This window comes from Gadus morhua, chromosome 16 (genome assembly GCF_902167405.1).
Source record: "Gadus morhua chromosome 16, gadMor3.0, whole genome shotgun sequence".
NCBI classification, from domain to species: domain Eukaryota; kingdom Metazoa; phylum Chordata; class Actinopteri; order Gadiformes; family Gadidae; genus Gadus; species Gadus morhua.
The window spans coordinates 34,592,584-34,655,096 of record NC_044063.1 but is presented as its reverse complement, the minus strand read 5'-3'; the positions used below and the strand labels follow the sequence as shown (position 1 = coordinate 34,655,096).

At 44.0% G+C, this 62,513-nt stretch overlaps 2 protein-coding genes, 2 long non-coding RNA genes and 4 other non-coding genes across 8 annotated transcripts; 3 read left to right on the top strand and 5 right to left on the bottom strand.

Moving 5' to 3' along the window:
* The first annotated feature begins 2,397 nt into the window (after positions 1–2,397).
* Positions 2,398–4,844, top strand: LOC115561554 (uncharacterized). Its single transcript, XR_003979940.1, has 4 exons — positions 2,398–3,615; positions 3,749–3,820; positions 3,957–4,533; positions 4,635–4,844. It is a non-coding gene; the product is annotated as an uncharacterized LOC115561554 (long non-coding RNA).
* A 2,350-nt stretch (positions 4,845–7,194) lies between these two features.
* Positions 7,195–7,268, bottom strand: trnat-ugu (transfer RNA threonine (anticodon UGU)). The gene has a single exon. It is a non-coding gene; the product is annotated as a tRNA-Thr (tRNA).
* A 598-nt stretch (positions 7,269–7,866) lies between these two features.
* Positions 7,867–7,938, bottom strand: trnaa-cgc (transfer RNA alanine (anticodon CGC)). The gene has a single exon. It is a non-coding gene; the product is annotated as a tRNA-Ala (tRNA).
* Positions 7,939–16,590: 8,652 nt separating this feature from the next.
* Positions 16,591–16,709, top strand: LOC115529013 (5S ribosomal RNA). The gene has a single exon (XR_003973440.1). It is a non-coding gene; the product is annotated as a 5S ribosomal RNA (ribosomal RNA).
* A 421-nt stretch (positions 16,710–17,130) lies between these two features.
* LOC115528982 (5S ribosomal RNA) lies at positions 17,131–17,249 on the top strand. Its single transcript, XR_003973414.1, has one exon. It is a non-coding gene; the product is annotated as a 5S ribosomal RNA (ribosomal RNA).
* Positions 17,250–25,703: 8,454 nt separating this feature from the next.
* On the bottom strand, positions 25,704–27,489 carry LOC115561553 (stonustoxin subunit beta-like; the record flags this gene model as incomplete). The annotated part of the gene is made up of 1 exon (XM_030381690.1): positions 25,704–27,489. A coding segment is annotated over one exon (744 nt), but the record flags the coding sequence as incomplete, so codon positions are not given.
* A 6,057-nt stretch (positions 27,490–33,546) lies between these two features.
* On the bottom strand, positions 33,547–49,408 carry LOC115561552 (protein NLRC3-like). The gene is made up of 4 exons (XM_030381689.1): positions 49,307–49,408; positions 46,606–48,388; positions 46,001–46,174; positions 33,547–33,817 (listed from the first exon to the last, which is right to left on the bottom strand). The coding sequence occupies exons 1-4, from the start codon at positions 49,347–49,349 to the stop codon at positions 33,607–33,609; spliced, it is 2,211 nt and encodes a 736-aa protein (XP_030237549.1). The 5' UTR covers positions 49,350–49,408; the 3' UTR covers positions 33,547–33,606.
* A 300-nt stretch (positions 49,409–49,708) lies between these two features.
* Positions 49,709–56,598, bottom strand: LOC115561555 (uncharacterized). The gene is made up of 3 exons (XR_003979941.1): positions 56,486–56,598; positions 50,928–51,041; positions 49,709–49,772 (listed from the first exon to the last, which is right to left on the bottom strand). It is a non-coding gene; the product is annotated as an uncharacterized LOC115561555 (long non-coding RNA).
* Positions 56,599–62,513: the final 5,915 nt, after the last annotated feature.

Sequence of the window (62,513 nt, the reverse complement as noted above, 5' to 3'; positions counted from 1 at the left end):
CAGACAGAGAGAACCTCTTCTTACCTCTTAGCTTTGCTCCGGCGGCCATGTTCCCCAGACAGAGTGGTCTTAGAGGTAGGACCCTCCTCCTCCTCTCTCTCCTCATCCATAGTAGACTGGAGACCTGGACACAAACACAACTCCATAATGTTTCTGTGGATTGTGTTTGAGTACCAGATGGGAAATTCTTGTGTAAAAGACTGTATATCCTCCTCCTCTCTAATAAACACACACACACACACACACACACACACACACACACACACACACACACACACACACACACACACACACACACACACACACACACACACACACTCTATCACTATCTATCTCTAAGTGACATAGATACACACTTTATCATTATCTATGTCTAGATCTACACACTCGATCCCTATAAATGTCTAGATTTCATAAACACTCTATCACTATCTATCTCGATCTCATACACACAATCACTTTCTATGTCTAGATCTACACACTCTATCTCTATGTCTAGATCATTGGTTCTCAAAGTGCAGAAACAGAAACATTCCGCAGAAACATTCCTGGCGGCCCGCAATGACATACAGATGTAAGTAAAAAAAATAAAAGCACTGGGATGCTGACGGCGTTTCCCGCCTGATGTTTTTTCCTTTGGCGGCCCTCAGTCAAATTTTGGGTACCTAAATTGGCCCTCAGCTGTCAAAACTTTGAGAACCCCTGGTCTGGATCTACAGACTCTATCACCATCTATGTTTAGATCTACACACTCTACCACTATCTATGTCTAGATCTACACACTCTACCACTATCTACCACGAACTGATTGTCTGCCCAGCCCAAGAGACAATCACCCATTGTTAACTCTCCGTGGGGAGATTAAGTAAGAGCTGGAACATACTGAATACGAAGTGGGGATTCATATTAAGGTATGAATACCCACATCATCTATAATTGCTATCAAATAAAAATGAACCATTCACAAAGTAAAAATATTAATAATTCATATTTCCATTTTTGAAGTAAATGCAACATTGAAAAAGTCTCCCGTTCCCCCCTTTTATCTGCCGAAGGGTACAGTATGACCATGACAGACTGCTCACCTGCGAGCAGTTGATAACGCGGTGTCCTTTCAGAGATGGCCGACTGTGATTAGTGTGGGAGGAAATGTTGCCCCCTCACAACGGGAACCACTGAAACGTCTCTTCCACAGAGTGGAGTCACTGGCATCAAGAGTGCAAAGATCAGGGTAATGAAACGTTATCGACGCTCATTAAACCAACAATAAGTCACTTATGTTACCAATAAACCTCCACAACACACTACACGCACACAGTCCAAGAGATTGTCACAACTCGTCCTTTCTGCACAAAACAGGGAATGTTTGAGTCCAAACCGTTTTCTGTTCCCTTTCTAGACCAGAGGTTCCTTATGAAAACACCCCCTACACATTGAAACTAGTTATTGATGTTACGACCAAAATTCCTTTATTCAGACAGATTGTCTCTCTTAGATCAATATCTCTTTTACAGCAGAAACTTCGGAACACTTAACTTGGACTGGAAACTGATTCATTTAGAATATATTAATACAGTGAGAAGATATGACCAACAATCATAAGAAAACATGAAATTAAGCAAACTGTACCTTAGCCTCACTTTGATGAAAGTGTGTGCTGCCCCGTGTCATATGGAAACATAAAAGCACAAAAGGATGGAAAGTAAGATCCGTTGAATGAAGAGATTCAGGTATTCGCCAAAACACAAAGGAAGTATACTGAACCGAGACAGAAACTGAACACGGTTGTAAAGGTTCTGACCGATCGAATGAGGAAGGAGGCTTTAAACAATATCCAACTACACCTAAAACATTTATGATGGTCAGGGCTGGGCTTCACCAGAACACACACCCATAACTGTATCAAATGATAAGATAAGACGGAGCAACGGTTTGAGGACGCCACTATAAAGCCATAAATCCAACATGTCTCAGTAATGATGTTCGAGGTTAAAACAGCGGAACTAAAGTTACGTCAAGGGTATTAAGAGTAGTTGATATCATATGCTGTTTGGGCCCATTCCGATCTGAACACACTTCCGGTTGGGGAGGGTGGGGGTGGAGGGGGGTATCCCTATTCACAAGAGCCCCTTCCTGTTTATGATTTATGACGGGTCATAAAATCCATTGTGTAGGGATGACAGGTGTAATGCCAGTGGTGAACCTGCAGGGGTCGCTGGGGTGCGGGATCTGTATAGACAGAGGTGTGATTAGTGTATGTGTGTGTGTGTGGGCGTGTATGTATATATATGTGTGTGTGTGTGTGTGTGTGTGTGTGTGTGTGTGTGTGTGTGTGTGTGTGTGTGTGTGTGTGTGTGTGTGTGTGTGTGTGTGTGTGTGTGTGGGTGTGTATGTATATGTGTGTGTGTGTGTGTGTGTGTGTGTGTGTGTGTGTGTGTGTGTGTGTGTGTGTGTGTGTGGGGGGTGTGCTAGGGATATGCGTAGTCGAATCGGCTGAACTGTAGGGGTGTTAACAGGAAGATCACCGTGTTGTATGCAGGACAGTCGGTCGTCAAAGTGGCCAGGATGTTAGCAGAATGATCACTGTGTTGTTGGAAGGATAGCCATGTGTGTGTGTGTGTGTGTGTGAGAGAGTGTGTCAACAGATGTTTCATGGGCTATGATTCTATTAACAATATGTGGACAGCAGTAGCATTATATGATACAATTCTTATAACAGATGTGTTTGTAAGTAGTGTAGGATAAAAGTGTAATTCAATGCCTTTGAACAATGAGGGGTTGTATAATTCGGTGCCTTAATGTCTGTGGAGAAGCAACGCCTCTATTGTTACACATATGTCTGACGACCATGGCACCCCCCGGCTCCATGTTGATTATGGGGGAGCTGTCTATGGAAGACACAGGCTGTTTGATGGCTCCCTGGTACTATACAGAGTGATTTGATGTGTGTGTGTGTGTGTGTGTGTGTGTGTGTGTGTGTGTGTGTGTGTGTGTGTGTGTGTGTGTGTGTGTGTGTGTGTGTGTGTGTGTGTGTGTGTGTGTGTGAGAGACGTAATAATGTGCTTTTTATATTCTATCCCACTATATTACGAAAACCGACTTTGGTTCACATTGACAATATATTAGGTGATATCATGATACTATTAAGATAGTTTAGTAATTTTTCATCCGTATTTGGATCAACTTTATTTATCAGTATAAGGTCTGGCGAGTGGGCGTAGGCCTGTGGTACCTACGTGTGCGTGGGTCCAGTACCTATTGGACAGGCGTCTATGACGTCGGGGCCTTAGGTGCGAATGATGCAGATAGGGCGTCTATTAGGCATAAATATGCGGGGTCCCTTGATACGGGAGCGTACGACCTCCGACCCAGACGTTAGCCACACTATTCTAAGTTAGTAAACGCGTCGTAGCAGCTGGAAGAAAAAAAAAACATCGATCCGTCCTGCACAACTATGCCGACTGACTGTAAGTATTCATATGTGTGTATCATGATTATATTATGACTATGTCTATGTGAATCAGCTGTTTATATCTGACCGAAGCAGCGATTACTTCACAGCGAATTGTGGTGCCGGAGGCGAGAGCGTGAAACAGCAGCAGGGTCCACGTGGAAGTATGTTTGTTTTGTTTTTTATAGCAGCGTGTAATATATAGTTCCATAACACTCTCTCTATCATTATTATTATTAGCTATGGTATATTCATGTAGAACAAAGATTAAATTTGTGTTTTCCCAATGTGTAACAGATTTGCAGGATATTCGGCTCAACAGACCGATTCTAGCAGACCAGACTAATGTGCTGACAAGCGGTAGTTTTGGTAAGTTGTTAATACGTCCGCCATTAATATATCTATAGGTGTATTACCAAAATAAATTATATATTAATTTAACATCTAAAACAACCAAACCTATCCCCTGAATACTCTTGTATTTTGTTTTTTGATCCACGTTTAGTACCTATCGAGGCCAATGTCATTCAGCGCCCCTCCGGACGGCTCAACAGACCGATTCTAGCAGACCAGACTAATGTGCTGACAAGCGGTAGTTTTGGTAAGTTGTTAATACGTCCGCCATTAATATATCTATAGGTGTATTACCAAAATAAATTATATATTAATTTAACATCTAAAACAACCAAACCTATCCCCTGAATACTCTTGTATTTTGTTTTTTGATCCACGTTTAGTACCTATCGAGGCCAATGTCATTCAGCGCCCCTCCGGAGCAAATCGACTGTCCAAGAAGAATTTGAAAAGATCGGCGGGAATAGGCGGGGCTATACCCTGCTCACCGCAGGCCATAGAACAGCTACAAATTCCTTATAAAAAGGCCCGCAAGGACGCCACCCACGGTGGTCTAGCTCCGGAGAATTTTACCCATGTTATTCAGGCCGTTATAAACCCGCAAATCGCGCCACATGGAGCGGCATGGACTGATTCCAACCACCAAGTGATTGGGGACGTGGAGGTGCATGTGTCGGCGGCGCCTACAGAGACAGTCGCCGTGCAACCGGATGGGACTATACAACACGGTAGGAAATTAAATGAAAAAAAAGCATGTGTATATTCTATAGAGTGTAATGATCATGACGGGATTGATACTGATTTCTTTTCTTTTTTCTATTACAAATAGTCTATGGAGATCCCCAGTGTGCGCCACCAGCAGGGCTGACCGTCAATGATTGGCCTGGTCTTGACGACATCCTGGACGCGTCCTGGAATTCATCGCTGCTGGAACATAGCGACTTCACTCCAGCTCTGTGGGTCGACTCTCCAGCTACATCCGTAGAGGCTACCACCAGTGCAGAGCCTGTACAACACCACCAGCCTGCAGGTCCTGTATCTGGATCCCTACACGCCATTCAAGCCCCTATCTGCGACTCTCCGTGTATCGTGAGTCCCATCGCTCATGAGGTAGCGGTGCTGCGGCTACCAGCCGGTCCCGCAATTGCTGATGGTGAATACCGGGCTGTGCCGCAAGATGCTAAATGGCGTAAAGAATTTGCTGATAAATTAGCCGTGTTAACTGCAACGGTGGCTGTAAACTCCTCAGCCATTGATCGTCAGAGTAAACGTGGTGACAGTAGATATCAGGCTCTCGAAGAGCAGACGAAGCAGTCCTTCATCACTATCAGGCTCGAAAATGCGCGTGATCGTATGACTGCTGAATCCCCAAACACTGAAACCAGTAATGGACGTGCAATTGTGGTCCTTCAACGTAAGCATTTGGCGGCCGCGGCAGCTGTGCGAGGCAACACGCAGGGCATAGCGAGAATTAGCTCAGAAGAGGCGTTAAGAGCTTCTAAAACCGCTCGAAAATTATGGTTAATGGAATCTACTTGCAAAGCTAACCTGGATGCCTATGGGGCATTGTGTACCGAGATGTCTGTGATGAGTGACACACTAGCAAAGCTCACGGTGAATGCTATTATTAGGGGTCCAAGCCAACAGGTTGGATCCCTATTGTTTTTGTAAGGATTTTTCTTATTATACTTCCTACCAAGAAAGTGGTACTACAGCCCAAACCGTAAATGGTGCACACACACCAATTACATGACTAGATCCAGGTACGTGAAGACTATGCAGACGACAAAATCCAGACCTGCCGGCCACTAGGTGGCGCTATACCAAGGAATACGCGTTTGGGGCTATAACTCCCACACCGAACCTCCCACATTCAAAAACATGTACCCACATATTCACTGGAGTCTGCTGCATCTTTTGGCCTAGGCCACGCCCATTTGCGTCTAGAATTTTTTTTCGCAAAATCGCGAAAACCGCAAAACTGTTTTTTCGCTACTCCTCCCACATTTCTTGACCAATCGACACCAAACTTTGCACACGGCATCTTCAGACGCACACGCATAGAAATGATAGACACTTTTTTGATCGGACCTTCGACGACGAAACGGTAGCGTTTTGAATATTGGTTTATGAGCTAAATTAGACGTGGAAAATCAAAAATCCAAAGAAATCCAAAATTAGACATCGGATCGAGTCCAAACTTTACACACATGTTGGTGCTAACCTTATCGGCGTTCGATAAAAAAATCGGAAAGTTACGCCCTCAGGGGGCGCAATAAACGAGGAAATTGTATATCTTCTAATTGGCCAAAGAAATGTTCTTCAAACTCAAGGGAAACCGTCAAGGGGCAAACCCGAGTCTAGATAGAAAATATGGCCAAGAATTATTAATGTGGGCGGGAGTTATTTGGCAAAGGAAAATTGTCTTTGGAAAATTTCGCCACAGGGCGGCGCCAAAAAACGACGACATTGTCTATCTCCTATTTGGCCATGGAATGTTCTGAAAACGCGTTTTAGGCTATAACTCCCACACCGAAGCTCCCACAGTCAAAACCTTTATATCCACATGTTGTTCACGGTAGCGTTTTGAATACTTGCTCCGCGTTGTGCCGGCGAAATGCACATTTCTTGTCGCGTTTTGCCGGCGAAACGCACACTTCTTGGACCCCTGCATAACTGCTTGCAGTTCTAGTTTGATTTGTGTTTTTGTTTTTTTCTTTTATCTCGTGGAGAGGGTATTTTTTTTGTTTTAAACTGCATGTAATAAAACTTTTTTTTCATTTAATATCTGACTAATTAACGTTTTTTTTTTTAAATATAATTTTTATATATATATATATATATATTTTATTTTATTTTCTATCTATCGGCATTAAAAAAAAAAAAAAACTATAGCCGTACACTATGCATAACGCCATTAACCCTGTGGCTGCTATTACGTCTGAAGGCGCAGAATGGAACACTTAGGGTAGGTTAAGCCTTGCTTGATCTAATTTTGAAAAAGTCTTCAAATTGACTGAAGCTAGCTTTGATCACATCTTGGAGACGGCAGGCATTGAACCTCAGGCCTTCTACATGAGAAGCATACGCTTTGCCGTTGAGAGAAGTCCCCTGTGTAACTTCAATTGTACATCTGTAAAACCGATTCCTGAAGCTTTGCTTAACGATAGAAGGGACAAATAGGTCATCAGTTGGCATTAGGGTATCATACATTTTATAGAGAATTTTGCTTGCCTGCCGCCGTTGTCATTGATGGAAAGTCTATTGCATTTATGGATTGCAAGTTTACAACCACAAGGAAGATTGCCAGTTAGGACAATTCCGTTTTTTTTAACTGCAAGAAACACTTTTATCACATCTACACCAGATGATGCTGTTGCAAAAAGTGTAGGTACTGCTGGGAGTTGAACCCAGGGTCTCCTGTTTACAAGACAGGCTCTTTCACCAGCTAAGCCACAGTACCCCTATTGTATTGTTTACTTGAGACACCAATGAAAAAGGTCTCATGTAGCCTGACCCGATCATGTGTTAAGCTATCAGAACTGGCGGCTATAGGAATTCCAATTGAGTAGGTTACTTACATTATACAACTTACTGATGTGATTAGAACACTGCCTCTTCTGTGAACTAGACAGTCACTATGACAGTCCCACCCACAGCACCCCTCTCAGTTCAGGAGAAATGCTTCAGCAAATGATTAGGAAGACAACGAAAGAGGTCTGCAGTACCATAACATATTTCTGTTGATCCTTTAAACAGTCCCTTACACATACACTGATTAACCTGTACAGTTGACGGCAGGATTCGAACCTGCGCGGGGAGACCCCAAAGGATTTCTAGTCCATCACCTTAACCACACAGTTTCGACATTTCAATTCTCTATCATGTTCAAACATTAGCATTCTGCAACATTTTTGGTAGGCAAAGCATTGCGTGACCTCATTTTGTTTAAAGATTCATTACACACTAACATTCAGCAATGTTTCGTGATCGGATCATTTTTTACTTCTACCTTATATAAGGGATTCATTCATAATCATCGCGTCACCTTCACTACAATTTGGAGATACCGGGGATTGAACCCGGGACCTCATACATGCGAAGCATGCGCCCTACCACTGAGCTACAACCCCTTTTTGTATTAATCAGTACATCTCTACTACCAATACTTGATGCTTTGCTTAATGATACAGCCAATCAATAGGTTGACTTGCACTAGGCCATCCTAAGAGATGAAGATATTTGGCCTGCCTGCTAAAAGCAGAGGTGGTAAACTGGTGTGGCAGATTTCAATCATGGAGCGGGGGATCCAATGGATTTCTAGTGCATCAGCTTAACCGCTTGGCCAGGACAATGGTGCTTATCGACCTCAAGTCTATCAGTTGTTCGAACAGTAACAGACTGCAACGCTTGAGGCTGTGTGATCAAATTGTGAAATAGTCCTACACCCTTGACCACAGCTTGCTTTGATCACATCTTAGTGATCGGACCTCAGCACTCCTACATGAGAAACTTTACAGATGAGCCGAAAACAGATTACTTCAATTGTACATGTGGCAACCGATACATGAAAGTTTGCTTAACGATACAAGAGGGGAAATCGGTTATCGACTGGCAGTACGGTATCATACATTTCTTAGAGAAGTAGTCTGCGTACAGATAGCAGAACTGGCCAACGCTTGTCGGCAGGCCTGAATCTTCGTCGTGACGCAACAATGTTTTTCTCTTCTGTGGCTGTCAACACTTAGTGCATAAACGTACAGTACTCATATCAATGTGTTGACCGGCACTAGCTATTGAGCGCACACTAGCTTTTGAGCGCACAAAAGCGTGCGCTTTTGAAATCGCACGCACTGATTAACCTGTATCGTTGACGACAACACAGTTTCAATTCTCTCACTTGTTTCGAACATTAGCATTCGGCAACATCTTTGGTAGGTTAAGCAATGCGTGACCTCATTTGATTAAAATAGAACTCACATGACTTTTGTAGGCCAATCAAATGGCGATGCCGGGGTTTGTACCCGGGGCCTCATACATGCAAAACATGCGCTCTACCATGGAGCTACATCAACGTACTGCTCAAGAATTTACATTTTAAACATGCTTCGGAACACACCAAGGGTTTTCTCGTCCATGGCAATCAGCACCTGGACCTGACAACACTAGTCTTCGGATCTATCAGACCTTTAAATATTAACATTTTATGTTTTGAGAACATGTTGTCAGAAAATATCGATTGCTAAGTGCCTTTCCAGATAATGCCAGATTTTAAATATGGCGCCTTCTACATGCTTAGATTAACATATTTGCACTGATTTCATGCAGTTTCACCGTAATATGTGTAGGCTGAACAAGGGAATGATAACCACACAGTTTCGACATTTCATTTCTCTATCATGTTCAAACATTAGCATTCTGCAACATTTTTGGTAGGTAAAGCATTGCGTGCCCTCATTTTGTTTAAAGATTCCTTACACAGTAACATTCAGCAATGTTTCTTGATCGGATCATTTTTGACTTCTACCTTATATAAGGGATTCATTCATTATCATCACGTCACCTTCACTACAATTTGGAGATGCTGGGGATTGAACCCGTGACCTCATACATGCGAAGCATGCACTCTACCAGTGAGCTACATCCCCTTTTTGTATTAATCAGTACATCTCTACTATCAATACCTGAAGCTTTGCTTAATGATACAGCCAATCAATAGGTTGACTTGCACTAGGCCATCCTAAGAGATGAAGATATTTGGCCTGCCTGCTAAAAGCAGAGGTGGTAAACTGGTGTGGCAGATTTCAATCATGGAGCGGGGGATCCAATGGATTTCTAGTGCATCAGCTTAACCGCTTGGCCAGGACAATGGTGCTTATCGACCTCAAGTCTATCAGTTGTTTGAACAGTAACAGACTGCAACGCTTGAGGCTGTGTGATCAAATTGTGAAATAGTCCTACACCCTTGACCACAGCTTGCTTTGATCACATCTTAGTGATCGGACATCAGCACTCCTACATGAGAAGCTTTACAGATGAGCCGAAAACAGATTACTTCAATTGTACATGTGGCAACCGATACATGAAAGTTTGCTTAACGACACAAGAGGGGAAATCGGTTATCGACTGGCAGTACGGTATCATCCATTTCTTAGAGAAGTTGTCTGCGTACAGATAGCAGAACTGGCCAACGCTTGTCGGCAGGCCTGAATCTTCGTCGTGACGCAACAATGTTTTTCTCTTCTGTGGCTGTCAACACTTAGTGCATAAACGTACCGGACTCATATCAATGTGTTGACCGGCACTAGCTTTTGAGCGCACACTAACTTTTGGGCGCACAAGCGCTATAATTCTCCCATTGGTTTGGGGAAGGAATATCATGCGGACGGACATAATGGAAACGGAAAATGGAAACGGAAAAGGCTTGGATGAGTAGACTATGGAAAGAAAGACCAGAGGGGAGAAGAGGCTGGAGAGAAAGAGAATAAATATGATAAAGAACTGACCGTGAGTGTTGAACTGATCGGGGAAGATCCAATAACGGTGATGGAGTTCATGAGAGTGAAGAAAGAGGTGTGTGGGGAGTTGATGGCGTGCCGTAAAACAGGATTGAAAAAGTATAAATTGACAATGGGACATCTCAGCGGGAAAAGGAAACTTATGGACGGGTTCAAAATAAGAGGGGTTAGTATAATTGCAAAAGAGCTTACCAGTGACGAAACGGTGGTGTCGTTCTTGGAGCTTCCGGTGTACACCACGGACAATGACGTTATTCTGAAGCTACAGGGGTGGGGGGTCTCAGCTGCCTCACTGATCAAAAGAAGAATGTGGCCTGGCACTAACATTGCAGACGGGACCAGGTTTCTGAAAGTGAAGTTTAATGACTTGGTCAGGTCGTTGCCGTATTCTACGAAGTTCAGCACAGCTACGGGTCCCCAGTACTTCCGGGTGATCCACGACAGACAGGAGAAGGTATGTAGGATCCAACCGGGGCACATTCTGAGGGACTGTCCGGAGTTCAGTGGCCACAGGTGCCATGGACAGGGGCACTACGCAAGAGAGTGTGGCACAGACGAGGAACAGAGGCGACAAGGAGGAGAAGGAGGGAGCCGGGAGACGGACGTCGGCGAGGAGGAGGAGCGACCGAGAGGAGAGGGAGGAGAAGGCGGTAGCAGAGCTGAGGCGACTGAAGCGGAAGGAAGTGGCGTGGGAGTCGGCGGGGAAGGAGAGCAGGAGGACGAGGAGCAGGAAGGAATGGTAGAGGACGTGAGCGCAGCGGAAGAGACAACGGAGACGGGAGGAGATGGAAAGGGAGGAGAACGGCTGCAGCGCGGACAGTGCGGTGAGGGGGACGGACGAGCGAGAGGAGCGGAGCAGCGCGGGTGACGGAGCGAAAGGAGGGGAGAAGATCGGGGTAAAGAGTGGAATGACTGTGGTGGGACAGGGAGAGGGAAGGTCGGTGGCAAGGGGGATTAAGTGGGAAAAAAAGTGCAAATTAATAACATAACGTGTGGAATCTCTTCTCATTTATACTTTTAATGATCAGGATAACTTCTTTTAACGCTAATGGGCTAAGGGACAGGAACAGGAGGCAGCAAACCTTGATGGTGTGTGAGGCAGAAATAATATGTTTACAAGAGACATATTGGGATGAGGAGGTTATGAGGGTGGTTGAGAGAGAATGGATGGGGGACATGTATGTGAATAATGGTGGTGTTAAATCAAGAGGGGTAGCAATTTTAGTGAAAAGGGGAGTGGTTGAGAATGTGACGAAGTGTGTGGATGATGGTGATGGGAGGGTGATAGGAATTACTTTTGAGCACTTGGGTAAAATATGTCGATTGTTGAATGTGTATGCGCCGAATGAGGTGAAGGAGAGGAGGGTTTTTTTTGAGGGATTGGGGGGAATGTGTGTGGAAAACTGTTTGGTGGAGGGTGACTTTAACGTGTGGTGTGGGAGGTTGGATGCTTCTACGAGTGTGTTCTTCAGGGATGACTCGTCAAGAGGTTTGTTGAAAGAGGTTATGAGTGTGAATGGTTTAATAGATGTGTGGAGGGAAAGGAATCCAGAGGGGAGGGTTTTTTGAAGGAGGCAAGTGGTGAGAGGAGTGTTAAAACAGAGTTGGTTAGATTTAGTCTTGAGTACAAATGGCATTGCAGGTAGGATAGGGAGAATTGATTATAAGGTTACTGCGCTTAGTGATCACATGGTGTTGGGGTTTAATTTAGGTCAGGGGTTTGAGAGGAGAGGGGGAGGCGTGTGGTGTATGAATGGTGAGTTGCTGAGAGAAGAAAAGTACAAAAGGAAAGTGAGAGAATGTATATTGAGGAGGAAGAATGAGAGAATGTATGAGGAGGACATTGGGAGGTGGTGGGAGACTTTGAAAGGAGAGATAAAGGAATTGAGTATGGGTTATAGTAGAGGCAGGAATATGATACAGAGAGAGAGAGAGAGAGGAGGTTAAAGGGAGAGTTAGCTAGAGAGGCAAAGAGAGCGGATGAGGTGGTAGGCTATGATTTGGGGAAGTATATTAGAATTAAAGATGAACTGAAGGAGATAGAACTGAGGAGGTGTATGGGTGCAATAGTCAGAAGTTGGGCCAGATATGTGATTGAGGGAGAGAAATGTACAGGATTCTTTTTAGGATTAGAAAAGACGAGGCAGAAGAAGAATTATTTAGAAAAGGTGGAAGGAAAGGGAGGGGAGATGATTACTGATTTTGTAGGGATAGCTGAAAGAGTAGGAGATTTTTATAGGGATTTATTTAGGAAAGAAGAAGTGGATGAGGAGAGTATGAGGCAGGTGTTGGATAGTGTGAAAGCCAGGCTGAGCGATGATGATAGGGAGATGTGTGAGACAGGAATAGGGACGGGTGAAATAAATGAAGCGATAGGAGGGTTAGGGAGAAATAAGAGTCCAGGGATAGATGGGTTAATTGGTGAATTTTATGTTGAGTTTAGGGAGGAGTTAGTGCCAGTGCTGGAGAGGTTATTTAGATGGATAGAGGAGAAGGGCGAGATGCCGCTGAGCATGTCGACAGGGTTAGTAATGGTGATACACAAGAAAGGGAGTAGGGTTAAGAGGTGATGGAAAATGAGTATGAGGATGGTGGGTTAAAATTGATTAATTTAGAAAGGAGAAAGAAAGCACTTAGGGTGAAAATGGTGGTGAGATATCTAAAGGACAAGAGGGATCATATATGGAAGGTGTTTTTAAGGGAAGCAATTAATAAATGCGGTGGGTGTGGAGAGAGTGGAGTGTATATGGAACTAAAGAAAGGTATGTTGAGTGGAGTGTCTGAGTTTTATAAGGAGGTGTTGGGAGCGTGGGGAGAGTTTGTGAAATGTGTGAAGTATGAGTGTAAGGATGTTAAGCAGGTATGGGAGCAACCAGTGTTTTTAAATCCAAAAATAACATTTGAAGGGAACACAATTTATAACAGGGTGATTTGGAGAGCAGGGGTTAGGAAGGTGAAGGATTTAGTTTATGAGTATGTACCTGGGTTCATGAGGGCACAGGTAATGGTCGACGAGGTGAGGGAAAGAGGGGATGAAATATGGTTGGGTACGGCACAGGGAGTGTTGGAAAGGATCAAGGAGGGTATGCCGAGAGAATGGGTTGGGATGATTGAGAGAGAGGCTGTGGTGAATGGAGAAGGAGAGATAGAAATGTATGTGGGGGAAGGAGAAAGGAGGGTGAGTCTGAAGAGTTTGAAAACGAGAGTCATGTATAGATGTTTAAGAGGGAAAGAAGTGAGGAGACCGGCTGCAGAGAAAGTATGGGTTAGAGTGTTGATTGATATGGATGTAGGAGGATATGGAGGAATTTAAGAGTGAAATGGAACTGTATTGAATGTGAAGATTTTGATTTCCTTTTGCGGCACAACAGGGTGTTTAACAATTTAATAATCAGTAGGTTTGATGTGAATGTGAGGAAGGAGTGTGATGTGTGCGGAGTGGGGGTGGAAACGTGTATGCATGAGTTTGTTGAATGTTGTGAGTTGGAGGGATACTTTGTGAAAATTAAAGGATTGATAAACAGATGTTGGGGAGGAGGGTTTGTGGAGAGAATGGAATGGAGAGAGTTGTGGCTGTTTGGGGTGATAAGTAAGGTGGAGGGTTGTAATGTTAATCTGTTAAATTATGTTTTATGCCACGCAAGGTATGCTGTCAAGCTCAGGAGGAATTTGGCCCATTATGAGGAGAAGAGAGTTGAGGTATGGAGTGTTTTTAAGAGTATAATGAGAAGAGATGTGAATATGGTTTATAGATATGTTGGGGAAGAGGACTTCCTTGGAGGGTTTGTGGAGGGGAGTACTTTTGTTGTGCTTGGAGACGATGGGGGAATGGAGTTGGATTTCGGATGAGTCGAAGGGGGCGCCTACGGGCTGGAGGTGCGGCTAAGAGGTCAGCAGGATGAGTGATTATTTTTATTTCTTGGTAATTAGTGTTTTGAGTCCATGACTTTTTTGATTTGGAGAGGGGCCAGTGTATTGAAGGTTTTTACAAAAGCATCCTGGCTAACCCAGTATTGTTTGTAGTTATTTTGGTTTGATAGAAAAGAAGGAGGAGAAGAGGAGAAAGAATAAAGAAAGAAAAAAAAAAAAAAAAAAAGGCACGCACGATCTCGTCTGATCTCGGAAGCTAAGCAGGGTCGGGCCTGGTTAGTACTTGGATGGGTGACCGCCTGGGAATACCAGGTGCTGTAAGCAATTTACTATTTCAACTCGAGCTCATTGGATGCAATGGCCTACCGTGCGCTGATCTATAGCGCCCACTGTTTTGGAGAATTTAAGCAACATACAGACTCTGACGACGTCTCCTCAAACTCTATTTGTGAAACATGTGGACAGTGTAGTGACGTGGCAGAGAGCTGCAATGACGGCGGTCCACCTTAGTCCATCCCAGGCAGGGCTGTAGTGGTCAAATTAGAGGTGGGTAAACTATGAATTTTTTGATCAGACCGACCTCGACACAACGCAACGCAAAGTGTTGCGACTCTGTAAGGCTAGCCTGGCTATATTCCATTATGTTATCAATTAAAGTCATATTAAATCAATCAATGACATTCAATGAATGTCTTTGTAGTTTATTCAAGTTATTCAAATTTCAACTGTAAAGAAAAGTATGTGTAGATTAAGAACTATCTATCTATGGCATGTGTGTATGTGTGTGTATTAGTATGCATGCTTTTCACAGTAGTACCCAGAGGGCCTCCTTGTCCTCCACGTCAGGTCCTGCCTTGCAGGGGCGTGTTCTGGGGTTCATGGCTCCCCTGTGCTTCACCAGCCAGGACTTCACATACGTGTTGGATTGAACTTTGTGGTGGCTGAGTGGTGGGCCATTCAGTTGAATAAACATCAAGGACGACACTGTGACCAAGTGCAGACTGCATCTCAGGGGGCACACTATGATGTTCATTAAGCTGAAACCCCTCTCACACTCAGCAGTGCTAACTGGAATGAGATGGTCGATATTCAGGAGTGGTGCAAGGTTTTCTGGAATGATGCTTAAGTTATCCTTAAAATCCCTATAGCCTTCAAGAATTTTTCTGTCATCAAGTCTGAACCTTTGGGCAAGTTGTTTCAACTTGGATTCCCCATACTGCTCCTCTAGGGAACAGGCCAGTTTGCTGGGAAAATAACTTTAAAGAAAATAAATAATAAAATAAAAATATTTATAATATATAAAATACAAATATTTATAAATATTTATATTTTTATTGGTTTAACCGCCAACTGCCCGAATTTAATTAAAATATATTTTTTTGTCGCGTCATCCGCCCGATCCACGGTTCAGCCGCGGAGTCCACGGCTGCAACCGCCAACCTCACATCTCCAAATTGAGGCTTTAACATAGCGGCCAAGCTATAGCGAAGTTGATACGCCGAAACCGGAGTTTAATATGGATAGAAAAACTCTGACTGACTTTCACTCATTTTGACGTGGGCAGTACACGGATAGCATGACTACGCATTGGCCAATCTGAATGCTCGTAGTCACTTAATAGTTCGTCAAGTAAAATTGATTTATAAATCACAAAAACAACTCATGTGAATTGATCATCTTCAGTCTTACTTTGTACTTCAGGCCTTTTTCGGGCATCTGTTGGAGTGGAAGCACTCGAAGGTCTCTTCAAAAATCGCCTGATATCCATGGCTAATTAATGACAGGTAGGCAGGCATGATAATCCACAACGCGCAGGGCCATGTGTTTACATACTTCCTGTTTACATATTTTCCTGGATCCTGATTGGTGTCGCTGCCGCAGCCGCAAGGCACTGATTGGAGGGTCACAGACCATAATAGCATAGGCCTACAGCGCAAATGAAAATGATTCAGATTACAGCGTTTATTTGTTCAACAATATGAAACCTTGTCTTAGGTGTTTTAAAATGATGCTGAATTTATTTCCGATTACTCCAACGGCAGAATACAAGGCACAGGGAACTTTAAGGTGCGTAAACGCTATTTAGAGGTGCGTAAACGCTATTTCCTAAATTCCAGAGGTGCGTAAACGGCGTTTACGTGCGTTTACCCTCCACTACAGCCCTGATCCCAGGTTTTGCAACGCTACGTTTCTTCAAAAGATCACGCAAACGATGACGCCCAAGCAGTGTAATGCATTGCGTTCAAATATGTAACTCTGAGTCTGGAATAACGTATTCATTCATTCATTATGGATCTAATCATTGTTTCTGTACAAGTCCCGTCTCTGGCCACGGCAGCGCGCTCACTCCTTACGTCCTCCTCCTGTATAAAAGCTAATATGGTCAAGTCTACAATTGCTTACGCCCATACCACCTTAGGCACGCCCGATCTCGTCTGATCTCGGAAGCTAAGCAAGGTCGGGCCTGGTTAGTACTTGGATGGGTGACTGCCTGGGAATAGCAGGTGCTGTAAGCAATATACTTTTTCAACTCGAGCTCATTGGATGCAATGGCCTACCGTGCGCTGATCTTTAGCGCCCACTGTTTTGGAGAATTTAAGCAACATACAGACTCTGACGACGTCTCCTCAAACTCTATTTGTGAAACATGTGGACAGTGTAGTGACGTAGCAGAGAGCTGCAATGACGGCGGTCCACCTTAGTCCATCCCAGGTTTTGCAACGCTACGTTTCTTCAAAAGATCACGCAAACGATGACGCCCAAGCAGTGTAATGCATTGCGTTCAAATATGTAACTCTGAGTCTGGAATAACGTATTCATTCATTCATTATGGATCTAATCATTGTTTCTGTACTAGTCCCGTCTCTGGCCACGGCAGCGCTCTCACTCCTTACGTCCTCCTCCTGTATAAAAGCTAATATGGTCAAATCTATGATTGCTTATGGCCATACCACCTTAGGCACGCCCGATCTCGTCTGATCTCGGAAGCTAAGCAGCGTCGGGCCTGGTTAGTACTTGGATGGGTGACCGCCTGGGAATACCAGGTGCTGTAAGCAATATACTTTTTCAACTCGAGCTCATTGGATGCAATGGCCTACCGTGCGCTGATCTATAGCGCCCACTGTTTTGGAGAATCTAAGCAACATACAGACTCTGACGACGTCTCCTCAAACTCTATTTGTGAAACATGTGGACAGTGTAGTGACGTAGCAGAGAGCTGCAATGACGGCGGTCCACCTTAGTCCATCCCAGGTTTTGCAACGCTACGTTTCTTCAAAAGATCACGCAAACGATGACGCCCAAGCAGTGTAATGCATTGCGTTCAAATATGTAACTCTGAGTCTGGAATAACCTATTCATTCATTCATTATGGATCTAATCATTGTTTCTTTACTAGTCCCGTCTCTGGCCACGGCAGCGCTCTCACTCCTTACGTCCTCCTCCTGTATAAAAGCTAATATGGTCAAGTCTATAATTGCTTACGGCCATACCACCTTAGGCACGCCCGATCTCGTCTGATCTCGGAAGCTAAGCATCCTGAAACCAAATCGAAGAAATCACGCCAACCCATGAGGAAAAAATTAGCGAGGGTGCGGAACGAAATACTCCACTTTCACCACGTAGCAAGGCCCTCCAGGCACCAAGGATGGTATAAGGTTGTGGATGTGCCAGCAGTCATCATAGAGAAAGTAGAGGAAAGTTATTTATCATTGGAGGGGAAAGCGAGGTTACGGGGAATGTTAGAAAAAGCACAAGTTAGCCATTTCAAGAACGACTGTGGGAGCCTACCAGCACAATATACACACGCAATAATTGGAGGAGTGCATCCGGCTGTAAGGCAATATCCATTACACCCTGGCGCGGTCGAGGAGATGGACCTAATAGTAAAAGAGTTAACCAAACTTCAGATATTGCGTGAGGAGCAGAATCCGATGACAAATAGTCCCATACAGGCAGTTAAGAAACCCGATGGTTCCTGGAGGCCGGTGATAAACTTCAAGGCCCTGAACAGAAGAACGGTAGCAAACAAAGCCAGCCTGATCAACCCTCAGGGAACGCTGAAGACGCTGCAGGTCAAGAAATTCAAAACGTGCATTGACCTGGCAAATGGGTTCTTCTCCTTGCCGCTGGCTAGACAATCACAGGGGAAAACAGCCTTGACCCATAAAGGAAAAGCATATGTGTGGCAGAGGTTACCCCAGGGGTACAAAAACTCTCCTAATGTGTTTCAGTCTGCCGTGATGGAGGTGTTGAGGGATTTAGATGTTACCATCTACATAGATGATGTGTTTATCGCGGATGACACAGAGGGAGAGCACCTGCAGAGGTTGGACGAGATAATACAGCGTCTGTCATCAGCCGGCCTAAAACTCAATCTGAAAAAATGCCAGTTCGGGAAATTCCAGGTGACATATTTAGGTTTTCAGATTTCGGAAGATTTAGGACTATCAGACGGGTATAGGAGTAAAATTGAGCAAATAATTCCCCCCGCGTCCATCAAAGACCTACAGAAAATATTGGGCCTTTGCAACTATGTCAGGGATCATGTCCCTGGATATCAGAAGTTTGCTAGACCACTGTATGCCCGGCTGCGCAAAACAGAGGAAAGAGGGTTTGCGTGGGCAGCTACAGATCAAAACAACTTAGAAGGGCTAAAAGGGGCGATTACAGAGGCAGTGCGACTACAGCCCCGTGACCCCTCGACCCGATTGATGGCAGAGATCAATGTAGAGGATAATGAAGCGGTAGTGACTGTTTGGAATGAGGGAAAACAACTAATCACCCTGTGGAGTTATGTGTTAACCACGGTGGAGCAGAAGTTCCCAGGGGAGGAGAAAGAATTAGCGGTAATAGCGAGATATTGGAGCTCGTTGAAAGATTTAGCACAAGGACAACAAATCCAAATCATCACCCAGAGTAATGTCCATCGGTTCTTGAGGAAAGGCACTGTCGAAAGTACAAAGGCCACCAACACAAGGTGGGGAAGATGGGAAGATATTCTCTTGGACCCAGACCTTGAGATAGGCCCAACCCATCTTAACCCTGGAAAAATCAATGATGGGGACCCCCCACCAGAAAAACATTACGAATGGACAGTGTTCACAGATGGGTCTCGGAAGGGTCAGGACTTATTAGCCTACTGGGGGTTCATCCTAAAACAAAACGGCGAGGAACGATATCGCCAGCGAGGGAAGGCTACAGGGAGCGCACAGGTCGGAGAAGTGACCGCGATCCTTGAGAGCCTCCTAGAATTGGAGAAAAGACATATTACAGTAGCAAGAATAATAACGGACAGTCGCTACTGCTACCAGGCCTTGAAGGAAGATCTCGAAATCTGGGAAGAAAATGGGTTTGAGGGGGCCAAGGGGAAACAAGTCGCGCATTCTGAATTATGGACCAAGATATCCCAGTTGAGACACACGATGGAACTGGAAGTTGTCCATCAGAAGGCCCATACCAAGGAGGGGGAACACTGACAGGGGAACCGGGAGGTGGATCGTTATGTACAACTGAGAAAGGTTGTGTTCGTCGGGATCGAGGAGTGGGAAGACAGCCCCATGGGCAGAGTCGTTCCGGAAAAATCCGTAAAGGAGGTCGTGCTGGCCATCCATGAGGGATTGGGCCACGCCGGAGCCAGGCCTACGCGGAGGGAGTTGGAGATTCACAACCTATGTATCAAGGAGAAAAGGGTCCGCGAGGTTATACAGGAATGTGTAAACTGTGGTCAATACAACGCTGGCCGTAGAGGGCAGCGTAGTGAAGGCCTCACTATTGAGAGCACTGTGCCCTGGGGATCGGTCTGCATGGATGTAGCCGGTCCCATGGGGATCACAGGCAAGAAGGGAGAGAAGTATCTAATAGTGCTGGTGGATTCCATGTCAGGATATGTGACTACCAGAGCCGTTAGGTCTGCTAATGGCAATAGTGTGGTCACCATGCTGACCCAGGTCTGTAGTGATTTGGGGGTTCCCAAGGAGTTAAGAACCGATAACGGCTCCCATCTTCGCAACGATCAAGTCGATCAATGGTGTCAGCAACATGGTGTGGCTCGGATATACTCGCCTCCCCATACCCCCCAAGCCAACGCCGTGGTGAAGCGTACCATAGGTCTGGTGAAACTGTGGATAGGGAAAAACGAGAACACCAAGGATTGGAGTACACGATTGGTGGAAATTGGGCGGTCTTTGAATGACAGACACCGTCAAGATAGGACAGCCCCCTCCCAGGAACTGAACCAACGGCCTTACGCGACCACAGAGGTGGGGAGGAGCCAAGATCTAAAACGAGTAGGGTCTGAACGGAAGGGACCATTCCAGGTCGGGCAACGAGTCTGGGTGAAAGCAAGAGACCATCTCTCCGGGACCGCAGTGAAACCGAAGTACGAGGTACAAGATATAGTGAAGCAGATAATAGATCAAAACACCGTTCTGTTAAAGAAGAAGGGGGTACAAGGTGTGAGCCAACTCAAAGCTACAAAATATTAGGGAAGACTAGGAACCACGATGGCCGGTAGATTGTCCCCATCCCCGCCCGACTGTCACCCCTCACTTCCCGCCAAGTCGTCCTGCCCCGGATTGCTTCGGGGACCTATGGATGTGTAATGTATGCGTTGTCTCCAAGGGACTCTATCGAAATCAAGGAGGGGGTGTCAAGTAATGTCGATTTCTTAGAGTCCAGGAGACAGGGAGGAGGTGGAGAGGTCTGTGGGCAGATGAGGGAGAGGGAGATGGGGGCTGTTGGAAAATTTCCAAGGCCTTGGGAAAGGTGGGGGTTTTACCAGCGGGGACTGATGGACTGAAGAGGAATAGATTTACTTATGTCAGTGTTACTCATGTATCAGGTTTAGGCATGTATCAGTTAAATATCATAAAATATTCTATCATGTTTTAGTATCATCATATAACAATCATTTTCTTTGCTTCTTTGTTTTAGTATCATCATGAATCTATCTCTTTCTTTAATATCTATCATTCATTATAAGGTGTTTATTGTTTTATTATCATCATACATCTATCTTTTTCTTTTATATCTATTATTCACTATAAGATTTATCATGTTGTTTAGACATAATCGGTTATGGAAGAAAGCACTTAGAAAGATTACAGCACTTGTGGGCGAAATGATGTTGTCATACGCTTATGACATGTTGTATTGTTGTATAGTTTATCTTACACTTATGATATGTTGTATTGTTGTATTGTTTATCATTATAGGGTGTATTTTACTTATTAGTATAATTTGTGGAACAAGTAACAACAATCTGAAGGCGTACGTGCCAGAGAGAACGTGCCTGAGAGTAGGCGTACGTGCCGGAGAGAACGTGCCTGAGAGTAGGCCTACGTGCCGGAGAGAATCTCTGCCATGGCGAGGTGGAAAAATACCAGGTCAGAGTGACCTGATGGCCAGCTGCTTGAGTAAGAAAGAGGGCGGGGCTGACAGTGAAAGTTTTAGATAAAAGGCGCTGTATGAGACAGAGAGATAGAGACACCGTCCCGACGGGGGCTCCATGCGGGGCGGCCCTTGGCCCTTTGAGATCTCCGGACTTTCGGACTTAGAAAACTTAGATAACTCAGAAAACTTGGAACATCCGATCTCCGTACTTTCGGACTTAGAGAGATTAGAACATCCGATCTCCGGACTTTCGGACTTAGAAAAATTAGGACATCCTCTCTCCAACACGCTACAGATATGCGTGTCTTAGCCCACCGGGGCAAAGAAGACTACTGGCTGTGGGACCATTTGATGAGAATATCCTGGCTGTGGGACCATTTGATGAGACCGACCCTCCGTGCCTACTGTCGACACCGGAGAAGCGTAGTGTAGAGAGGTAAGAATCGGGAATCGAAATTATTATAGACTAAATCAGCTTTATGAACAAACCCAATTTATTAGGCACTATATTATAGGAGAGATAGGGATTCCCTCTCTTTTCCTCTGTCAAAACCGGCGTGGAACACCAGCGCTGCTCACTTCTCGAGGACACGGAGCGGCCCGTATCAGATAGGGGACATCGGAGCAACATTCCAGCGCAGCTCACCCTCCCCAATCTGAATCAGTGCGAGGGCCGACGACAAGGGAACAACGGCCTTTCTCTTCACACAGCTGAGGGGAGTGTTGGACGTAGTTTAGAGAGGTGAGAAAACCGGAATCGAAATTATCGTAGACAAACCCACCAAGATGTGTTCCAGATGTATTTTATGTCACTTATTTAGAAGTGTCACTGACGGCATTTTATTAGTCACTATATTATATGTATTAACATGTTTTTTTTGAAGGCCTTCACCGCTTGCTGCAATGTCCCAGATATTAATCCTGCAAATAAAACTATATTCAAACCATTCCTTTTCAATCATTCCAAGGACCTGCTACGGAGGAGTGTAGGTTAGAGCTTCAGTGAACGAACTAACTGTTCTAGTATAGGCATCGTGGATCTAAGAGGTTACCTAGTACAAAGAAATCAAACGTATCCCGGGAGTTAGTCATACCAAACTCCTAAAACATCTCAGCAAATTCACCAAGTGCACGGATCCCAGAGGAGAGCTATCATAACAGACGTGATCGGTCTGCCACATTCCTGGCTACGGGTTATGCCCAGGGGTGGGGCACCGAGGTAAGAGGGATAGGCGTCTGATACAAGGTAGTTAGGGGCTGAGCGAATCTCCTCACCAACCTGTTACAACCGTTACGGGATACAGGTTTCACTAGCATCGCCATGTAGGGGGTGGTAGAATTGACGGATCTGACAACACACACACACACACACACACACACACACACACACACACACACACACACACACACACACACACACACACACACACAGACCACAGATGACAAGACTCAGGGTGTAGCGTCCTATAGCTCTACGTATCTGGATATGCAGCGGTGCAAAGGAGGAAATTAAGATAAATAAGTTTCTTCATTGCTATTAGTATGTAAGCCTTATAATGAAGGTTTAATAAAATAATTCTCAACAGCTTGATTTTTTATTATCCTTCATTCCCATAACTATATTAGCCTTGTTATAAAGGATAATGATGATAGTTTGATGATATTCTCTTGCAATACAAAATAGCTTGTTGAATAGATCTGGTTAAGATTATCTGGTTCAGTGAGATCTATTCTAGTTTCCACCAACAGCCGAACACTAACATGTTGTCCTGGCTTGTAAATATTTTAAATAAAATTAGTATGGACTGAATTGAGAATAGTGTTGGTCTACAAGTGTCCATCACAGCTTGCACAACAGCAAAGGTGTGTGTGTGTGTGTGTGTGTGTGCGTGTGTGCATGCGTGCGTGCGTGCGTGCGTGCGTGCGTGCGTGTGTGCGTGCGTGTGTGTGTGTGCGTGTGTTTATGAGGCCTTGCTCCTGGGATAAGTACATTTACCCACACACACACACAAACATACACACAGACACAGACAACGTCAACAAAACAAACTAATTCTGCCGTTCCCATAATGTGGTGACTTAAGTTGTATTCAAATATGAATACAAATCTGTAGTTGGCTCCTAGACATGTCCACTACGCTGTCTGCTGTATTATACCTATGTACGTTGTATATTTATATTCAATGAAAAATAATCTTGTGTCTGTTTGTGCTTGCATGAGTCTGTGTGAAGAGTGTCTTCACTCTGATAAGAGTGTCACCACTGTCACTTCCTGACACTGATGATATCAGATTGCAGGCTGACGACTCCTCAGAATTAAAACATGCAACGTGTTTTTTCCAGATGATATAGCAGAACCGACTCCTGAGAGCAGACGTGTCTGAAGCTGTCAGGGAGGAACCATGGCTACCATCTCTGAACCGGACCCTGGACTCTCTGAGGAACCTGAGTACACGTCTTTGGACCGGAGGGAGCGCAAGAGAAGATTTGGTAGGTGCCCTTTAGAGAGGAGTTAAAATAGATAATCCATTAAAAAAACGTATTTTCATCTGCATACATTTGAAATGTACTTTTAGAAAACGTTTTTAGCCAAAGGGACCGACCTGATGAACCAGCGACCCTACAGACAGATTTATTCTCCTAATTAACGACATGTGTGTGTTCGAGACAAAAAGCTCACATTAACCTTACTATATGTGGGATTACGCCCATGAGTTACGGACTACTGATAGGCATCTCAAGTAGTTGTGTGTTTCATGATATATGTTCGTTAAATACGTGGAACAGAGTGCAGAGTAACTTTAGGGAGCAGAACACAAGTTTAGTTTTTTCATTACTTATTATTAATGGTAGTGCAACGTGACATTAGAGTGACTATGGTTTATGTAATCAACAATTTTGTCTTTTAATAATGGCTGCTCATTTAACTGAAGTGATATCAGGTGTAGTTATGAATTTAACATAATTCTATAAAGTTTGTCATTAATATGAACATATCTTAAATTATCCTTCAAAACATGTCCCCATATTTTCCGCGTGGGCCGATGTGAAAGACCCAGGTGACACGCAGGCCACATGTTGTGCCCCTTCCATTACTGTGTACAAATATCTTCGCCGGGCCGAGTTGTTTAATGTTTTTATGTTTTTATTCCTTTTACTTTCCTTTGGTAAGCTCTTACCTGGGGAGTTTTAAGTAGGGCATGTGAACCAGCTCCCAGGAGACCTCCAGAACACAGCAGAACCACAGAAGAACTCTTCCCTGTTGGTTGGAGAAGCCAATCACGGGCCCCCACTGAGCCCCAGCAGGCCTCAGGAAAAGGGCCCCCGGACTATCACCACCTGGGGGACACAAACTGAGTCAGAGACTCACCAATCCATACTAAGGACTCTCCACTCACCACCCCCCATTGCTGTGGGGGGAGCCCACTTCTAACCCCCCCTGGTTGAACCTGTTTTTATCACCAGATCCACTGTTCTCTTCTGCTTTTACTCATCTGATTGTTTTTAGCCCTTTTGATTTTGCTCTTGCCTGGCCTTCTATTCTTGTTTGGTCACCATGTTGCACCAGGGATCTAGATTTGTGCCCCTGTCGCACTCTAGTGGAGACAGGGACACACACACACTCTCTCTCTCTCTCTCTCTCTCTCTCTCTCTCTCTCTCTCTCTCTCTCTCTCTCTCTCTCTCTCTCTCTCTCTCTCTCTCTCTCTCTCTCTCTCTCTCTCTTAGTACTATATTCAGTGTGTCACAGTGTTCACTGTGGTGAAAGGATGAATTAGGTTGTACCAACCTACCTTGAAGGAACCTTTCATTATGTGTTCATTCAGTGGGGTTGGGTTGGTGTTGGGTCTCTTTCGGAGACGGGGGGGAGAGGGAGACGAGGAGAGAGAGAGAGAGAGAGAGAAAGAGATAGAGAAAGAAAGAGAGAGAGAGAGAGAGAGAGAGAGAGAGAGTTTCCGGCCGTCTGTCTGTGGTTTCTTTCTACAACCGACACAGAGACACTGAGGCCCCCCCCCCCCAACCAAAACCCAGGGAGGAGGTCCCTGGAAGCATTATTCACTAATAAAACAAGAAATCATCGGCTGAACACACGAGAACATTCAGTTGGATCCACTGAGTTGTTTATTGCAATTATGCTTCATTAACAAATAAGACAGAAAAATAGTCCCTTACATGTACACAATAAACACAAGGACTAAAACAATAGAAGCAGCAGACTTTACAAATCAACAGGTGTGTACGTATCTTTAATAACTGAACATGTTCTGCGACCGCTTGATTCCCAACAGAACATTAAAAATCTAGATTCAGTTTAAAGTAATTTACAACATGCAACATTGTCCCATAGACCTCTTGGTTATTATGACTAAAATATAAAATCTGCTTTAAATCAGGTTGTAAATCAGGATTATGTGACTTTCGGGGAAATTAATGGGAGTCAATTGAGGCTGAGGGAGGGACGTCCTATCTTAAGTAATTGTCAATAGGCGATAGGGGGTTCTAATGTCCCTTTACTGAAAAATAGACCCTTGCATGTACACAAAAAACAAAAGGGCTAAAACAATAGAAGCAGCAGACTTTACAAATCATCAACAGGTGTGCACATATCTTTAATAACTGAACATGTTCTGTGGCTGCTTGGTACCTGAATCAAGATTCAGCCTAAAGTAATTTACAACAAGCAACATTATCCCACAGACCTCTTGCTTATTATGAATAAAATATTAAATCTGCTTTAAATCAGGTCGTAAATCATGATTATGACAAAAATGATGATAAGAGCCCTTAAGACCAAAACTGGTGAAGTCTGAAAATATGCAAAGGTTAACCATCAATAGGTATTTTATGTACATTTCAAATAATAAATGTGCTTATCTAACTATGGGATATCTTAAGTCTTTTCACGGCTTATCATGCTATACCAGAAGAGAAAGAAAGAGAGATAGAGAGGGCGGAAGAGGGAGGGGGAGAGAGAGAGAGAGAGAGAGAGAGAGAGAGAGAGAGAGAGAGAGAGAGAGAGAGAGAGAGAGAGAGAGACTAACTGCCACAGTGTGTATGTGTATGTTTGTGTGTGTTTATGTGTGTCTGAGTGTGTGTATGTGCGCGTGTATGTGTTTGTGAGAGAATATAACTGCCACAGAGAAACTGAGTCATCAGTCCTCTCAGTGTGTGTGTGTGTGTGCATGCATGTGTGTGTGTGCGTGTATGTTTGTGCGGGCATGTGTACGTGTACGTGTACGTGTATGTGCGTGTGTGTGTGTGCGTGTATGCGTGTGTGCGCCGCAGCCGGCCTGCACTTTATTTATTTTTTTCACTTTTTTTCGCTGACCCGATTTCTTTTCTACAACTGACACAGACGCTGAGGACCCCAGCCACCCCCCCGCTGGGGTCCGCCACCACCGTACCCAGACCCCCAGGAGGAGGTCCTCCTGGGTGAAGGAGGACCAGAAGGTGTGGAGGTGTGTCAGTGTGTCTGAGGACCCTCCTCCACCTGGGGACACTCTGTAGAAGGACAGAGAGCCAGCAGGCCGGTCCAGATACACTCCTACTCTGGTGGAGCCAGCGTGGGGGAGAGGGAGGCATGTCTTTATACCGTTGTACCGGGCAGAGTAAAGACCATCATGACAATAAAGACTCCAGGACTTGTTGTTCAGTCCAAGCGCGCTGTCATCACCCTCTCCTCTCCTTGTGATTCCTCTGTATGTCACTCCTATACCAACCCATCCTTCCCACTCTACCTCCCAGTAACAGCGGCCAGTCAGAGCCTCTCTACCCAACACCTGGTCCCAGGAGTCAAATCTGTCTGGGTGATCCGGATACGACTGGCCCACTCCAACCCACGTCACCTTCCTGTTGTCCTTAGACAGAGAGAGTCGTCTGTTGGCCGTGTTGGGGTCCAGTGTGAGGTCACAGGCATCTGAGGGAGAACCAGACATGATGAGCTGCTGAACCATTCTTCATCCTCATCATCATCATCATCACTAGTACTGTTCTCCTGCGCTCTGTGTACATATACATAGATATGAACACATACATACATACATATACATATGTACACATACATAGATACACACACCTCAACAATAACGTTATGAAAACACCAACAACATTGTTATGAATACATCAACAACAATATTATGAATACATCAACAACAAACATCTCTCCTTGGATCCAGGCTGCTCTTCTTTTTATTCTCTTTCTTTTTGTGATCGCTCTCTCTTCTTCTTCAGCCCCCTCCCCCTCAGCCCCCCCCCCCCCCCTCCTCAGCCCCCTCCCCCTCACCAACCCCCCTCAGCCCGGTCCCCCCCCTCAGCCCTGCCACCCCCCCTCCCCCTCCCCCTAACCTCTAGTCCTCCCCCTCAGCCCTGTCACCTCCCTCCCCCTCCCCCTCCCCCTCCCCCCCCCTCAGCCCGGTCACCCCCCTCCCCCTCAGCCCCCCCCTCAGCCCGGTCATCCCCCCTCCCCCTCCCCCCTAGTCCTCCCCCTCAGCCCCCTCTCTCTCACCCCTTCACCTCCCCCTCACAGGCCCCTAACCCAGTCACCCCCCCTCAGCCCCTTCACCCCCCCACCCCCACACTCCTCCCCCCTCAGCCCCCTCTCTCTCACCCCTTCCCCTCCCCCTCACCGGCCCCTAACCCGGTCATCCCCCCTCCCCCTCAGCCCCTTCAACCCCCCACCCCCACCCTCCTCCCCCCTCAGCCCGGTCCCCCCCCCCCTCCTCCCAACTAGTCCTCCCCCTCAGCCCCTTTACCCCCACACTCCTCCCCCCTCAGCCCGGTCACCTCCCTCCCCCTCCCCCTCACCCCTAGTCCTCCCCCTCAGCCCCGTCACCTCCCTCCCCCTCCACCCCCCCTCAGCCCCGTCACCTCCCTCCCCCTCCCCCTCAGCCCCCCCCTCAGCCCGGTCATCCCCCCTCCCCCTCCCCCATAGTCCTCCCCCTCAGCCCCCCCCCCCTCAGCCCCCTCTCTCTCACCCCATCCCCTCCCCCTCACCGGCCCCTAACTCGATCACCCCCCCTCCCCCTCAGCCCCTTCACCCCCCCACCCCTAGTCCTCCCCCCCCCCCCCCGACCCCTAGTCCTCCCCCTCAGCCCCTTCACCCCCCACCACTTCACCCCCCCACCCTCAGCCTGGTCCCCCCCCCACCCCAACCCCCCCCCCCCCCCCCCCCCTCACCCCTAGTCTTCCCCCTCAGCCCCTTCACCCCTAGTCCTCCCCCCCCCCCCCGACCCCTAGTCCTCCCCCTCAGCCCCTTACCCCCCCCCCCCCCCCCCCTCACTCCTCCCCCTCAGCCCGGTCCGCCCCCCCCCCCCCCCCACCCCTAGTCCTCCCCCTCAGCCCCGTCGCCCCCCCTCAATGTAACAATGTAATACCTGCTGGATTTTATACAAGCAGGTTTAACTGTGATGGTGGACAGTATTAATATACGTAAGATACATGATGTCAGCCATCATCTTCATTCCCAGTAGGATGTGACCTCACTTCCTGCTGTGTGGATGGACTTTCCATCTCAATAGTGAGTGTGTGATGTAATGAATCAAACAGACACATACACTTCTTTAGAGCTGGTTTCAGCCTCCACAATCCACCGTGCTCCACACTGGGGGGGAATCAAAGTGAAAGCAGCATGTTGAAACATTCACCTTCATCATCTGCTGTCTCATAACGTTCTACACAACATGAGTGACAGCTGCCTTTTTAAACCACTTCATCTAGCAGCGGCATGAATCCTTGTAGGAGACTTTGTCCCTGAGCGGTGTGCTGTCCTCTCCATACCTGAGAGTGTCCAGTCTCCAGCGTGGATCCTCCAGTCCAGCAGAGAGCAGCGCAGCTCCAGAGTCTCCTGGGTGATTGTAACTCAGGTCCAGCTCTCTCAGATGGGAGGGGTTGGAGCTCAGAGCTGAGGCCAGAGAAGCACAGCCTTCCTGTGTGACCAGGCAGCCAGACAACCTACACACACACACGCACACGCACACACACACACACACACACTTTATTGTATCTGGTTGAGAGCAGTTTGTACTAAAGTAACCACATTTATAAAGTGTATTCATTCCATTGGGAGGACAAGCTTTATTGATACTTCATGGAGACAAAGCTGTGTCACCCTGAGAGTCTGAGAACAGGAAAAGGAAGTGGGGAGATTACATCATCACAGACAGCAGAACTTCCTTCACTTGAATGTGAAACAGGGTCTTAAACAAAAGCTCCTTTCTCAATAGCTACAACTCAATGAGACATTGTTCAGTTAGACTCCAACTGAACAATTACTAACAGTTAGACTCTAACAGTTAGAGTCAGGAGAATTCTGCTGTGTTTGGTACGCTAAGACCGTTTCTTCACAGGTTCTGACATTGTGTAGAACCAGGAAGTGTTTTGTCAGCAGGGAAAGAGCAACAGAAATGTATCAGGCAGGAGCAGCACTTACTGGAAGCTAGAATAGCCAGTTTGAAGAAGAGGGTGATAACTGACCTGAGAGTTTCCAGTGTAGAGTGTGGACTCCCCAGTCCAGCAGAGAGCAGCTTCACTCCTGAATCCTGCAGATCATTGGTACTCAGGTCCAGCTCTCTCAGAATAGAGGAGTTGGAGCTGAGAATTGAGGCCAGAGCTTCACAGCATCTCTCTGACAGATGACAGCTATTCAGCCTTAAAACAAAATAAACATGTTTAAAATACAAGAATAACAAGAAACTGTGTTTAAAATAACACATTTTCTTTAAACATTATGAAAGAATTGTGTTGAAATATTTCATTAGAGATGCTTTAATAACTTAACAAAAATATATTAGTCAATACATTAGATCCTTAACTTATTGTATATTGGGTGTAAAATGTTTGGTATTTAATAGTTGTTTTGTAGGGTTTTAAAAGCCATTTGTATATTAATATGACATTTATTGTAGTATATTGTGTATTGTATTGTAATACAAGTTATTAGTGCATCTAGGTGGTTTGTATGAGAAGTTTTAATCCAATATTATGTACAGAGATGAGAGGAGAAAAATATCAGAGCGAGCAGTAAAACAGTTTGCGAGCACGAGAGCAAAGACAGCATTTGTGTGTGCAGGTGTGTCAGTTGAGTTGTGCTTCATTTAACGTGCACGCTCAATGAATTGTTTCTGCCTCACAGGCTTATTGTTGCCCTCGCGATCAGAGAACTGCTGAGCGCAAGTGCAGTTAAAGTGTTTACAATAATGATTTGTGCACACGGATTTGTTAGATGTTCGCCTGCACAAAGTCATGTTTGCTGGCGCCTTTTGTCAATGATATGCCGTCATAAACGTTGCAGGCCTGTATGGGCTAAGTGTTGCAACACAATAGACTCTTCACTCTTAAAACGTGCAAGAAAATGTCCCCTTACCATTATAGGGAGCGGAGAAGACTAGGGTTGAGCACCAAAACTCGGTTCCAGTAGGGAACCGGTTCCGACGTAAACGGTTCTAACGAGATCGAATAAGAACACACATTTCGGTGCCTCATAACGGTGCCTGACGTTTTCTAACGCCCCCTGCCCCGCCCCCATGGTGTTGCTGCGTCAACTTGCGTTAGTGCTGGGCGCTATACCGGTTCTCACTGAATAACGGTGTGTATTTTCGTTAGGATATGATTTTTTAATATAGCCTACCGCCATACCGGTGTATTTGATTACACAACGTTCGGAACGCAGCGCTGCGCGACTCTGTTTCAGACGGGACCCTTCTCAATGTTGCGGTAAACAAGCATGGTACGACTACGACTTTCTTTATAGGTCCATGACTGCGAGGCGTGGTATTTCAGGCCAACTGGTAAAAGAGTGTGTCACGGCTTTCAAACATATAAACCATAAAGCCTATGGGCGCCTCGAGACTCGGGACGGACTTGTCAACGCGCTGTGGCATCGCTTACTTGATGTTGTTTTGATTGAAGATCGGCAGGTTGTAGTGGGTGAACGTGAATGAACATGTGCGTCTGTCTGTGTGTGTGTGTGTGTGTGTGTGTGTGTGTGTGTGTGTGTGTGTGTGTGTGTGTGTGTGTGTGTGTGTGTTGCGAGCGAATGTAATTTTAAAGTAACAAACAAACAAACTCAAAGCCGATGCATGCATCCAAAACTTGCTGTTCAAAAACCAAATAAACAACTCAAAAACAGAGTCGTTATTCGCTTCAAATACTTCTTCTTTTCAAAACTCTCCTGTGGCTGCCTTGCGCACATGAGTTATATTACTTAATATGACTTTGGCAGTAATGTTGCGCCATGATGCGTGCCTGCCTGCTTTCAGTGAGTAATTACAATTATTTGTAATTTTAAAAAGATATGCATCAGTCACAGCACTCACAGCAGCCTCTTCGGGTAAGTCGAGTAATTGATGCCAACCGTAAATCTTGCATATCAAGTAGGCTAGAAAACACCGTTGCCATTCAACTCAGTGTCCGCTGACTTTCTGCTTAATGCAAGTGTGTGCCGTTTCGTTTTTTTAAGTACCGGTTTGAGAACCGTTTTAGCACCGGAACCGTTTGAAAAGTACCGAATAGGCACCGGTATCGGATAAAACCCAAACGATACCCATCCCTAGAGAAGACTGAGGTTTCCGCCCACAACATCCCAGACACAAACAGAAACACCAATAAAACCGGCCCCACATACACTCTCTCCCGCACTCCTTTAGCCGTCAAACAACTAAGAAGTAAATGTCTCAACATCATTTAGCTGGGCGATCTCTAGAGAGAATAACGCACTCTCCTCCTTTGTCTCTTCCCTTTCTCTCCTTTTTCCCGCTCACTAGTGACCTCTCACCCTTCCCCAGATGACCCCGAAGTCTCGATATCAACCAATCGTATTGGTTGAACCCAAATATCATCAATATAACCAAATGTACTGAGCAAGGTAAAAAAATAATAATAATAGTGAGTTGACTTATATTAATAATGAACAGATAATTATCGATGTATCCTCCATATCAACAATAATTTATTAAATACATAAAGAGCTTTTTTAAGTTAGTCTCTTCACCCTGGTTAAACAATATTAAAAATATCTTTCTGAAACCTATTCATATGTGTGAATATATGTTTTGTACGTTTAATAATGAATACTGGACATATTAAGCTTTTAAAAATACATTTTGTTTGACTATTGCAGGTTTCAAATCCTTTTTATGAAAATGTTGCTGTTGTGGCTTTCAGGAGGTCTTAGGCATCCAACTAGGGGTCTCTGACCCTCCCAAGACCCCCTAAATTTCACCCTGCTCTCAACCATCAACGTCCTGTATACAGGGGACACTATCGTTATATTTTGGGTTTATAATTATAATTAAAGATTTGCAAGCATATGAATGGATTAGAATATCCACCTCAACAACAAGGGGTAGCCTTTATATGATATGAAAGTCATGAATGTGGTCATCACAGGTACTGAGATATAATTAAGCAATAGATCATGCAAGGCTGTGGTATGTGCTCATTATACCACTGTTAAGGGGCGTTGTCCGGCCCCGACGCGCAGCGGAAGGCCGGCGACCCCCTTCACTGACTGAAGTGATCTATTGCTTTTATACAACGGTTATTATTAAGGCAAAACGAAAGTCATAGACACACTACATTAAAAAAAAATACAAGAAAGTCAAAGTAGCTGTTTTATTAAAGAATACAAAAAAGTAGCCCCTCCTGGCTGCCTTCAAAATGCACGACGGTCGCTATGCAACACACTTTAGCGTCCCTCCGAGAGAAGGCTCGGCTAGAGCGGTTCCCCAGCTATTTATCCTATGGAGCAGTTCACTCGCCGTGTGCCTAAGCTTTCGTTAGTCTCTCCATCGCCTTGCTCACTCCCGGAGTAACATCATTTACACCCTCTCCATCATTCAACATATTTTTTACTTTGTAACTGATACTACTTCCAGGCGCGGAGTGATATGCAAACTTTCACAAAATGATTGGGCGTAATAGCAGTTAAGTATACGCTTATTATACAACAGTTAGGAACCAATCAGATGGCTGGATTTAAGCCACCCGTTGTATAAGCTGAGTTATATAACTCTGACTTTGAACATTTATTTGTAACTGTTTTGCACATTGAGTAAAACTGACCTGAGAGTTTCCAGTGTACAGTGTGGACTCCCCAGTCCAGCAGAGAGCAGCTTCACTCCTGAATCCTGCAGATCATTGGTACTCAGGTCCAGCTCTCTCAGACTACAGGAGTTGGAGCTGAGAACTGAGGCCAGAGCTTCACAGCATCTCTCTGACAGATGACACCTATTCAGCCTTAAAACAAAATAAATATGTTTAAAATACAAGAATAACAAGAAACTGTGTTTAAAATAACAAATTTACTTTAAACATTATGAAAGAATTGTTTTGAAATATTTCATCAGAGATGTTTTAATAACTTAACAAAAATATATTAGTCAATACATTAGATCCTTAACTTATTGTATATTGGGTGTAAAATGTTTGGTATTTAATCAGAATCAGAATCAGAATCAGAAAGGATTTAATTGCCAAGAAGGGTTTTACACCAACCAGGAATTTGGCTTGGTGATTAAGGTGCATACATTAAGACAATAACAATTAACAATGCACAATGAAGAAGAGAGATATATACAACACCATATAAACATATAAACAAGCAGGAACATAAGCGATCAATTAAAACAGGATAAAATAGAATAAATAAATTAAAAACTAAAGTAAAAGATACAAGAATTTAAGAATTTAAGATACAAGAATATAAGAATTTACAAATTGGTGATGGGTATGAGTGCCAGAGTCAGTGTCAGTCAGTGGGGGTGGTGGTCCTGGGACTTGTTAAGGAACCCAACTGAAGAGGGGAAGAAACTGTTCAAGTGGCGGGAGGTTTTGGTCCTGATGGACCGCAGCCTCCTGCCAGAGGGGAGAGTTCCAAATAAACTGTGACCAGGATGGGAGGGGTCAGCCATAATCTTGCCTGCCCGCCTCAGAGCCCTGGAGCTGTGCAGGTCCTGAAGGGATGGAAGGTTGCAGCCAATCACCTTCTCCGCAGAGCGTATGATACGCTGCAGTCTGCTCTTGTCCTTAGCCGTAGCAGCAGTGTACCAGACAGTGATGGATGAGGTGAGGATGGACTCAATGATTGCAGTGTAGAAGTGCACCATCATAGTCTTTGGCAGGTTGAATTTATTCAGCTGGCGCAGGAAGAACATCCTCTGCTGGCCTTTTTTGGTGAGGGACCTGATGTTTAGCTCCCATTTTAGGTCCTGGGTGATGATGGTGCCCAGGAAGCGGCAGGACTCCACAGAGTCGACTGGGGAGCCACACAGGATGATGGGGGTGGATGGGGCTGGGTTCTTCCTGTAATCCACAATAATCTCCACTGTTTTTAAAGGGTTAAGCTCCAGGTTGTTCTGGCTGCACCAGGTCACCAGATGGTCAATCTCCCACCTGTAGGCGGACTCATCCCCGCCAGAGATGAGCCCAATGAGCGTGGTGTCGTCCGCGAACTTCAGGAGCTTGACAGACTGGTGACTGGAGGTGCAGCTGTTTGTGTACAGGGAGAAGAGCAGAGGGGAAAGAACACAGCCTTGGGGGGATCCGGTGCTGATGGTCTGGGATTCAGATAAATGTTTCCCCAGCTTCACACGCTGCTTCCTGTCAGACATTAAGTCTTTGATCCACCTGCAGGTGGAATCGGGCACGTGGAGCTGGGAGAGCCTGACCTGAAGCAGAGCTGGGAGGATCGTATTAAATGCAGAGCTGAAGTCCACAAAGAGGATTCTGGCATATGTTCCTGGGGAGTCCAGATGCTGGAGGGTGTAGTGCAGAGCCATGTTTACTGCATCGTCTACAGACCTGTTGGCTCTGTAGGCGAACTGCAGGGGGTCCAGGAGTGGGACGGTTATGGCTTTCAGGTGGGGCAGCACAAGGCGCTCAAATGACTTCATGACCACAGAGGTCAGGGCGACGGGTCTGTAGTCATTGAGTCCTGTGGTCCTTGGTTTTTCTGGGACGGGGATGATGGTGGAGGCTTTGAAGCAGGCTGGCACGTGACAGGTCTCCAGCGAGGAGTTGAAGATGTCCGTGAACACTGGAGACAGCTGGTCGGCGCAGTGTTTCAGGGTGGATGGAGAGACAGAGTCTGGGCCGGCTGCTTTGCGGGGGTTCTGACTCTTAAAGAGCCTGTGGACGTCCCACTCCTGCAGGCAGAGAGACGTCACTGTGGTGGGGGAGGTGGGGGACACAGAGGATTGAAGGTGTGGAGGTCCTGTAGAGCTGGTGGTGGGGGAGTCAGTGGGATGAGGCTGGGAGAAGGTGTCGTGGGGGATGGTGTCAGGCCTGTCCCTTTGCCTATCAAAGCGACAGTAGAACACATTTAGCTCATTTGCAAGGCGCAGGTTGTTGATGTAGCGAGGGGGGGTTGGTTTGTAGTTGGTGATCTGCTTGAGCCCCTTCCAAACAGATCTAGAGTCTTTGGCTGAGAACTGATGTTGGAGCTTCTCAGAGTACTGACGTTTAGCTTCACGCACCGCCTTGCTAAACGCGTACTTTAACTCTATAAACCTTTCTCTGTCCCCACTCCTAAACGCCTCCTCCTTCTGCAGCCGTAGGTTCCTGAGTTTGGCTGTGAACCAGGGTTTGTCGTTGTTATAACTCACCCTGGTGCGTGATGGAATACAACAGTCTTCACAGAAGCTGATGTATGACGTCACAGCCTCTGTGTACTCGTCTAGACAGTTGGTGGCAGACCTGAACACATCCCAGTCGGTGTAGTCAAAAAACGTCTGAAGGTTCTCCACCGCTTCACTGGTCCACTGCTTGGATATCCTCACAACAGGTTTACAGAGCTTGAGTTTCTGCCTGTATGTGGGGATCAGGTGGACCATGACGTGGTCAGAGAGGCCCAGTGCAGCGCGAGGGACGGCGTGATATGCACTGCTTATTGTGGTGTAGCAGTGATCCAGAATATTCTCCTCTCTGGTCGGGCAATCAATAAACTGTTTATATTTGGGGAGTTCGTGGGTGAGGTTGCCTTTGTTAAAGTCCCCAAGAACAATAACTAAGGAGTCCGGGTTTGTAAACTCAGGATCTGGTCGGCTAACAGGCACTGTGCCTCCTGCACATTTACCTGCGGTGGGATGTAAACACCGACCAGAATGAATGAAGCAAACTCACGGGGGGAGTAGAAGGGTTTGCAGTTTATGATAAAAGTTTCCAGATGAGGAGAACAGTGCTGCAGAATCACTGTCACTTCATTGCACCAGCCACTGTTAGTGAAGAAACAGATACCTCCACCCTTTGATTTGCCGGAAAGTTGTGCGTCTCGGTCCGCTCTCAGCAGATGGAAGCCTGCCAGCTGCAGCGCAGAGTCTGGTATCGATCCACACAGCCACGTCTCCGTGAAACACAAAACAGAAGATGAAGAAAAGTCTCTGTTTTTCCCCATCAGGAGCTGCAGTTCATCCATTTTATTACACAGTGAGCGCACGTTAGAAAGAAATAATCCAGGTAACGGCGTACGATGTCCGCGCTGACGGAGACGCGCCAGCGCTCCAGCTCGTTTCCCTCTCCTCCTGCGCTTCACTGCGTGGACAAGAATGTCCAATAATCCAATGTAAGGGAGCAGAAAGTGTAAGAGCACCAGGTGTTAAGAGCCGCCTGTGGCGCCATGGTTACCGTAACCGTTAACCGTTAAGAAAGCGCTGCGGACAAGAATAACCAATATCCAATGTAAGGGAGCAGAAAAGTTGGAAATAAATCCTCTGGAGTTGTTCCTCTAATGTCCAAAGTTCATTGACTGGTGTAAGAGCACCGGGTGTTGCATAAAACGGAATTAACAAACAAAACAATACAAAACAATGCGCACCGAAACACAGAGGCTGCCGTCCGTGGCACACACACACACACACTTTCTTGTATCTGGTTGAGAGCAGTTTGTACTAAAGTAACCACATTTATAAAGTGTATTCATTCCATTTGGAGGACAAGCTTTGGTAACCCTTCCTTTTACAGTCCCCTAATTACTAGGTATTTACCCGGTACATGCATGGTAAATCATAGTGTATTACTGGGTAATTACCACTGGTAATAAGAAGATAAATACAGAGGTAGTTACCCAGCAAATACATGATAAATCATAGTGTATTACTGGGAAATTACCACTGGTAATAAGAAGGTAAATACAGAGGAATTATCCGGTAAATTATAGTGTATTACTGTGTAATTACCACTGGTAATAAGAAGGTAAATACAGAGGAATTACAGCTGAAGTACTGAGTAAAACCTCCACTATTACCCATCAAGTCAACTAAGTAGCATGTAGTTTTAACTGTTTTAGGTTGGTAATAACACCGATATTGTATACTTCCTAGGAAATTAGGCAACCAATTCTTATAAACACCTATTATCCAAGGTTTATGTTGGTAACAGCCCACATTTAATGATGTACTATCTAGAAATTAGCATAGTGCTTTCCAATAAAATACTTTTTCTTAGTTATTATTCATAGCTACACCCATTTAGAAAGGGTTTATTCGATTTACCACTATGGAATTACTTACCTGGTAACAACCTCTGCAGGAACAGTTTTCCTCTAGTGTCATGGTACATCTTCTTAAATACTGGGTACGAAGCCGTTTGTTTCCATGGTATTACCAGGTTCTTAGCATATAATTTATAATAGATAGATTCCATTATCCATGCAGTGAACACAAACATGTACCATGTACGTTCTGCGACGTTACCAAGTAAAACACGACAATTTACCCAGTAATTAAGCTGAAACTGTACTGTAAAAGGAAGCCTCGTTTGTTTCCTTGGTATTACCAGGTTCTTACCATATAATTTGTAATACATTATTCCCTTTTCCATGCAGTCAACACAAACTTGTACCATGTACGTTCTGCGACGTTACCAAGTAAAACACGACAATTTACCCAGTAATTAAGCTGAAACTGTACTGTAAAAGGAAGCCTCGTCTATTGCCATGGTATTACCAGGTTCTTACCATATAATTTGTAATACATTATTCCCTTTTCCATGCAGTCAACACAAACTTTTACAATGTACGTTCTGCGACGTTACCAAGTAAAACACGACAATTTACCCAGTAATTAAGCTGAAACTGTACTGTAAAAGGAAGCCTCGTTTGTTTCCATGGTATTACCAGGTTCTTACCATATAATTTGTAATACATTATTCCCTTTTCCATGCAGTCAACACAAACTTGTACCATGTACGTTCTGCGACGTTACCAAGTAAAACACGACAATTTACCCAGTAATTAAGCTGAAACTGTACTGTAAAAGGAAGCCTTGTTTATTTCCATGGTATTACCAGGTTCTTACCATATAATTTGTAATACATTATTCCCTTTTCCATGCAGTCAACACAAACTTTTACCATGTACGTTCTGCGACGTTACCAAGTAAAACACGACAATTTACCCAGTAATTAAGCTGAAACTGTACTGTAAAAGGAAGCCTTGTTTATTTCCATGGTATTACCAGGTTCTTACCATATAATTTGTAATACATTATTCCCTTTTCCATGCAGTCAACACAAACTTTTACCATGTACGTTCTGCGACGTTACCAAGTAAAACACGACAATTTACCCAGTAAGTAAGCTGAAACTGTACTGTAAAAGGAAGCCTAGTTTGTTTCCATGGTATTACCAGGCTCTTACCATATAAGTTGTAAGTGGTTATTCCCTTTTCCATGCAATCAACACAAACCATATATGTTCTGCAACATCGTTCACCAGTAGTTAAGCACTTTAATTGTTGTTATAAAACCCCAAACCACTGTTGATGAAAGGCATATTAAAATTAAACAAAATCAAAGGCTTATCTTTCAAACAATGCATATCTCACAAACAGGCACTGAACACTGAAGAAATCGGACAAAAAAAAGAGCCGTCCACATCAACTCAATTTAAATGTTACTGATGGTGTTTTCTTAAAACACATGACAGTGTTATGGCAAGTGACCACAAGGAAGAGTGCTTCAACCTCTTCAATTTGAATAAGTGGTGAATGCCATACAGCAATCTGCCTATTGGAGAATCTTTGTGGTCATTCGCAACCAATGAGTCCACTCGATGAATGAGAGATGACTCTTTAGTGTCTTCTCTTTGAGGTATCCCTGCACTCTCCACATCTGGGATTTGAAGGCTGACCAAGACCTGACCAGGTACCTCCAAATCTCCCCTTCCATACTGTAATAAAGAATCAGAAGACAAGAAAATAAACATTAGGACTGTCAATTAATGAACATTTCTAGAACATGTAAAACTCAAAGATTATTTTGTTTATCAGTTAAAAAAGGATGCTGGTCCTCTGGCCATTGTGTTTGGTCATATTGAAAAGAGAAAAAGGCATAGCCATAAATACAGTTAATAGGACGGGAGGGGACAGGCTGTTAGCTCCGGTTAGCCCTTTAGCATCGAGCTAGCGGAGATTCTGTCATTCAAATAACTCGGACATGTTGTTTAAAACATATAACACCCAATTTATTAAAATAAACGGATTTAATCGGGCTCTCTCCCATAAGTACACTTAATAGGACGGGAAGAGACAGGCTCTGTTAGCCCCGGTTAGCGCGATGCTAAAGAGCAGCTCTACCGGAGCATGCCACCTCAACAGGTGCAAGTTAGCCTCCGGTTTGATATTCGCCAGATATTCGGTTTACCACCCAATCGGATTCATCAACATAAGTGCAATAAATTACGGGCTTAGTATGTTGAGGACGGTTTAGGACGGCGTATCGCGAAAATCACAAACACATGTTGTCGCCATCGATGTCTGTGCAACAACGTCATTTACGTTCTGGCTGCTACCTGTTTTAGGGACCGTCAACAAGTTACACTCACCGACTTGTGGCAGAGACGTTACCATGGAATTGTTTCTGGAAATAAATCATATAAAATAACATAAAAATCACTAAAAAATACATTTTGTCACCTGATTGTAGTAGTAGTTGCCAATGGTGGGCTGCTACATACTGCAGGTAACTTTCCTAATATATTGCATTATTGTTAAACGGGATGCAATTAATAATTTCAAATATAGTTTAGTCGATTTTTGTCGAATATTAAACTATTAACTGCATTATGATTAACTATATTGCAATATATTTGTGTAATTAATTTCCTGAAACAATTCCATGGTAACGTCTCTGCCACCAGTCGGTGAGTGTAATTTGCTGACGGTCCCTAAAACAGGTAGCAGCCAGAACGTAAATGACGTTGTTGCACAGACATCGATGGCGACAACATTTGATTTTTTGCGATACGGTGTCCTAAACCGTCCTCAACATACTAAGCCCGTAATGTATTGCACTTATGTTGATGAATGCGATTGGGTGGTAAACCGAATATCCGGCGAATATCTAACCGGAGGCTAACTTGCACCTGTTGAGGTGGCATGCTCCGGTAGAGCTGCTCTTTAGCATCGCGCTAACCGGGGCTAACAGAGCCTGTCTCTTCCCATCCTATTAACTGTACTTATGGGAGAGAGCCCGATTAAATCCGGATATTTTAATAAATTGGGTGTTATAGGTTTTAAACAACATGTCCGAGTTTTTTGAATGACAGAAGCTCCACTAGCTCGATGCTAAAGTGCTAACCGGAGCTAACAGCCTGTCCCCTCCCGTCCTATTAACTGTATTTATGGCTATGCCTTTTTCTCTTTTCAATATGACCAAACACAATGGCCAGAGGACCAGCATCCTTTTTTAACTAATAAACAAAATAATCTTTGAGTTCTACATGTTCTAGAAATGTTCATTAATTGACAGTCCTAATGTTTATTTTCTTGTCTTCTGATTCTTTATTACAGTATGGAAGGGGAGATTTGGATGTACCTGGTCAGGTCTTGGTCAGCCTTCAAATCCCAGATGTGGAGACTGCAGGGATACCTCACAGAGAAGACACTAAAGAGTCATCTCTCATTCATCGAGTGGACTCATTGGTTTGCGAATGACCACAAAGATGCTCCCATAGGCAGATTGCTGCATGGCATTCACCGCTTATTCAAATTGAAGAGGTTGAAGCAGTCTTCCTTGTGGTCACTTGCCATAACAATGTCATGTGTTTTATGAAAACACCATCAGTAACATTTAAATTGAGTTGATGTGGACGGCTCTTTTTTTTGTCCGATTTCTTCAGTGTTCAGTGCCTGTTTGTGAGATATGCATTGTTTGAAAGATAAGCCTTTGATTTTGTTTAATTTTAATATGCCTTTCATCAACAGTGGTTTGGGGTTTTATAACAACAATTGAAGTGCTTAACTACTGGTGAACGATGTTGCAGAACATATATGGTTTGTGTTGATTGCATGGAAAAGGGAATAACCAGTTACAACTTATATGGTAAGAGCCTGGTAATACCATGGAAACAAACTAGGCTTCCTTTTACGGTACAGTTTCAGCTTACTTACTGGGTAAATTGTCGTGTTTTACTTGGTAACGTAGCAGAACGTACATGGTACAAGTTTGTGTTGACTGCATGGAAAAGGGAATAATGTATTACAAATTATATGGTAAGAAACTGGTAATACCATGGAAATAAACGAGGCTTCCTTTTACAGTACAGTTTCAGCTTAATTACTGGGTAAATTGTCGTGTTTTACTTGGTAACGTCGCAGAACGTACATGGTACAAGTTTGTGTTGACTGCATGGAAAAGGGAATAATGTATTACAAATTATATGGTAAGAACCTGGTAATACCATGGAAACAAACGAGGCTTCCTTTTACAGTACAGTTTCAGCTTACATACTGGGTAAATTGTCGTGTTTTACTTGGTAACGTCGCAGAACGTACTTGGTACAAGTTTGTGTTGACTGCATGGATAATGAAATGTATTATAAATGATATGGTAAGAACCTGGTAATACCATGGAAACAAACGAGGCTTCCTTTTACAGTACAGTTTCAGCTTAATTACTGGGTAAATTGTCGTGTTTTACTTGGTAACATCGCAGAACGTACATGGTACATGTTTGTGTTGACTGCATGGATAATGGAATCTATCTATTATAAATTATATGGTAAGAACCTGGTAATACCATGGAAACAAACGGCTTCGTACCCAGTATTTAAGAAGATGTACCATGACACTAGAGGAAAACTGTTCCTGCAGAGGTTGTTACCAGGTAAGTAATTCCATAGTGGTAAATCGAATAAACCCTTTCTAAATGGGTGTAGCTATGAATAATAACTAAGAAAAAGTATTTTATTGGAAAGCACTATGCTAATTTCTAGATAGTACATCATTAAATGTGGGCTATTACCAACATAAACCTTGGATAATAGGTGTTTATAAGAATTGGTTGCCTAATTTCCTAGGAAGTACAGAGTTATTACCAACCTAAAACAGATACAACTACACGCTACTTAGTTGAGTTGATGGGTAACAGTGGAGGTTTTACTTAGTACTTCAGCTGTAATTCCTCTGTATTTACCTTCTTATTACCAGTGGTAATTACACAGTAATACACTATAATTTACCGGATAATTCCTCTGTATTTACCTTCTTATTACCAGTGGTAATTACCCAGTAATACACTATGATTTACCATGTATGTACCGGGTAAATACCTAGTAATTAGGGGACTGTAAAAGGAAGGGTTACCCAAGCGGTATTGATACTTCATGGAGACAAAGCTGTGTCACCCTGAGAGTCTGAGAACAGGAAAAGGAAGTGGGGAGATTACATCATCACAGACAGCAGAAGTTCCTTCACTTGAATGTGAAACAGGGTCTTAAACAGTGGTGTAGTCTACGTGATACGCAGGTATACGCCGTATACCCACTAGGAACGCACCAGGATTTGCGTATACCCACTTAAAAATATGCACGGATACGTATCAATCGTCTTGTGACAGATCTTTCACTTCTGTGTTTATTTTTCGCAAATATCGGTTGGGTATAACTGCAATAAAATACTCTAAGCAGGGGAAGTTATCTCCTACATTCACACATTCATAAAATTCCCCCTGCGCGCTCGCGCTCTGCCCTGTCTCTGTTACGAAGCGCGAAGCTGCCCCTGCATCTCTGCATGTTAGTTGGCGGGCCGAGCCCCTCCTTCTCGCGTGTGTGTGCGTGTGTGTGTGTGTGTGTGTGTTTGTGTGTGTGTGTGTGTCCAGTCCTCAAATATTAATGTGTAAACCACATAATAAGTAGTCAACAGAAGACAATGTTTTAATCCCACTTTATATCTCCTTGTTACTTTTAGATGAGAACCCCCTGGTCAGCCTTTCAGACTGGGTGTCAGGCTAGGGAATTTAAAAACAGGCATCCTTGGTTAGAGTGGAGGGAAAACAAGTTAGGTAAATGTCAGCCAACATACAGTTGGTATACACAATTGAAATTCATAATGTTAATCACTATGCAAATGAGAGTATAGCTAATTCATGATCATTTTTAAGGTGCAGTAATTTCACACTTTTACACAATTCAATTACTGTATGGTATGTTAGATAACAACAGTAAGAGCTCAAATTAGAGCAATTGAAAGAGTGAAACATTCGTCTCCTGTCATCTCCTTCTCATAGCCATGGTTGTAAACAGTTCATTAAATTATTTTGAGTAGATTTTGTCCTTGTTTAGCATGTGCTATTGCTACTATAGATATACAAAGCACAACTTGTCATTTTTGTCTTCTATTTGTTCATACTGTTATTAAAACTGATAAACCTACTCAGCATTACATGATTGTTGATAATCGTTAAAGGTCAGCGGGTTGTAGACCCCTGCGTTGGTGAGTGTGGTGCGACATCCCATAAGTGCCACACACGTACACGTACCGGTGGGACGGGTTTGGACGAGGCTTGGAGGGAATCATCACAGTATACCCACTACAATAAAATAGACTACACCACTGGTCTTAAACAAATGCTCCTTTCTCAATAGCTACAACTCAATGAGACATTGTTCAGTTAGACTCTAACTGAACAATTACTAACAGTCAGACTAACAATTAGAGTCAGGAGAATTCTGCTGTGTTTGGTACGCTAAGACCGTTTCTTCACAGGTTCTGACATTGTGTAGAACCAGGAAGTGTTTTGTCAGCAGGGAAAGAGCAACAGAAATGTATCAGGCAGGAGCAGCACTTACTGGAAGCTAGAATAACCAGTTTGAAGAAGAGGGTGATAACTGACCTGAGAGTTTCCAGTGTACAGTGTGGACTCCCCAGTCCAGCAGAGAGCAGCTTCACTCCTGAATCCTGCAGATCCTTGGTACTCAGGTCCAGCTCTCTCAGACTAGAGGAGTTGGAGCTGAGAACCGAGGCCAGAGCTTCACAGCATCTCTCTGACAGATGACAGCCATTGAGCCTTCACACAAAATAAACACAACCTGTTAGGAACTGTAGTTAAATTACAGGAGAATGATAAACAGTTTTTTTAAATACATGAAATAATAAAAAATATGAATAACCTCAATCTTAAAATATTAAGAAAAATATTTCACACAGATGTTAAATTATCAAACAACAATTATCATTATACTTCACTTAAGCATACAGTTTTATTAATGGGTTGTTATTAAACTTTATGAAACAACTCTAAACCGCACTTGACTGTCTGACTCCATGATAATCAGAATAATAATGTTATACAACATACACATTATACCATCATTAACATACTAAGAATATAACCTGTACCTAAACTGTCATGCCAACAAAAATATAAATATGTTGAGTTATTCTTATGAAAACAATGTATTTAGGACCGAACCTTTCTGGATGTAAATCTGTTAAATGTCTTCTGATATTGAACCTTTTGGTGTTATTGTGGGTGACCATTGATTAAAACTGACCTGAGAGTTTCCAGTGTACAATGTGGACTCCCCAGTCCAGCAGAGAGCAGCTTCACTCCTGAATCCTGCAGATCATTGGTACTCAGGTCCAGCTCTCTCAGACTAGAGGAGTTGGAGCTGAGAACTGAGGCCAGAGCTTCACAGCATCTCTCTGACAGATGACAGCCATTGAGCCTTCACACAAAATAAACGCAACCTGTTAGGAACTGTAGTTAAATTATAGGAGAATGATAAACAGTTTTTTTAAACACATGAAATAATAAAAAATATGAATAACCTCAATCTTAAAATATTAAGAAAAATATTTCACACAGATGTTGAATTATCAAACAACAATTATCATTATACTTCACTTAAGCATACAGTTTTATTAATGGGTTGTTATTAAACTTTATGAAACAACTCTAAACCGCACTTGACTGTCTGACTCCATGATAATCAGAATAATAATGTTATACAACATACACATTATACCATCATTAACATACTAAGAATATAACCTGTACCTAAACTGTCATGCCAACAAAAATATTAATATGTTGAGTTATTCTTATGAAAACAATGTATTTATGACCTAACCTTTCTGGATGTAAATCTGTTAAATGTCTTCTGATATTTTGGTGTTATTGTGGGTGACCATTGATTAAAACTGACCTGAGAGTTTCCAGTGTACAGTGTGGACTCCCCAGTCCAGCAGAGAGCAGCTTCACTCCTGAATCCTGCAGATCATTGGTACTCAGGTCCAGTTCTCTCAGACTAGAGGAGTTGGAGCTGAGAACTGAGGCCAGAGCTTCACAGCATCTCTCTGACAGATGACAGCCATTGAGCCTTTACACACAATACATAGAACATGTCAGGAACAGCACTCAAAATAACAGAAATCTTTAAGTTATTCCATAATGAAGATTGTTATTAGCTTACCAAAAATTACTAAATAATTAGATGTAGATATTTTCATTATATATTCAATGTAAAATGTTAAATAGTTATTTATTTGGGATTGAAAATGGTTTTTGAACGGATACTTCTTCTATGTTCTATTGTTCTGAATATTCCCTTACGTGTACTGTAATACATTATACGTCAATAGGACAAAAGAGATGTTATGTATGATTAGTATGTTAATTATGTTATGAGTTGAACAGTAATACATGTTGTTATAAACCTACAGGGATTTTTGCAAATTATTTTAACCTTATATTCCAGTTATATTTATATTATGTAGTGTGTATTGTCATACATGTTATTAGTGAACCTACAGAGATGTTTTGGAGGCTTTGACCACTGGCAGCAGCCTCAGAAGACCCTCCTCTGAAGCAGAGTATTTCTTCAGGTCAAACACGTCCAGCTCCTCTTCTGATGTCAGTAGGATGAAGGCCAGAGCTGACAGTTGAGCAAGAGAGAGAGATTTTCCGGAGAGACTTCCTGATGTCAGGTACTGTTCGATCTCCTTCACTAGAGAACGGTCGTTCAGCTCATTCAGACAGTGGAACAGATTGATGCTTCTCTCTGGAGAGAGATCACCATCTATCTTCTCCTTGAGGTAAGACACTGTTTTTGTATTGGTCAGTGAGCTATTTCCTGTCTGTCCTAGCAGACCTCGTAGGACAATCTGATTGGTCTCCAGAGAGAGGCCCAGGAGGAAGCGGAGGAACAAGTTCAGGTGTCCGTTCTCACTCTGTAAGGCCTTGTCCACACCATTCTGGTAGAGGAGGAGGAGTTTATCTTCCCCAGAGGTGGGTGGTTCTTCTGAGAGCAGGTTGACACCATCGTTGATGAAGGACAGAAAGACATAAAGGGCAGCAAGAAACTCCTGAAGGCTCAGATGGACAAAGCAGAACACCTTGTCCTGGTACATCCCACACTCCTCTTTAAAGATCTTGGTGAACACTCCTGAGTACAATGAGGCTTCTTTGATATCGATGTGAAACTCTGCCAGGTCTGCCTCGTAGAAGATCAGGTTGCCTTTCCCTAGCTGGTTAAAAGCCAGTTTTCCCAAAGAAACAATGATCTTCCTGCTCTCTGGACCCCAGTATGGATCCGTTTCAGATCTCCCATGATACTTCCTGTCCACCTGTATCGACTGAACCCAAAGGAAGTAGCTGTACATCTGAGTCACGGTCTTGGGCATCTCTTCTATCTGGGATTTTTTTAAGATGTCCTCCAGAACTGTAGAAGTGATCCAACAGAAGACTGGGATGTGACACATGATGTGGAGGCTTCGTGATTTCTTGACGTGGGAGATGATTGTGTTGGCCAGCGTCTCCTTTCTGAATCTCTTCCTGAAGTACTCCTCCTTCTGTGGGTCCGTGAACCCTCTCACCTCTGTCACCATGTCAACACACTCAGCAGGGATCCGATTGGCTGCCGCAGGCCGTGTGGTTATCCAGATGCGAGCGGAGGGAAGCAGGTCGCCCCTGATGAGGTTTGTCAGCAGCACGTCCACCGAGGACGGCTCTTTGACATCAGTCCAGGTCTGGTTGTTCTGGAAGTCCAGAGGAAGTCGACACTCATCCAGACCATCCAAGATGAAGAGAACTTTGAACCGTTCATATCTGCAGATTCCTGCTTCTTTGGTCACAATAAAGAAGAGATGAAGAAGTTCCACCAAGCTATACTCTTTCTCTTTCAGTAAATTCAACTCTCTGAAAGTTAAGAGAAATGTGAAGTGTATGTCATGGTTGGCTTTGCCTTCAGCCCAGTCCAGAGTGAACTTTTGTGTTAAGATGGTTTTACCAATGCCGGCCACTCCAGTTGTCATTATTGTTCTGATTGGTTGATCTCGTCCAGGTAAGGGTTTAAAGATGTCTTCACATTTGATTGGTGTTTCTTCTTTGGCTGGTTTCCTGGAAGCTGTTTCAATCAGTCTGACCTCATGTTCCTTGTTGACCTCTCCACTGCCTCTCTCTGTGATGAAGAGCTCTGTGTAGAAGTCATTCAGACCCGTTTGATTTCCTGCTTTAGGGATTCCCTCAGACACACACTTGAACTTCTTCTTCAAATGAGACTTGATTTTATGTTGGCACTCAACAGCAGCAGATCCTACATGAGAATGAACAGACAACATCAGATAGTGGATGGTGACATCAGGTGAAGCATGTTAATATTTTCTCTAAAATGATCAACTTCATAATATTTACTGACTTCATTACTTGTGGTTCGAGAAGCTGGTCCTGACAAGGAATGGATTTTTTTTTTTCTTTTTTGTTTGTTATCTACACAGCAAAATCGTTGATCGAATGCTAATAACAATGATAGTGAATCAGTGGAAATTAACTTCATATGCTGATATAACAAGATAGTGCTGCATCTCTTCCACTTATTCCACTTATAGTTATTCTGCTGTTGATTTGCTTGATTGTTTAACATTCTTTAACCTGATGGACGCACCATAACCTTTCATATCTGGATCAAACCATTTAACTTCATACACACCCATAACCCGAGATATTTGGACCAAACCATTAACCTGATCGAACCACAATAACCCTATATATATCTGGATCAATAAATTTAACCTGGAACCCCCACAATAACCCTACATATCAATCAAACCATTTAACCTGATTACCCCACAATAACCCTATATATCTGGATCAAACCATTTAACCTGATACCCCCACAATAACCTTACATATCTGGATCAAACCATTTAACCTGATCGACCGACAATAACCGTTCATATCTGGATCAAACCATTTAACCTGATCGACCCACAATAACCGTTCATATCTGGATCAAACCATTAAACCCCCAAGAAGAAATATATCTCCACATTGATGAATTATAAATGAAGAAATCTCTTAACACTAAATTAGAATATATAATTTAGTCTGAACAGAACAAATAAGAGTCTCATACTACTCTTAAAAATATACAATTTCATTCTGTTTTCAAGATAAGAGTTTTCTGCGCTTCAAAATAATAGTCTCCTCTGTTTTCAAGATAAGAGTCTCTTACCGCCCCACAGTGTGTCAGCCAGTTCCTCCTGGTTCATCTCCATCAGGCAGAGCTTTGTGATGTCCACCACTCCCTCTATGGCGCGCCTCCTCTGCTCCTCCTTCTTACCATCCACCTCCTCCTCCTCCACTCTCTGACCCTCTGAGCATTGTGGGTAATCTGAGAAGAGATCCCTCCAGAGCTTCTTCAGCTCCTTGTCGAGGAAAGCGTGTGCGTTCTCCTCAGCCCTCTGGAACAGAACAAACATCAAGGAGATCTTTACCCTGAACTGCTTCTGCATCTGTCCTGGAATCACGTCAGCTGGTCTAAAGAGGGAAGCCTGGAGACTATGAGCTCCACAAGAGATGCTTTCTGATGTTCATGTAGAGCTGAAGTTAAATGTCTTGTTGGACCTGTACACACCTTGATCAGCTCTTTTTGATTCTTCTGTACAGACCTGGTAACATTTGAACTCTTCTGGTGTGGCCTGTGGGGAACGAACACACACACACACACACACACACACACACACACACACACACACACACACACACGATTAGGGGTGCAACGCATCACAAAACTCACGGTTCGGATCGTGTCACGTTTTTTGAGTCACGGGTCGGATCAACAACACCAATAAAGATAACAAGACAAATGTGACTTTAAATAAAATCTTCAAATGTGTAAAAACTAAATAAAGTGAAAAATGTTAAGCATAGTCAATATTTCAAAAAAATTGCAATCTGAGGCATTATTCCTTCTTCTTTTTAACATGGATAGTAAATAATCCCTAAAGCCATTAAACCTTCAAACATTACATCTGTAAAGTCTGCTACAAGTCGTCTTCACATTCATTTCATTAATACGATTGCTGTGTCCAGGGGAGTCTGCCCTCTGCTGCTGCTCTGGGCTTCAACACACACTTTTTTTTTTAGAAAAAGTTGTATTAGTTTTGAGCCACTCCAGTCTGTTTGAAACTCCTACCTCTCCTCTCTGGAGGGGCGTCCATCTTTAAAGCACTCAGGTAGATCCATAGACAGGTCACTGGAGACACAGCTGGGTCCAGGGGAGTCTGCTCTCTGCTGCTGCTCTGGGCTTCAACACACACACACACACGCACACGCACACACACACACACACACACACACACACACACACACACACACACACACACACACACACAGCTGTTGCTCAGACTAATGATTAGGGGTGCAACGCATCACAAAACTCACGGTTCGGATCGTGTCATGGTTTTTGAGTCACGGGTCGGATCATTTTCGGATCAACAACAACAATAAAGATAACAAGACAAATGTGACTTTAAATAAAATCTTCAAATGTGTAAAGACAAAATAAAGTGAAAAATGTTAAGCATAGTCAATATTTCAAAAAATTGCAATCTGAGGCATTATTCCTACTTCTTTTTAACATGGATAGTAAATAATCCCTAAAGCCAATGAACCTTCAAACATTACACCTGTAAAGTCTGCTACAAGTCGTCTTAACATTAATTTAATTCATACGATTGCTGGGTCCAGGGGAGTCTGCTCTCTGCTGCTGCTCTGGCCTTCAACACACACACTTTTTATTTAGAAAAAGTTGTATTAGTTTTGAGCCACTCCAGTCTGTTTGAAACTCCTACCTCTCCTCTCTGGAGGGGCGTCCATCTTTAAAGCACTCAGGTAGATCCATAGACTGGTCACTCTTCATGGAGACACAGCTGGGTCCAGGGGAGTCTGCTCTCTTCTGCCTCCTTCTGAAAAACAAACACCATCTGGAGGTTAGGATTTGTTGATATCGTTTCATTTGATAATTTCCTTGGTCCTCTGTACTTGGTCCCCTACTTTACATCATCTACATCCTCCCACTCGGTCAAATCCTCCGCCAACATGGCCTCCATTTTCCCTGTTACACTGATGACACTCAGATCTACCTCTCCACCAACACCACCTCTGCAGCCACCCATTGCACCCTCACCACCTGCCTCACTGAGGCCAAAACTTGGATGAAACACAACTTCGTCAAACTAAATTGCAATAAATCAGAAATCCTCATCATTGGCCCAGACTCCCTCACCCGCCCCACCCAGGACATCTAACTTAATATTGATGGTTCCATTGTCACCCCCCCCCACTCACATCCAAAACTTAGGTATCATCCTTCACCCCACCCTCTCATCCCTCCCCCATATAAACCAGATTACCAAAGCAGCCTTCTTCCACCTCAGGAACATCACTCGTCTCCGTCCCTCCCTGTTACCCTCAGCCGCCGAAACTCTGGTCCACGCATTCATTTCATCCCGCCTTGATTACTGTAACTCCATCCTGTACGGCTCATCAATATATACAGATACTCACATCCACCCGCCGCTCAGACCACATCCCTGTCCTCCAAGACCTCCACCGGCTTCGCGTCAAACACTGGATTGATTTCAGAATACTACTCATCACCTTCAAAGCCCTCAACAACCTGGCGCCCCCCTCCCTCTCTGACCTCCTCCACCGCCACACCCCTACCCATTGTCTCAGGTCCGCCGATGCCAACCTCCTGCACCCCATCAGGACCGACCTCCGGTCCTGGGGAGACAGAGCCTTTGTTGCAGCCGCCCCCGCCCTCTGGAAAGCCCTCCCCAACACATCCGCAATGCCAACACGCTTTCATCTTTCAAAAACTGCCCTTAAAGGTTGTATCAGCGATTCTGATTGAAACATAAAGTATCACATTCATCTGCTTTTTCCTCACGATCCGCTAGCTGCCCGTCCAGAGGCGTCGTCAGCCCCTTTTTACTGGGGCACGTGCCCCAGTAAAAGTCTCCAGTGCCCCAGTAAAATTCCATTGATCAGATTCATTATTAAAATAATCTGCAGAAGCGCCGCTCTCGCTATGGAATCGGCAAGATTCATCAAGTGCATCTCCTGCTGCCTCGGGAGTCTTCAGTCGAGCCTGCCACTTACCAGCCAATCAAAAAACGAAAGGGGCTACATAAAAGCCAATCAGAAAATAGCACTACTGTATCTGGGTAAGATTTAATGCAACAACCAATGAAAAAAAACAGTTATTTCCGGATTCGTCCACGTAACTCTGAATGTTTCGCGGGAGCTGGAAACAGCACAGAGTAAGTCATCTCCTGTTTTAACGTAACAACAAATTCACAACTTGATTGCTGTTAATTTTGCCCACATAATTAGCACCAGTTTTTCAATACTGAGCGTCTGTAGCCTGAAGTTTTATAGCACACAGACACACACACACACACACACACACACACACCATGCGTGCACGCAAACACGCAGAAATTAATAATGAATGAAAAATTGTCTGTCTTCAAAACTTGAGAGTCCTGTAAAAGTATAGGCATTTGTTTTGTGCAGCTGTCCTGTAAAACTAAACATTCGCCTTCTGAAAAACGATTCAGATGGACATCCGAAAATTCTTTACGGGCAGAGGGAGAGGAGCAGTGAGGAGAGATGAGGACGAGGGAGGTATGATAATTGCCCACATTAACGTCAACATTAATATTTATGCTGGTAATAGCCAACAATTGCTAGTATGATGTGCTGTGATTTGATCAATGGTTTATTTTTGCCTATTCAGTTTTGTCTATACTGAAAAGGGTAAGCTTCCCTGTTGTTAATTAGGAAAGCCTATGAAATGCATGCAGTGAGTATACTTAGGCCTATGTGTTTGGATGTTTCTGGCTAGTGGCTGCTACACTGATTGAGGGGCAGAGTGCTGGAGGAGAAGGAGGAGGAGAAGGAATAGAAGGAGGAGGAGGAGGAGGAGGAGAAGGAGGAGAAGAAGAAGAAGGAAGAGCAGGAGGAGAGAGGGGAGAAAGAGCACAGGCTGGGGGGTCGAGGGCCAGGCAGGGGGAGGAAGAGGAGAGAGACAGGCAAGGATCGGATGAGGACATGTTGGGGGCTAGACGCAAAACTATTCAGAATATTGAGGAGGATATCTGTGACCTAGGGGAGATATGTGATGGTCCAAATCAGGTCAAATTGGCCCAATACCCACAGCACTGGTTCGGGTTGAAAAAACGATCGTTCAATTCCAGCTGGTTTGCAAATTTTTCTTGGTTGGAGTACTCTGTGACAAGAGATGCAGGTTTCGGTTTTTCATGCAGAATGCTTGGGAAAAATGTAAAACATGACACCTTTGTTAGCACTGGTTTGACTAATTGGAAGAAAGCTCTTGATCTCTTCAGAGAGCATCAGAAAACACCAGCCCATAAAGCAAGCATGGTGTCATGGCACAGTTTTAAATCAAGTGTCTCCCATGGGAGTGTGGTTGACCAGTTACATTCAGCAAATGAGGCTGAAATCAGAAATAGGCGAGAATACTTGCGGCGCATTGTGGCCACCACACAATTGCTAGCAAAGCAAAACATTCCATTCCGGGGCCATGATGAGGGGACATCTAGTAGCAATAAAGGGAATTTTCTGGAGTGCTTTGAATATTTAAAGCAGTTTGATCCTTTCCTCCAGTCATATTCAGCCCCATCCCACAGCACCTATTTATCGCCTTCATCGCAAAATGAAATAATTGAGTGCTATGCGAAGGAGGTAACGGCAAGCATTTTCAAGGAGTTAAGAAATTCTGGAATGTTTTCGATCATGGCAGATGAAGCCAGAGATGGCAACACCGAGCAGTTGGCTATATGTGTCCGCTACGTAACTGAGGGTATAGTAAAGGAGAGTTTGCTGGCCATGAGGGAATTGAGAAAATTCGATGCAGAGAGCATAACTGCAGCCATTAAAGAACAGCTAGTTCATGATGGCATTACACATGTGAAGTGTGTTGCACAGGCCTATGATGGGGCGGCAGTAATGAGTGGTGCTGTTGGAGGTGTCCAAGCAAAATTCAGGGACAAGCACCCAGAGGCCATTTATGTGCACTGCTATGCGCATCAATTAAACTTGGTGCTCTGCCACATCTGTCATGCAGTGCCAGAAGCCAGTGATTTATTTGACACATTGCAGAGTCTATACTCATTTTTCAGCACTGGTAAATCATCACAAATTCAGGGATGTTCAAAATAGGTTGGGACTGCAACCATCTGAACTTGTGCAGCTGTCAAAGACCCGCTGGTCATGCCAGTTGCGTTCTGTAAATGCAGTTCTGGAGAACTACCCTGCTCTTCTAGAGTGCCTTTCTGGCATAAAGGCTGCCAATGCAGTGGGGCTACACGTTAAACTCAGTGCATTCTCCACTGTGTATAAGCTCATGGTGTTCAAGACTTTGCTGTCTGTGACTGAGAATCTGCACAAATCTCTCCAGAGTGAAACAGTGGACCTGGCAAAGGCTGTAGAATATAATGGAGCCGTTTGTGTAACTCTCAAACAGATGCGCACAGATGAGGATGCTGCTAAACTGTATGATACAGTAAAGACCTTCTGTGCAGCAAATGAGATTCCAGAAACATGTACCAGACAGGCAAGGCAGAAGCAGAAACGCTTGGATGATTATCTAGTTGAATCTAGATGTGGTGCAGTGAGTGACCTTGGTGATTCAGAATGTTTAAAAAGAAACCTGTATCTACCATGCCTGGACAGGATGGTGAGTGAAATTGAGCAGCGATTTTCATCAGTCAACAGTCAAGTTCTTAGAGGTGTTCAGGCTTGTAATCCCCAGTCAGATTTATTTTTCTCTCAAGAGCACCTCCATGGTCTGGCAGATCATTACAGTGTTGACCTAAAACCTGAGGAAGTTTTAGTGGCCAAAAACTTCCTGAACACCAAAAAGGAAACTATGGATATACAGGGTGTTTTAACATAATGGATCCAACAATGTTCCCAACACTGACACAGCTAATTCAGATTGCACTCACAATTCCTGTGAACAGCTGTAGTTGTGAGCGATCTTTCAGTGTGTTGAGAAGGCTCCACACCTGGCTTAGGTCAACAATGGGGCAAGGAAGGCTTCACCAACTTTCACTTTTATCCATTGAAAGGGAGCAACTATGTAAAGTTAGTCAAAGCCAAGTTATTGACCGCTTTGCCACCATGAAAGCGCGGCGATACAGCCTAATAGGGAAAAAATAATCATTTAAAATGGCTCTATGCAGTAATGTATGGCCTTATTTAGTTTAATTTGATGGTTTGATGGTTCTATTACATTTCCCAGTTTGATTGGTGGCAACGAGCCACCTCACCTTAAGTCCAAAATTCTATTAGTTTTCAACCTTTTTTCTTGCCTTTTTAGTCCATGTCGTTCTGGCAAAATTATGCTGTTTCCACACAGCATCTAAATAAATATAGATGTGCAGACTTCTCCTGATGAAGAGGAAGGTCATAAAGAGACTTTTTGTTGATTTGTCAGTTACCTTATTTGTAAATCTTTGAGATGTGTATGTGTTAAAATAAATATCATTGTACGGTACTCATGAATCTATCTTTGAATCTTTACCTTTACCAGTGCTTTAATATAGCCTACTGTACAGTATGACAGTGACAATGATTTTGAAGCTCGCACATACCCTTCTGTATCCATCTATTTCATATTGTGCACACGTAAAAAAAAAAAAAGTATTGGCAGTTGGGGGCCTGTGCCCCAGTAAAACTCTAGGTCTAGCAACGCCCCTGTGCCCGTCCCATACGCAGGCTGTCAAAGAACCGCATCTCTCTAGGCAGCCTAGGCTCCGAGATCGCACACAGAAACAAATGGTATTACCAACACCTCAAAATCAAAATATACAGTGTTCCAACCAATCACAGACAAGGGGTGGGTGTTGTGGTGTTTCGCGCTCGTGCACGCGAAGTGGTAGCTACAAATTCCTGTTGCATAGACCAACTGAATTGACGGTGTTATCAGAAGCTAAACAATAAAATGTGCGTCCATGATCATTTTCAAAACACGGGAGGGAGGGGCTAGCTATAAAATAGAGCAGTCAGTATCTACATTTCTACCCAGACTTGTGTTATTCTTCACAGATCATTTGTTTCAACAAACCACTTCACCTCCAAAGATAAATTCAAACTGGTTCAATAAATGGTGCCGTTTGAAAGCCATTGAACCTTTAAACATTAAACCTGTAAAGTCTGCTACAAGTCGTCTTAACATTAATTTCATTCACACGATTGCTGGGTCCAGGGGAGTCTGCCCTCTGCTGCTGCTCTGTGCTTCAACACACACACACACACTTTTTTTTTCAGAAAAAGTTGTATTAGTTTTGAGCCACTCCAATCTGTTTGAAACTCCTACCTCTCGTCTCTAGAGGGGCGTCCATCTTTAAGGTCAGGAGGTAGGTACATAGAGCGTTCACTCTTCATGGAGACACAGCTGGGTCCAGGGGACTCTGCTCTCTGCTGCTGCTCTAGGCTTCAACACACACACACACACACACACAGCTGTTACTCAGACTAATGAAGGAGTCATGATGCATCACTGCTGAGCTCTGAGATGGTCAACAGTCACAGACAGAGAGATCCTCTTCTTACCTCTTAGCTTTGCTCCGGCGGCCATGTTCCCCAGAAAGAGTGGTCTTAGAGGTAGGACCCCCCTCCTCTATCTCCTCATCCATAGTAGACTGGAGACCTGGACACAAACACAACTCCATATTGTTTCTACTGCCACTCGGCGTTGGTTCACTGTCTGGTTTTATATGAGCTGTGTATTCCGCTCACAGGGGGCTGTTTTCTCTGTTAACTTTGGACAAGAGGCAGGGTCTCTCCTAGATGCAGATTCATAGACCTTCTCATTCCCAGACGTTTCTAATATACTCTTTAATAACGTATCATCATTCAACACAGAAGGGCTCAAAAGGCTACAAAATGTGTCTGATAAGATCAAGTTCACCGTGCGGATATCATACCAACTGCTCTCTGTGCTGGTTAAATCGCTCTGGAGGCAGGACCATGTATGGACTTCCTCGTGTGATATGACATCACAACCAGATCGGTGAGGCAGGCCCACAGAGAACAAGACCCGGTAAGAGACGTTTAAACACCTTCGCAAAGCAAGATGGCCGTCTTCCTGTCTAAATAATGTTATCATAATACTGCACTACAAATATAACAACAGTTCATTCTGTCCTAAGTACCTTTAAAGTCACCCAAGGACACAAGGAGACAAAAGAAGAAAAAGTCATTATTAACGTCATCCTGACACTTGACTCCAGGCTGGAAGGTTCAGGGTTCATACAAACACACACACATAAAGAAAAAAAGTCACAAATGGTCTAATCTTCTGCAGTCTGTGATTCAATCAACTCCAGCGGTAGTAAAGTGGATCATATTGCTAGGTCCGTTTTGAAACCCTTGAAATGGTGCACTGCAGCACCACCTGCTGGTGAGAGGATGTCAGTGGGATGGGCTGAGCTGAAGAACACAAACCAGTCGTCACCAGTGACTTCTGTGAGGAGGCGGTTGCGGCAGTGTTAATTCACCTCGAAGGTCATGTCCCTCTCCTACGAGTGATGCTCTCAGATATAGAGTAGGCCTTCACTACTTCAGAATGATGCAGGCCCACAGAGAACAAGACCCAGTACAAGATGACGTTTAGACACCTTCACTAACCAAGATGGCCGTCTTCCTGTTGAAATAATGTAATCATAATACCCCACTACAAATATAACCACTGTCCATTCTATCCTCAGTACCTTTAAAGCCACCACAGGACTTGAGATTAAGAACCAATGCTGAATCAGACGAAACAGTCATTATTAACCTCAACCTGACGCTTGACTCAAGGCTGAAAGGTTCTGGGTTCGATCCCCAAAGCCCACAGTCTAACACGTAGCATTCTACAGAACAGGAATCTTCTAAATTATTCAATCGTAATTTTGACAAATAGCAATGCATCCATACATTGACTACGTTTTTAACCCTGTGGTTTTACAGGAAACTGACATCAACCTATTGACAAGACTCAAAGATATTCATATTTATGATCTATCATGGATCAGAGTGGACTACAGTACCTGAGTCGTCTTCCTGCTGTGATGAAGTGAGCCACACCAAACCGTCCGACTCATATCAAGGAAATGATGTCCAACCAGTTTGACCAGTTCCCCTCCCAGTTCATACTCCTCCCAGACTCTGCTTTTATATGAGCTGTGTATTCCGCTCACAGGGGGCTGTTGTCTCTGTTAACTTTGGACCAGAGGCAGGGTGGTCTTTCCTAGACGCAGATTCAAAGACCCTCTCATTCCCAGAGTTTCCTGATATACATTTAATAACGTAACTTCAACACAGAAGGTTTCAAAAGGCTACAAAATGTGTCTGATTAGATCAAGTTCACCGTGCGGATATCATACCAACTGCTCCCTGTGCTGGTTAAACCGCTCTGAAGGCAGGACCATACATGGACTTCCTCATGTGGTGTGACATCACAACCAGATCTGTGATGCAGACCCTCAGAGTACAAGCCCCGGTAAGAGTAGACTTTTAAACGTCTTCACTAACCAAGATTCCCGTTAAAATAATGTTACCATAATACCGGACTACAAATATAACAACAGTTCATTCTGTCCCAAGTACCTTTAAAGTCACCCAAGGACGCAAGAAGGCACAAGAAGTTCGATCCCCAATGCCCACAGTCTAACACGTAGCATCCTGTAGAGCAGGAATCTTAAAAATATTCAACCTACTGATAGGATTCAGTTATTCACATTTATGATCTACCACAGATAATAGTGGACTACAGTATCTTAGTCTTCTTCCTGTTGGACCAGTTCCCCTCCCAGTTCAAACTCCACCCAGACTAACCTCGAAAAGGCGGCTGATCCATGACCTCACTCAGTGATAAATTATAATCAGCTTATTGAAGCATGGACAGAGAGCTCTGAGCTCTCTGTCAGAGTGCAGAATACTCAGAGTGGACAGAGTATTCAGGGTACAGAGTGCTCACACACACACACACACACACACACACACACACACACACACACACACACACACACACACACACACACACACACACACACACACACACACACACACACACACACACACACACACACACACGATTTAAGTGCGTGTGTGTCCATGCCGGTGTCCATGTGCGTAACCATGGACACCGTGGGCGGTGAGGCTCTCCTATCTCTAGAATCTCCCGACACCATTACAGGTCTTACTTCACTGTACGCCATTTTATGTATTGGCAGTTTAGGTGTTATGACGCTGGTGACGGTGTTGACTCTTCACCCTGCTCCACCTAGGGGAACACAACACAACACAATGATGATCTCACTTTAGTACACAACACAACGATGATCTCACTTTAGTTCACAACACAACACAATGATGATCTCACTTTAGTACACAACACAACGATGATCTCACTTTAGTACACAACACAACGATGATCTCACTTTAGTACACAACACAACGATGATCTCACTTTAGTACACAACCCAACGATGGTCTCACTTTAGTACACAACACAACGATGATCTCACTTTAGTACACAACCCAACGATGGTCTCACTTTAGTACACAACACAATGATGATCTCACTTTAGTACACAACCCAACGATGGTCTCACTTTAGTACACAACCCAACGATGGTCTCACTTTAGTACACAACCCAACGATGGTCTCACTTTAGTACACAACCCAACGATGGTCTCACTTTAGTACACAACCCTTACGATGATCTCACTTTAGTACACAATACAACACAATGATGATCTCACTTTAGTACACAACCCAACGATGGTCTCACTTTAGTACACAACACAACGATGATCTCACTTTAGTCAGAGCTGCCAACTTTTCAAAAAATCTTGGAGTGAGATTTTGTCGGGGGTACCCCTGACAACGCAGGCTCAGATTTGAGAGAATTTTATTTAATTGGATGTTGAACCCATGTTGTACCCTGCATTTTGGTGGTTTGTGGGTAGGCCCCAAGCCATTGATAGGGGCGGCTCACTGGAGATGGGCAATATTGGTTACATTATGTGAAGCAAAGACATAGCTGAAGGTCCATCCCAAGGAAATGTTGGATCAAGTAGATGTGATTTCCTTCATTATAGTGGATTTTTGGGTGGTCTGCCAAAGATGTGCAATACCTGAACTTATTCTGATTCATGTTTGGCATCAGGACTTGTAGGGCCTAGTCTGGAGTTGGACATTAAACCAGAAAACTATTGTTGTGCCTAAATGACTGCCTATGTGTCACAATATAGCCTTATTCATAGACCAGTGATTTGACCTAGGTAGGTTGATTGATATTTTGACCACAACAATGGTATTAAACAAATTCTGAACTGAAACCTAACCTATGTTGTGAATAATTGTATTCTTAAGAGCACTTAATGATTTATGTTCAGCCAAAAACGACAAGATTAGTTAGGGAGATAAATGATTCTTCATTCAAAGCCTCCCACCACATGGTCCATTAGAAACAGTGCTTAAACAGTACAACTTTTTCAAGCAATAAAAGATGAATGCATTACAAAAATAACAAAAAATGAAGTCATCCGTATCAGATGCAGATCAGAAGCTAGTCCTCGTCTATGATCTGTGGGCACGGTTATACTGGCCTGTGGCCTTCTTGGAGGCCTTGAGGACATCTGAGGGGGGCTCCCATTTGAAACAGGGCTCCAGGTCGGCCATCTTTATGGTCATTATTGAGGACAGGGTGCCATTCAGTGCTAGGCTGTTTCTGGTCTTTGTTTTGTTAAGTCCCACAACTGAAAACACCCTCTCAGCGTCTGCGTTGAAATGGGGCAACACCAGGACCAGCTTGGCAACGGCAGCAAGCCTCTGAAATTCGTTGGCTCCTGTCACCTATGGAAAATGCATCAAGAACACAATGGAAAAACATACCTTGATTATTTTACTGATTAAAACTGTAAGTATACTGTAGGTTGATCCATTAACACAGTTCAGATAAAAATATGCAAAATTTGGAAAATGCATGACAATATATACATGCGACAAGCAAAACAGCCAAGCCACAGCTGCCAAATGGAAACACAAAAAAATAAATTGTTTTACCTTATGTTTCCGGGTTGCCATTTCAGCCCAGAAGCTTTCCATTTCAGTTTCATCCTGCAGGGATATCATTGGCATGGTCTGATAACTTAGAAACTCCTCACCCAGAAGGTCATGCTCCTCTGGACCATGGTATGGGAGGAGATGGGGAAACCTATTTATGAAAGTAGTTACAAGTTGTTAGGTATATTGTCATCAACCAACAGCAGTTCATACGCATCTTTGAGGAGAAGCCATATAAGAATAGCTCATGTTTAGGAGTGAACATATATCATCATAAAAAGCAGGATATTTTATCTAAGATGATAGACAATAATTAGAGGGAAAGAAAACAAACCTTTCAACAAAGTACAGGACATCTCCGATGTCACTTTCAGCCCTCTGCCGTACGTCTACAAATTTTGAATGTTTGAGCAGTGGCTCTTTCAGTGGCAGCTTCTTTAGTGCATAGGCCACAGCACTTGTCAGGAAACATACCACAGCTTCATGGAATTAATCCACCTGCTGTGGTGTGATGTCCACCTCGTCAAGTAGCCTGTTGAGTTTAGCCCTGGTTGTGAACCCAATGTTCAACTTTGTTCCTGTTAGAGATACAGCATACCATGTTAACGTAAATGGTTTAACATGCTGATGCTGCAATATCAGCTAGACATATAGGGCAAGAAATCCAACCAGAAGCCCACTGTTAATGGAAGGACTACCACACACCTTAATAGGTTTCTACTCATGAAGTGACAAAATGCTAGGTACAAGGCTACGTGTCACATGTTATTGATCACATAGCACAGTGTTTGATCATAATAATAGTCAATCACTAACCTGGCAAATGGTTTGCCGTCTCCCCAAAGGCAATGTCACCAGGCTCCTCAAGGCCCTGCAGAGCTGCTGGAACAATGAACTTTGAACAAAGCTTGCGTACAAATTTCTCCATCTATAACAGACATTTACAAAATAGTAGGTGAAACATGTTTTAGAAGATCCCTGCAGATATCAGCAAGACACAGAATAGAAAAACTGCATAATCCAATCCCACCTCATCATACAACATAAATATTGATGACCGCTCTCTTTGAAGAAGCAAGTTGAAAGTAGTGAAAGTTGGAACGGTGGATTGAAAGAACAGCAGGTACACTTCTGTCATGGGGTCAGTGAACGTCTGCACAAGCCTCTTGAACCTGGCCTGGTTTTCATCTTGAATCAATCAATAAATAACACAAAACAAGAGGTTATCAATAATACAAGTATGTGAATAACAATCCATGTAGTTGCTGCATAATGAAATAGATAAATG

Coding starts and splice junctions, on each gene's coding strand:
- LOC115561552 (XM_030381689.1), bottom strand. CDS start 49,349: ATGGAGATGAACCAGGAGGAACTGGCTGACACACTGTGGGGCG. Junction 48,389..49,306: donor GGCTGACACACTGTGGGGCG/GTAAGAGACTCT, acceptor ATTCTCATGTAG/GATCTGCTGCTGTTGAGTGC. Junction 46,175..46,605: donor AAAGCCTCCAAAACATCTCT/GTAGGTTCACTA, acceptor TTGTGTGTAAAG/GCTCAATGGCTGTCATCTGT.